Source organism: Emydura macquarii, unplaced genomic scaffold, assembly GCF_026122565.2.
Source record: "Emydura macquarii macquarii isolate MOO-44397 ecotype Brisbane River unplaced genomic scaffold, CSIRO-AGI_Emac_v2 contig_1045, whole genome shotgun sequence".
NCBI classification, from domain to species: Eukaryota; Metazoa; Chordata; order Testudines; family Chelidae; genus Emydura; species Emydura macquarii.
The window spans coordinates 4,919,893-4,980,840 of NW_027131182.1; the positions used below are offsets into that span (position 1 = coordinate 4,919,893).

General features: G+C 43.7%; 1 protein-coding gene and 1 non-coding gene across 2 annotated transcripts; one reads left to right on the forward strand and one right to left on the reverse strand.

Annotated features, from left to right (window-relative positions):
- Positions 1-33,153: 33,153 nt before the first annotated feature.
- On the reverse strand, positions 33,154-57,610 carry ACAA2 (acetyl-CoA acyltransferase 2). Its single transcript, XM_067545399.1, has 10 exons — positions 57,456-57,610; positions 51,124-51,290; positions 47,514-47,642; positions 44,847-44,963; positions 42,903-43,050; positions 39,175-39,350; positions 38,011-38,140; positions 35,752-35,822; positions 34,938-35,092; positions 33,154-33,891 (listed from the first exon to the last, which is right to left on the reverse strand). The coding sequence occupies exons 1-10, from the start codon at positions 57,469-57,471 to the stop codon at positions 33,807-33,809; spliced, it is 1,194 nt and encodes a 397-aa protein (XP_067401500.1). The 5' UTR covers positions 57,472-57,610; the 3' UTR covers positions 33,154-33,806.
- Positions 57,611-59,336: 1,726 nt separating this feature from the next.
- LOC137151337 (small Cajal body-specific RNA 18) lies at positions 59,337-59,422 on the forward strand. The gene has a single exon (XR_010919263.1). It is a non-coding gene; the product is annotated as a small Cajal body-specific RNA 18 (non-coding RNA).
- The last annotated feature ends 1,526 nt before the right edge of the window (positions 59,423-60,948 follow it).

A 60,948-nucleotide genomic window follows, 5' to 3' on the forward strand; every position in this document is an offset into this window, starting at 1 on the left:
AGGTGGAATGCTCACGGTGCAGAACTGCTTTTCATCTTCACTGCTGTTTCAAGCCATGTCATTGCAGCAGCCACTCACTCTCCTTGAGCAGACTTCTTTCAGGAGAGTAACAAAAAAGGAGCGTGGGAAGCATGGAGAGACCAATGCATTGACCCTACAGGACTCAAAAATCCCGTTGTGCGTGCTTCTTCTTCTCACTAACCTTGGCTTCTTTGTAGTCGTGACCTTTCGACTACAAAGCTGATGTTTTCCTCAATGGTATTTCAGCCTGGACCAGGGGCCTGAACTGAGGAGCCAGAACACTGCTCTCTTTGTTCAAATAATTGTTTTAAATTTATGTAAAGAGAGGACATAAGGGAAAGGGAGTTAAATGTTTATGATTTGAGCCCTTATGCTACCATCAGCAGGTATCTATCTTCCTTTGATTGACAGAAGATTGTGTGTACTCTGCAGTCAGGCACATGATTCTGGATCAGTGTATCATATTCTTTGTTCATCCATAACAGTCTCTCATCAGGGAGAAATTCAACTACCTGAAAATATAGCAGTTAAGTCTGACATTTTGGAGGGCTTTGACTTTCTTTCCTCTTTCCAGGAGACTGAAGATTTTGGGGATACCATGAGTCTTTGTAATGTTTCCTGATCAAAACTAATTTCATAGCAATACTACTTCACACTTTACCTTTTCCTTAGTGCTATGCAGACCTTGATCCTTACACTCTAAATAGACTTCACTAGACAGACAGAGTGAGAAGGGAAGCAGGCATAGAGAGGGGCAGTGAGTTGTTCAAGCAAGTAGGGAGAGCTGGGATTAGAACTCAAGTCATTTGACATTCCATCGCGTATGCTATCTACTGGATAATGCTGCCTCCCCTTGTAGTTGTGTCTTGGGGTACCTGGGATGGTACTGACATCAGATGGGCAGAGAAAAGAGATCAGATAGTGTGAAAGAAGGCAGGTGGCTGTGAATTCCATGTGGGATAGGGTGATCAGGCAAGTCTGAAAAATTGGGATGGGGGTTGGGGGTAATAGGCAGCTATATCAGACAAAGCCCCGAATATCAGGACGGTCCCGATAATATCGGCCTCATTCACCTCCTTCTTCTCTTCTAGTGGAGGAACACCTGCTTTTGATTTTGAGAGCCAGCATTACAAGCTAAGATGTTCTTCAGGACGGACTCACATTAGGAGTAGATTCTACAAGATAATCAGCATTCTTGACCCTGATCCACTTAAACACATATTTTAAGCACATGCGTAGTCCCATTGACTTGGTCAACAAACAGCAAACTCAAGGTCTCCTTGATGAACATGAAGAACTTTCAACACCCGTGAGGCAGGGGCCTCTGAGAAAAGCTGTGGGCTTTCCCCATCACTGCATTTGAGACTGAAGTTCATCACAGTCTACGGTGATACAATCCCATGGCAAAAAGCAGATGAGTGGGCCCAGGGAAAGAAAAAGCATGAAAGGCCAGGCCCAGGAGAATGTCAAAAACACTTTACTAATGAGTGCCACATACCACACTTTATTTGGTGAGTTTTGCATGTGGTAGCGAAGAATTCCAGGACTAGAGGATTAAAAGGAAGCAAAGCATGTGCTTAGGAAGGAGAGGAGGGTGATCAAAAAGCTGTGCATAGAGAGCATTGTATAAAGCATTTCTATTTTGCTTTTTGATCTTGTTCCTTTGATCACATTTTCTGTCTCTTCCCCTAAGTTCTTTATTCAGTTATTGGGCATGTTATAGCTTTCCCTCTTCTCCCTCACCCAAAAGAAAGAAACGTGAGTGGATGTGAGGCTAGACATTTTCAAATGAGCTCAGTTCCATTTATGCTCCTAAACATGAACCAAACTTTCAAAAAAAAAGCTCAGCATCCACAGTGATGACCCAGCACCCAAGAGCTCTGGGTCCTTTTCTTGGCTCTGCCATATACTTCCTGTGTGAACCTGGGCAAGTCACTTAACCACTCTCTGCTTCTATTTCCTTGTATGTAAAATAGAGCTAATTATATTTTCCTGCCTCACAGGGAAACAGTTTGCAGTGTTTGTAAGTATAAAATTGTTCATTGGCATTTGTAAAGTGCTTTCCTCAGAGGAAAGGTGTTATTTGAGTGCAACTACCACAGTTCTTTAATAGCAGTATAATAGTTGTGTATTGGTTAGAGCAGAGTGCTGGGACTTTCTAGTTTCTATTGCTGAGTCTGTAACTGACCAGCTGGATGATCATAGGCAAGTACTTTACCTCTCTCGACCTATTTCTCCTCCCATCCTTGGTCTTTCTGTTTAGATTTTAAGCTCTTTGGGAGAGGGACTGTACATTATTATGTATTTGTACAGCATAGCATAATGGGGCCCTGATCTCTTTTCGGGGCTTCTAGGTGCAACTGCAATATGAATAAACAACGATGTCTTTTCTCTTCTTGACAAGATATACTGATTGGCAGGCTAGTTGTGAAACAAACAAGGTTACTTACCAGTCACTGATGTTCTTCGAGATGTGCTGCTCATGTCAATTCCACTATAGGTGTGTACACGGCTCCGTGCACGGCTACCGGAACTTTTTTCCCCTTAGCAGATCCCATAGGGCCGGCTCTGGCGCCCCCTGGAGTCCTGCACACATGTCGCGGTATATGAGGCACCGCCGGCCCTATGCACCCTCAGTCCCTTCTTTCCTCCAACTCCGGGGTCAGGGGTGGGTTGTGGAATGGACATGAGCAACACATCTCGAAGAACATCAGTTACTGGTAAGTAACCTTGTTTTCTTCTTCGAGTGCTTGCTCATGTCCATTCCACTATAGGTGACTAACAAGCAGTACCTTGGAGGTGGGCCGGAGTTAGTGGTGAACTGCCTGCAGCACAGCTCCGCTGAAGCCCACATCTTCCTGTGCCTGTTGGGCATCTCGTCTGATGTCTGATGTCGGTTTGGTTCCTGAAGGGGGTGGGAGGCTCTATCCGTAGGTCTGTGACCCAGTGCCTCCCTGGGATCTCAACCTGGTCCTTTCCCGGCCCCCTCCCCCCCCCCCACACACACAGCATCATGCCCTCTACTCCAGACTTCTGGGAAGGTGGCCTTCCTCTGGGGGTTTACCTCGGCAAGGAAGGTCTCCAGTATCAGGGCTCTGACCTCCGAGCTCGCCCCTCATATTGTAGTCTATAAGATAAGGTTCAGTTGAGACCGCACTGGGCCTTCCGGCCCAAGGTGGCTTCCCAGTTTCATTGTGACCAACATACATTCTCCCTATGTTTTCCCCGAAGAACTCGGTTTGGAGGAGAAGAGAAGGCGGCACTCGTTAAAAGTGTGAGAGAGGCCCTGGTTTCTACATCAGATGTACGAGGCCATTCCGGAGAGTGATCCAGCTCTACCTCGCAACAGCCGACTGGATGAAAGGTTCACTGGTCTCCACCTGGCGCATTTTCCTTCTGAATAACTTCCCGCATCGCATTCGACTACGAGCAGATGAAGATGTCGCTTCCGGGCACCACCACAGCTCACTCAACAGAGCTCAAGCTCCATCTACAGCCTTCCTAGCGGAAGTGCCAGGCTGGCGGTACATACCTTCACGTCCCACCACGTATTTGTATTTATTGGTTATATAATTATATGTAATTTTTACTGCTGTATGGGTAGTTAGCAGCACTTGGAATGGTTTTTTTTAAACTGGTGTTAGGGGACTGGAACGTTTGGGAGTTTTTATTTATATGCGGTTATTAGGTTGGTAAGGGTGTATTATATGTAATTTTTACTGCTATATGGGTAGTTAGCAGCACTTGGAATGGTTTTTTTTAAACTGGTGTTAGAGGCAGGGGTTGGTTGAACTATAGGTGGTAGGGAGGCATTAGGGGGTAAAAGGGGATAACCTTGCCGAGGTAAACCCCCAGAGGAAGGCCACCTTCCCAGAAGTCTGGAGTAGAGGGCATGACACTGTGTGGGGGGGAGGAGCCGGGGGCCGGGAAAGGACCAGGTTGAGATCCCAGGGAGGCACCAGGTCACGGACCTACAGATAGAGCCTCCCACCCTCTTCAGGAACCAAACCGACATCAGACAGGAGAACCTCAATCCCCACTCCAATGACTGATGGAAGGCTGATATGGCTGCTAGGTGGACCTTCAGGGAGGCCACAGTCAGTACCTGGAGCTTTAACTGTGGCAAGTATTTCCTGGATCACCTGCACTGGCGAGAGGCTGGACAGAATACCCTGGGACTCCTCCCGGCAGGCAACAGCCACTTCCACTTCACCTGGTACACGACCTGCGTGGCGGGCTTCCTGCTACCCAGCAGGACTCACTGGACTTGTTCTGAGCAGCTCGCTCATCACCTCTTGGCCACCAATCCATCACCCCTGAGGTGTCAAGGGTCCAGGTCTGGGTACTGCAGGTGACCATGATCCTGGGATCACACTGACTCGGAGGCTCCTAAGGTGGGTGATCGAGAAATCCAGCAGTATGCTGAACCTGTGCTGGCGTGGCCAGGCCAGAACAATCGAGATGGCATCTGTTTAACCCCCCTCGTCTTTAGCAGGACTGTATGCAGGAAGGGGAAAGGCGGGAAAGTGAATATGAAGCTCTCTGACCACTACAGACGGGTGGCATTGGCGATCGCCTCCACCCCTTGACCACAGAGAGCACAGCACTGTGGACACTTCGTGCTCCAGTCTGATACGGACAGATTCCCCTTGGGGAAACCCCCCTTCCAGACGGTTGTAGGCACTCTTTGTGGGCGCAGGAAGGTCCGTCATGGTGAGGAAGAGAGTGAAGAAGAGGAAGAGGTGAGGAAGAGCGATGCCTTGACGCAGTCTGCCTCATCGTTCATCACCCCCGGGAGGTGATCACCGCCAGGTCCCAAGGACCAATAGCTTCCCTTCATAAGGCTGATGAATGGGATCCCCCATCTGTCGATGTAGTACATGGTTGCTGCACTGTCTGTCAGCACCTGTACCGCCCTGCCCTCGATAAAGCAGAGGAACATTCCGCAAGCCCTGCGAGTGTTTCACGGATCTTTACATTGGCGTGCCGACGCCTCTCCTTCCTGGGCCAGACGCCTTGTGAGCCGAGGTCAGCGCCAATATGGCCTTTACCCTCTGCTCGAGGCGGCCGATATCAGGGTAACTGAAGGAGCCTGTTCCATGAACAGAATGCCCTTTTCCACATCCCGAGGAGTCGTTCACCAGTCTAGGGAGGCTAAGGCTTGCTGCTGTTGGTTTGATTTTTTTGGGGGGGGGAGGGGGGCGGGAGGGAGGGAAGATGGGGAGGGGAGGAGAGGGGGCCGTAGCCTCCCGGTGCAGAAGCTACCTGCTCGGACTGTATCCCGGGGCCGTGACTGAAGCGGCCTAAGCGTCAGGCTGGCTAGCCTCACCACACAGGTGCAGGCCACCCTGTGACCTCTCAGCTGTCGGCAACATTTGGCTGTTGTCATAGGGCATTTGTGCAGGTGGGCCATCCTGAGGGACACTGTGTCACAGCATGGCTGGGGCAAGAAGGTCTGGTCCGGGAAGCAACTAGTCACGCCGGTGCATTCCGTAGGCTGAACCTGAGTTAATGTGAACTTTTGTGTGTTTACCAGCAGGACCCACCAGCCGCATGTGGCACCTGACTGGCTCACACTGCTCTGGACTTGGGACCTGGACCTGCCTGGGCGAATCTTGCACCCTCAAGAGTGCAGCTACCACTGCCAGAGCTTCACTAAACACCCTCGGGGCCAGTAACAGGCCACAGGGTAAAGCCGTAAAGTGTTAGAGGGAGGCAGCCCCTACGAAGTGAAGGAAGCTTTGAAGATGTGTGTCCCTGATGTCCTGGGCGGCACACCTGGATCCTGTTTCCAATACTGGAGCTGGGGAAACCATGCGAGACTTGAGTCCCTTGTTCGGTATTTGTGAGACAATGTAGGTCTGCCACCGTCCTTAAATCCACCCCCCCTTTTTTTTTAGGGGACAAGGAAGCACCTCGAGTAGGACCTCTTCCGCCATGCCCTGTGGGACCTTTCCCACTGCTCCGGGCTGAGGCAGCCTCAACCTCTTGGATGTGGAATTGCCACTGAGAGGGAGGAACGGGGAGGGGACGACCGGGGGCCCTAGCTCACCGAATTATATCAAGGACCCAGGGGTCCGAAGGCATTCTGGCTCACACGAACCTGAAAGAGGATAGAGGCTGGAGCGTTGCCCTTGTGTGCACCATCAGAAAGGGCCTTTTCCAACTGCCCTATTGCCGAGAGGACCCTTACTGAGGGCCTAAGGAGCCACTCAGGGCGGATGGTGTCTCCTAGACCCCCTGACTCTGTCTCATTGCCCATAGGTGACGAGATGGCCGTGGCTGACACCTCTGCTGCTGCTGTCCCTGGGGACCTGCCTGACACCTAAAGGTCTGTGGCGTGTAGCGGTCCAGGGAACAGAGCGTCGTCTTGGAGTCCTTGAGAACATGCAGCTTCGCCTCTATCCGAACCAAAGAGAATGCTGACTCGTCCAAGGAAGGACCCCAGATGGGCTGCTGGACCTTTTTGGGACAGCCCGGGATTGCAGCCACTAACCTCTGGGCATGCCGATGGCGGGGGTTATGGCTCTGCCCACCGAATCAGCAGCAACTGAGGATGCTGGAGCTCTGCTCTAGCTCCCGTGGTTCCCTTTTCTGCAGTGGTAAACAGGTTCAGGCCTGCTGCCGGGCAGAGCCTCAGCAAAGCGGCTCACTGAGTCCACCGAGGGCTCACCTTCTACTTGCTGGTAGTGCTATTGAATAACATTTTTCTCCAAAGAAGTCTGGCTTGCAATCACCCTTGTTCTCTGGCATACGGCCCGGTTGCCCTGCTTATCCCTGTGGTTGATGGCAACCACCACCAGGGACCTGGGGCGGGGTGTGAACAGTATTCAAACTCCTTGGCTGGAGTGTAATACTCTTCTCAGCTCATTTAGGCATCGGGCTATGGTAGAGGGGGTTTGCCATGAGACCCTCACTATGTTGAGCACCCTTTTGTAGACCAGGAGGGCTACCACACCATGGAGCTCACCGGTAGCACATTCAAGCTTGTCTGACACCCCTTTTGCTCCTTCTCCTCCATCCAAGGTGGAGGCCACCTCTTGAGCAGTTCCCAGTGTGCTCTAGAATCAAGGGCTCGGGAGGGCGTGCTTCATCTGGCAGGGAGGAGAGGGGGGATGGGGTAAAGGGCAAGGGCTCTGCAGGCTGCAGCACCTCTTCCCGCTGACAGGCGGTCCCCACAGGAGTCCCTGCCCATGGGGCCGAGCCATTGTACAAGGGTGAATGGTGGCCCTTTCCCTGTACCTGAGGCACTGACTGCAGCCCCGAGGGGTTGACGGACCGTGGTCCCGTCCCACCCCAGGAAACCCTTTAGGCCTCCATACCGCCATTGGGGTGACCATTGCCTCTGAGGCCATCCGCCTGGAGCTCTGGCACCTTTCGTTGGTGGTGGCTCCCTCAGGTACTAACATCCCCAAAGGGACACTGAGGCACTGTCAAAAGACCACGGCTGGGGCTGCCTCAAAGGCTCTCTCTGTGCTGTACCGTCGCTCCAGAGAGCGTCCCCTCAATGTCGACGATCTCGACTACCAGGTTCATCGTGGGTGCTGCGGCCGGATCAGCCGTACGGACAACTCTCCGGCGAGCTGGGCTGACCCAAGTGTCATCCCAGTACCGAGGACATTGCGCTCTGCATGCATCTCGGCACCAAGTCAAACTCCAGCGCCCAGGCTCTGACCGGCCTCGGTGCAGGGCGAACTCCTCGGTGCAGAGTCTGTCTCCGGCCACCAAGTTTGGCACAGTCTCAGTGTGGAGGCGAATCCTCGGTGCCGAGTCTGTCTCCTGCATCCGGGTTTGCCTCAGTGCTGGGGGTGAACTCCTCAATGCCAAGGCTGTCTCTGGCAACTGGATTCGGCACCGCCCAGCGAATTCCTCGGTACCGAGACTGTCTCCAGTGACTGGGATCAGCGCCGCGTCCTTGCGGGCGAACTCTTCATTGCTGGAGCAGTGGGATGGACCTTCACCCGGTGCCGGGGGGGCGGGGGGGTCGAGACTTCGCTCTCCGCCTCGATGCAGGTTGGTTCGGCGACTGCAACCTGGATAACTTCTAGGGGAGCGTTCCTGCTCTACCCTAGGAAACTGATCTGCAGGAGATCTTCCTCCCCATTCCAGGGATCTCCTGAGCCATTCAGGGGGTCCAACACGGGCTTCCCCTGTAACACCAGCCCCTTCTTTCTCGTGGAGACATGGGCAGTGGTGGTGTATGCAAGGCTAACAAGGTTCTTGCCGCCCAACAGCCACCGAAGTCGACGGTGCCGGTAGGTGCCGAGGGGCTCCCTCACTTCCCTGAGTCAGGAGAGGCTCCCTGGCTGAGACGCTGGCTCAGGCAGTGGGTCTCCGTGATCCGACCTCGGTATGCATCAGTGCTCCACCCTGCCTGCTTAGCTGGTGCAGGGGAGTATCCATGCTCCAAGTGCTGATTCCGGCTATTCACGGCACCGAGTCGGGTTGGTGCCAATGGTGCCCTATGCACCAACGACACGCTGGGTACTGCAGCAAAGCGGGTTGGCTCGGAGCTGGCTCGGGGGCTCCATGAGCCGGGTTTTCAGGTGGATTTTCTGGAGGTCTGAAAGCCTTATCGATCTGTTCTTCTCCTTACAAAGGGCTCCCCCCCCCCCCCACGCTTCAGGCAGTGGGGGTCACTTAGCAGGAAAGTCTTCCCGCCAGAAGCGCGCGGCTTGAAGTCATGACACCGGAGCATACCTGCTCCCAGTAAAGTCTCAGCTAGACTATCTCAAAGTCTCTAACTACCACTACAACAGCTAATTAACACACACACACAAATCATTGCTTAGAGTTCAAAACACAGGGAATTAAGTGCTTGCAATGCAAGCGCAGGCAGTTCCAGTAACTGTCATGGGCGGAAAGGCGGCGTAGGGTCGGCAGTGTCTCATATACCGTGGCATGTGGTGGAACTCCAGGGGGCGTCTGAGCCGGCCCTACGGGATCTGCTAAGGGGAAAAAAGTTCTGGTAGCCATGCACAGAGGCGTGCACACACCTATAGTGGAATGGACATGAGCAAGCACTCAGAAAAGGACCTACAAATCTGAGATGAGCAGATTTTCACTAAGCAAAGACCTAGGGCATAAGACTAATTATTAGGCTTGTCTAGCAACCTTAATTGCCGTTAGTGAATGTTGCAATGCTTATAAGCAAAAATAATTATAGATTGCAGGTCAAAAAAAAGAAATTGCTCAACTCCCTACAGAGTTTCTGCCTCTTGGAAAAATTTAAGGGGAGAAGGTCTAGTAGCTTGGGTGGAGTACGGAATAAAGTCTGTCCTTTATTTATTTCTTTTTTAAAAAGCATTACATCAAAGTAACACCCTAATAAGAAAATTAGGGCAAACTCTGCTTCATAGCCACTTCAGAAAAGTTTTTGTTTTCATAGAAAAAGCCACTCATGTCATGCAGTGATCTCAATCTCTAAATGTATCTAGGTGCCTGGGAAACAGAACATAATATACATATTTTTAACTGCAGTAAAGCGTCATATGGAAAGGGTGATTTACTCTGCTGGGGAGGATGATGACTGACATAACCTAGAGCTCTTCCAATGTGATGACAACCCTCTAAAGATGCATGTCTGCACTGGGTGGGAATATGGCACTGCTTCTAATAATGTTACAACTCCCTGACTGGCTCTCATGGAGGCGTCACCCTTGAGCAGGTTAAACAGGTGTCTACAGTATAATATATGCAAATCACCCCCCCACACACACACACACTATCTTTTATCTCCTATGTTGCACAGTTGTCTGATAAAGTCAATAAGAGGATAACTTTCAAGGAGCAGATATACATTTTGGGTGCTGGTATTAGAGATTAGCAGGAGTTGCATAGCTGAGATTCTGATCTGACATTTCCCAAAGTTTAGAGGTGTTTTGGATCCAGAGTTTTATTATAGCTATTTACAGGCCCTTATCCAATACTCGTGGAAGTCAATGAAAAGACTCATCAGTTTCACTGAGGGTTAGATGAGACCCATAATGCTAAAAATGCAGATATAGTTAAAAATAATTGTCTGTGAAAGTGGCACCGTCTTATTCTACAGATATGACGCCTGTATCTGCTTGTACTATCCTGACCAAAACCAGCCTTAGCTACTTTTTATTCCTGTTACTACTGCAGAATCAAAGCAGCTTTGAGAGTGTGAGATCGATCGTTTTCTGTTCATGCATCATTAACAGAGTTGTTAAGTAAGTCCCAGTTGCAAAATCTTCCTTGCTTTTGATGGTGGATGAGCATGAAATGCTCATCAAGGCGCTCTGTTCCCAGGCTGCGTTTTCAGAGGCTAGTGGTTAGAAAAGACATCTTTTTACCTGCAAAGTGAGCTTGTTTGAAATGGAGTCTTTGAGAAGCAAACAGACAGCTTCAAGATTCCTCCCTTGTTAGCCACACATTCTTGAATTTTTAGGCTCTTTTTTTATTTCACCCGTCTATACCTTAATTAAACTGTCCAGTATGCTCTGTAGAAAACAATAAGCTGATTTAGGCTGATGTTCTATATGATCTAATTGGTCTTTCTGTCATATTTCCATCACTGTAATTCTGTGGTCCTTTCCTTAGAGGTTCATACAATGACAATATTGTTCAATCAACACTTATCTAATAACAAAAGATTCTAGATCATTTTAAGTTTCTTTTTATGTATCCTGGCTGGATTATGGCAATCCTCTCCATGCTGATCTTCTCTTAATTATGAAGTCATATAAGAAAGCTGCTGCCATTCCACATTTCCTTTCCTTTGTACTTATTGCTATATCTTGCCTCTACAAGAACTGCAATTCAGACTTTCACATTCAAATATCTTCCTGGCTTTGCTCCCCTTAACTGACAGAACCGGTAGAACCTTCCTTCTCAGATCTGCAGCCCAGCAGTGGGTTCAGTGAATCCAGAAAGGACTGTCAGCACCTATTTGCCGACTGGGGTGCTGCGCTGGCTGCTGCTTATTTTATGACCTTAATAAAAGCATTTTTCTCTTTTCTCTTCCTGCACCATCTTTGGGTGCACAGATTGAAGACATAATAATGGGCCTGCTCGCTGCTATTCCTGCTCGTATGTGAAATGTGCTGCATGTCCTTTGGATTTTGGTAGGGGTTGGGTTTGGTTTGGGTTTTTTTTTTATTATTATTACTGTATGGTTTTTGAGTTACGCTGGCAGAGCTGGAGTAACAGCAGCGGAACTGAAAGCAGCGTGCTGCTTTAGCACAGCACTGGAACCAGACAGACTTGCAGAGCTTGCCTGAGAGAATGGGTGAAAGGGCAGCAAATGTAACCATTAACTTTCTTCTTTTTCCTTCTTCTCCTTAACGTTTTACCTCATGGCTGTTGCTGAACATTCCAGTTACTGTATGTCCAGAAAAGCCTACCGGCTTCTTTGCTGAGTATCCAAGGAGCCAGTAAGTCCTAAAATGCCACTGATGACCATGGAATGCCAATGAATAATTGCAGCACATCAGATGCAGGCCAAGAATACCAGCAACAAAAAGGTTAATGGCGCTGCCAGCTCCCATGCGTTTACTGTACGTCTTCTCGTGTTTGGGGTGGGGTTTTTCTTTTTCCTTACAACCCCAGCCCCTTCGTTCATGAGAATATGAGAATCTCAGCTTTCGTTCAAAAAGGTTTTGGCCCTTATGATTGCACAGAAAAGCTCGAGAATATAGACCAAATGCAACTTGAAAGCTCAGAAAACAAAAGACAATATAAAATAAACCCAAAATGTACTTTTTAAAAAAATACGATTTTTAAGCCAAGCTCTTGTTTTCTCTGGGGCTTGACTCCTGATTTTTAAACATTTATCTAATTTACTCATGGAATTGCTGCCCCTAAATTCCAGCCCTTTGGATGCAAGGGTGGAAAAGAAACCAATCAAGCATCCAGCTCTCATTATAGCTTCTTGATTAGTTTGCAAGGAACATGTAATACTGAGCCCCTTGCCCACTTTGAAATCCAACACACCAGCTCTCAGCCTGGCCTCACTATGAAGTGCCGTCTGGCTGGTCTGTGACCCAGATAATTAATGTTAATGGGTATTGACACCACACCATCTCAGCCCGGGGCACACATGCAATATATGAGGCATTCAAATTAAGGATATTAGTAATAACTGTATTTGGATACATCCTCATGTTACTATTAAAGGGTTTGTAATCTGCACCAAAAGACCTAAATCCACGGCCCGGTTTACTAAGTAAATTCATGAACCTCTTTGCACCCTGTTGCTAGTCATTCATTTGGCCCAGTTTCACTGACTTTTCCGTAGCACTGAGGTGCCACGTGAAAAGATCATGGTCCTTATGAGCCATGCATAGCACACAAGAGAGTAAGAAATTAATTTTCTCTTTTTACAACAGTGGCTTCTGAGTACTTTCTTGGGATCACAGCAGTTAGGTAACCCGTGGGTTTATTTATTTTACAATATTTTCTCCCCAAGTGGTAGGTTTTCAAGAAAAAAAAGAGCCAGAAATCAATTCTGGACTTAAGTGACTTCATTATTTCTTGACAAAGATAAAATGCAAAATACAAACAAGTCTCTGAGGAGGCAGCGGTGTCCCTTTAAAAAAGGTGGGGTTATGGGTTTAGTTAGCTCTAGCACTGTTTGGGATAGTAGAAACCAGCTGGCAGCTGTTCGATTACCTGTACAAACTGAGTTGGATGGCTCAGTACATTCTCATGAACATAGGTCCACACTACACTATCATATCTAAGCACTCATTGATATCCTCGCCTGTTTCATCAGACTAAAGCTGTGGTGTGGAGATGATGAACTTAAAGCCCACGGATAGGGCAGCAAGTGGAGGCTTACTCTGCTGACACTCTCAGTTGCTCTGTGGATAAACAGAGGAGTTTCACTCACACTGTGGGCAGACTGACATTTATCAGCACTCAATTTCTCATTTGCTTTTTGAAAATGAACATGAGTTGATTTTCCATCTAAAGAAACCTCAGTTTACACCTTCAGTTTAACATCAATTGTAGTTGCTGGATGCGCAGAACCTTAGGAAACCATACCACTTATTTAGGTGCCTAAATCTGAATGCAGAAAGTAAATTTTAGGCACTCAATTGTGAAAAATCTTGTTCGGTATAAATGAATCCTAACACACCACACCCACACAGGTTTGCTAGAGATCACACTCCAGATATCTGAAGGGATCACATTATCTCAGAAACACATTACAAAGTTAAAAATAATATCAAGGGGAGCTGCTGAGTGCATTCGAAAAATCTGGATACTGATTTAGGTGCTTAAATATGGATGTAGAAGCTCAAGTTTAGACACTTGTTTATGAAGACCTTGACCTGTGTCTTTTGGGCAGACCTGCTAAAAAGGCCATTGAGCTGTTTCCAAGCAGAAAAACTCAGAGCTTGAACAAACCCTTCATTTTTGTTAAGAGATGAAGAATATAATTATACACTGATAAACCAGTGAAACCAACATCACAGTACAACACTTGATGCACTTCACAGCAGTGACTGATTTTTAAAGGTGGCAGAACTGTGTCTAGTGTAGATCTTAATTCTCTTTCCCCCTGCTCCTTTTTCATTGCAAAATACATCTCCAGTAATCCTTATCTGAAGAATCCAGTGGCAAAACGGCTTTGATTTCTTCTTGAAGTTAAAGAATAAAGCAATTGTGACTAACACATGCAAATTCTTTTTAAACAATTTATGGGTTCCATTTCTAGGAACACCGCATGTCATGTAGTCTGACAGCTATGGCTTTTTTCTGTATAAAACTTAGTCAGATACAAACCATTACTCCCTCCCTTGAACAAACCCTGTGGCCAGTTAGTGCACCACAGGAGAAAGAAGTGTCAGCTGCTGCTGGAATTTAAACCTGGAGCCCAGTTGCCAATTTTACCTCTGATTTATCTCTGTTAACTTCAGTAGAGTTACATCAGGGATATATTTAGCCACAGACTTCCAATTTCCCAGGTGAGTGATAGAAAAGAATGATGCCTTATTATTACAGCCTATACTTGATTTATTGCAAGAGCATTATCTAGCAGCCATTATCTGTTGTGCAGAATCAAGGGAACAGAGAAGTCCTGCAGTGGTGCTTGGAGATGAAGAATGTTCTACTGTTAAGGAAGGGGATATGGAGGCAAGTTGCAAGAACCAAAGGAGGCTGATGCTGAGAAATACCAATGTAATACAGAACAGCTGCTCAGACTCAAATTTGCTAACTTGGGTGTACCTCTTTCTATTAGATCAGATGTTAGACCTGCTCAAGCAGTTAACAGTTTCCAGCAGTCTTGCTCTCTACTGACTAGCCTGAGACAAGGAAATGATGTCACCACAATAGTGATACTATAGTTATTGTTGAAGAGGCATGTTCATTAGAAGCACTTATTGGATGCTGCAAACTGTCAGGCATTCTTTTTCATTAACCAAACCGAGGCTAGTAAATGGAAGAAGCTATGTAACTGCAATGTTAGGGTTGAGCTGTATATACAAGTGTCAGGAAAGAAAGTGAGAGTTCCCAGTAACTTGACTGCAGTAGTACAGCACACGTACAGAAAGAGTGAGAAAGCTGGAAAAAGGAGACATTAAGATAGCATCACATACAGGAAATGGAGTTAAAGTAGCTGCTAGAACCTTCCCTGTAAATTTCCAGAATTTCAGGCCTTCAGAAGTCCAGACATAATGTTCTATCACTGACTTAAAACAATGTAAACCCAGTGACTGCGAATTGAGAGTCTACTTTAGTTCAAGATACAGACCTATTTTTTTAGAAGATAAAACCTTGAATTCCATTCTCTATTCTGAAGGACTGTGACTAGCTAATGCCCATAGTGTCTATGGCACAAATTGTTATGCTACAATCTCTACTGGGATTATTCTAGATCACTTTTCTGACAGCTGACTGAGGATGTGTCACCTATTCAGGAATAAAAGACAATGAAAACTAGAGAGGGATGGAGATGAAGCTATTTACCAGAGAGCAGTGTGTTCACTCTACAGCTGGCAATGCAAAATGTCTGCATTAAAAGTGCAGTTGCCACCATCTCCGAGATTTAAAGGGCTGACGGCCAGAACTACATGCTGGGAAGATATAAGATGCAATATAAGAGCAAAGTATTGTTAAAAAAAACTTAGGCTTTCAACAATTGTCCCTTTCCAACCCAAATGAATGCAACTGGATGACAGTTAGAGATCTACAGAGACTGCAGGGTTAACACCTGGGAAGGAAGAGACCTGAAAATCAGCCCATGTTGCTGTTGCTTAAGCTTTTTGCTGCAAAAATCAGTATTACATATGCCTTGTCCTTTCTCATCATCTGTTATTTAGCATCCAGCTGACAGAGAAAGGAGCATCAAGAGGGGAGTAGAAAGGTTAGGTAAAGAGGGGGTGTGATGGCAAAAATGGGTCATCCTCTCCTTACACTGATCTATTGGGATACATGCTTTTCCATGAGCATTGCCAGCACAGACCAAATGAGCACATTATGTGCTTCATTAAGCCCCGTCTTCCCAAGAATCCTGTAAGTGAGGAGTGCTTGAACACAAAGTGAAACACTGCTTCTGCTGGAAAGAGCAAAGAGCCAAGTTTGCTGTTAGTGACTGTTACTATTCATCCGGCTAAACAGCATCTGACATTTGGTCTTGGTGGGGCTCAAGTTTCCATCTAGGAAGATGTGGGCTGACTCCTCAGCGGCCAATCTTGGTTGGAGTTTACAGATTATGTTGCATGAGGGCAAGGCATGGAGGCACTGCAAATGACATAGCAAGCCGCTACATTGTGGGAGTGTAAGCAAATCCTCAACTGGGATGACCTCAGCTGCACCAGCTGTGTGGCGCCACTTCTCATTCCTCCTGCACCTTTCTGGTGTGTTGCTTTACTGTGCAGCTGTGAATTCCTCTTCTTCTGTATTCACTTTTCTTCGCTTTGGTTCCCTCACTTTATCTGGTTCTGAGAACTGCTCTTTCCCTGTTGCAACAAAAAGAACTGGAAGCTGTTTTATGAGAGAGCAGTGTTGGATTTCCCATCCCCAATCCTCCAAAATGGAGCTTGGTGTGATACATCCAGCATTCTAATTTGCAATCCTGAAGCTCCCCCAGCTGCTCCCTCCCTGCCACTCTTTCCTCCCTATGACTTGCAAGGTGTTAACGGACCACTTCACCTTGAATGGTCCCTTGAAATAAGTGTTAACTCTTTATACTAAACAACCTGTTCCATCGTGTGTAAACAATCATCTAAGGCCTTGTCTACACTAGCGCTTATGCTGGCAAAGCTTATGTCGTTCAGGGGTATGTTTTTTCACACCCCTGAGTGACATAAGTTTCGCCAGCATTAAGCGCTAGTGTAGACCAGGCCTAAAACAGGGTTTCTCAATCTGTGGGTCAGGACCCAAAATTGACTTGCCAGCCTGTTTCAACATCCGGCTCCTGTGGCAGTTCCTGTGGCTTCTGTCCCACAGGGCTGCCTGGGCTCGCCTCCCTGCTCCCGGCCCTGCAACCTCTGGGATGGCAGCACCACTCGGGTTTGGCCCAGCCATCAGGATGACAGGAGTCTGGATAAGCCAAATTGGAGTGAGTGGCATTGCAAACTCATGAGCCGGGTCACGACTCCACTCAAACAAATTTAGTCCCATTAGAGGCAGGGCCAAACCTGAGTGGCACTGCAACCCCAGATGTTGCAACACCTGGAGTGGTGAGCCAAGCCCAGCCAGCCCACAGCAAAGCTGCTGTGTGAGCCACCACTGTGGGGTGAGAGCCAGGCAAGACACAAACCTCCTCCCGGGGGGGGGAGAGAGACGACGACGGGCCGGCTCCAACCAGGGCCTCCATCCCCAGACTACGTAGTGGGTTGCGACAGGTCATGAACATTTACAAATGGATCCTGAGCCCAAAAAGATTGAAAACCACTGATCTAAAAAGACTCTAGATAGATGGGAATTAAAAAACACACTAAGAGCAGCTGGTTTGCTGAGCTCACAAACAAGCCTTGCAGAGAGTCGGAGTTCAAATCTTCAACACGGACACTTATTCCTGGAGCGGATCAAAGCCCCACTTACGCAGGCCTGGTCTACATTACAGAGTTAGGTCACCGTAAGCCTGTTTATGTTGACCTAATTCTGTAAGCATCTCCACTAAAATGTCACTCCCCCTGATGTAAGTTGCTGACAACACCCACTTAACTCCACCTCTGCGAGAGGTGTAGTGCTTAGACTGATGTAGTTGTGTCAATGCAACGTCCATTTAGACACTCCAGTTCCTCACCGGGAGATGGCCCAAGCTCTGGCTCTCTTTTCCACCCCCCACAATCCCTCACCGGCAGGCAGCAATGGGGCTCCAGATGTCAGCCCTGGGCGATGGGCTCCTACAGTCAGTGCCCCACAATGCCCCACACTCTCAGTTACAGGGGTGCAAGTGCTTCTGGTGAGGAGGCAGGCTGCCCACAGAAGGAGCACAGTGTGGACATTAAAAATTTAATTAATTACTGCAGTGGCTGTATGTTGCTTTAACTGAAGTTGACTTAATGTTGTGGTGTAGACATGCCCTCAGAGAGTCACAGATAAATACAAGATGGAACAGATTGTTTAGTATAAGTAGTTAACAACACCCCTGCTAAAACATCCCAGAATTATGTGTGCTTTTTTTGCATCCTTGTGACACTGTTGACTCATATTTAGCTTGTGATCCACTATGGCTCCCAGATCCCTTTCTGCAGCACTCTTTCCTAGGGAGTTATTTCCCCTTTTGTATGTGTGCAACTGGTTGTTCCTTCTTCTAGCAATGCACCACCAGGGGCTCCTCTGGCCCTACCTCCTCCTGGCTCACAAACCACTCAGAGACCTACCAGTTCAGCAATCACCAGTTCAATTTATTTACAGAATGCAGTTCTACCCCCTTCTTACCATACACAGCTTGAACTATCAGCCTCAAGGATTTCTCAGCTTCTGCCACCACACAGAAAGCACCTCTGCTCACCTTCCACCCTCCAGCTTCCCCCTTCACTTCCTTCACCTGGGCCTGTATATATCTATATATCTGGCTAATTAGGCTGATAGCTGCTTCCCATTCACCAATCAGATACAGGTGTCCCTAGCCAGCTCCAATTTACCTTGCTTAATTGGGGCTGGCGTGATATGGTGCTGGCTATCACACTTCCTAAGTGGTGTTCTTTGCATTTGTCCTTTTTGAATTTCATCTTATTTACTTCAGACCATTTCTCCAGTTTGTCCAGACCATTCTGAATTTTAATCCTATCCTCCAAAGCACTTGCAACCACTCCCAGTTTATTATCATCCACAAATTTTATAAGTGTATTCTCTATGCCATTATCTAAATCATTGATAAAGATATTAAACAGAACCAGACACAGAACTGATCCCTGCAGGACCCCACTCAATATACCCTTCCAGCTTGACTGAACCACTGTTCACCACTCTCTGGGAATGGTTTTCCAGTCAGTTATGCACCCACCTTATAGTAGCTCCATCTAGGTTGTATTTCCCTAGTTTATTTATGAGAAGGTCATACAAGACACTATCAAAAGCCTTGCTAAAATCAAGATATACCACATCTACTGCTTCCTCACTATCCACAAGGCTTGTTACCCTGTCAAAGAAAGCTATTGGTTTGACATAATTTGTTCTTGACAAATCAATGCTGACTGTTACTTATCACATTATTATCTTCTAGGTGTTTGCAAATTGATTGATTAACTATTAAATTATTATTTTAAATAATAATAAATTATTATTATTAAAATTGCTCCATTATCTTTCTGGGTACTGAAGTTAAACTGACTGCTTTGTAATTCCCCGGGTTGTCCTTATTTCCCTTTTTATAGATTGGCACTATATTTGTCCTTTTCCAGTCCTCTGGAATCTCTCCCGTCTTCCATGACTTTTCGAAGATAATCAGTAATGGCTCAGATATCTCCTAAGTCAGCTCCTTGAGTATTCTAAGATGTATTTCAACATCTAACTTGTCTAAGTAATTTTTAACTTGTTCTTTTCCTATTTTAGCCTCTGTTCCTATCTTATTTTCACTGGCATTCACTATGTTACACATCCAATTGCTATTAACCTTTTCGGTAAAAACTGAAACAAAAAAGTCATTTAGCACTTCTGCCATTTCCATATTTTCTCTTATTGTTTCCCCCCATCCCGTACTGAGCAGTGGGCCTACCCTGTCCTTGGTCTTCCTCTTGCTTCTAATGTATTTGTAGAATGTTTTCTTGTTACCCTTTATGTCTCTAGCTAGTTTTGTGCCTTGGCCTTTCTAATTTTGTCCCTACATACTTGTGTTATTTGTTTATATTCATCCTTTGTAACTTGACCTAGTTTCTACTTTTTTAAGTTTCAGATCACTGAAGATCTCCAAGGTAAGCCAGAGTGGTCTCTTGCCATACTTCCCACCTTTCCTATTCAGTGGGATAGTTTGAGCATCACAGACAGAGAGCTATAGTATAAAAAGCTTTTAAAGCACTGAAGGGTTACAGGCACAACTTGGCACTGATCTGGATTGCAACCCAGAATGCGACATCCTCCTTTGCCTTTTCCAACAGTTCATTGTTTCTTTCCTCAATGAATCTCTCGGCTTATCCAGTTCTTGCTCTGTCTATGTTGATGTTGATGTCCAACTGTGGCTACTGCATCAACCACATTGTCTCTGAGCATTGTCCATTTTTCTTCAGGTCAAGTCTGTATCTCACAATGCCTGGAATCCATTCCTTAAACCAGGTTGGAATTTCTCACATTACTATATTGTTTTCAGTTTTATACAGTTGATTTTTTTTTACCTCTTTTGGTTTAAAGTTGATCTTCCGCAATTTTAATTTAATAGATTCATAGATTCCAAGGCCAGAAGGGACCATTGTGATCATCTAGTTTGACCTCCTGTATTGCACAAGCCATGGAACGTCCCAAAAATAATTCCTAGACCGTATCTTTTAAAAACACAACCAATCTTAATTTAAAAATTGTCAGTGAAGGAGAATCCACCAATTGTTCCAATGGTTAATACTCTCACTGTGAAAAACTTACGTCTTATTTCCAGTCTGAATTTGTCTAGCTTTAACTCCCAGCCTTTGGATCATGCTATACCTTTCTCTGCTAGACTGAAGAGCTCATTATTAAATATTTGTTCCGCATTTGGATTATTTATAGACTGTAATCAACTCACCCCTTAATCTTCTCTTTGTTAAGCTAAACAGACTGATTCTTTTTGAGCTAATCACTACAAAACGTTTTCTAATCCTTTGATCATTCCCTGAACACACTCTAGTTTATCAGCATCCCTCTTGAATTGTGGGTACCAGAACGGGATACAGTAGTCCAGCAGTGGGCGCATCAGCACCAAATACAAAGGTAAAATAACACTTCCACTGCTATTCGAGATTCCCGTTTATGCACCCCAGGACCACATTAGCTCATTTGGCCACAGAGTCATACTAAGAGCTCATGTTCAGAAGATTATCCACCACAACACCCAAATCTTAGTCAGAATCACTGCTTCCAGTGTTAGAGTCCCCTGTCCTGTAAGTATGGCCTACATTCTTTGTTCCCAGATGTATACATTTACATTTAACCATATTAAAATGCATATTGTTTGCTTGTGTCCAATTTACCAAGTGACCAGATCTTGCTGAATCAGTGACTTGTCCTCTTCATTATTTACCACCACCCCCAATTTTTGTGTCATCCGCAAACTTTATCAATGATGATTTTATGTTTTCTTCCAGGTCATTGATAAAGGCGTTACACAGAGTAGAGCCAAGAACCAATCACTGCGGGACCCCACTGAAAATAGACCTGCTTGATGACAAATCCCCATTTACAGTTACTTTTTGAGACCTATCAGTTAGCTAGTTTTTAATCCATTAATGTGTGCCATTTTAACTTTATATCATTCTAATTTTGTTAAACACAATGTTACAGAAGTCTAAATATATTACAGCAACGCTATTATCTTTATCAACCAAGCTTGTAATCTCACTAAAAACAGTATCAAGTTAGTTTGACAGATTCTATTTTTCATAAACGCATGCTGATTTGCATTAGTTACATAACCCTACTTTAGTTCTTTTTTTTAAAAAGTCCCATAATAGCTGTTATATTATCTTGTCCAGGATTGATATCAGGCTGACAGACCTATAATTACCTAGACATCCTGTTTACCCTTTTAAAAAATTGGCACAACATTAGCTTTCTTCCAGTCTTCTGGAACTTCCTGCGTGCTTCAAGACTTACTGAAAAATCAGCATTAATACTCCAGTGAGGTCCTCAGACAGCTCTTTTAAAACTCTTGGATGCAAGTTATTTGCATCTGCGCTTTTAAAAAAAGTTTAGTAGCTTTTGCTTAACATCCTCTAGAGGTACTAGTGGAATGGAAAAAGTGTTATCTTCACTATATGCTGAGACTGCATCATCTGTTTTTTTCCCCAAATAGTGAAGAGAAATATTTATTAAGCATTTCTGCCTTTTCTGCATTATTATTTTTAATTCTACCCTTTCAGTTTATCTATACAAAGATTGTGGTTGCTACTAACATCTACTGCGTGATGTGCCTGTGCATTTTGGATAGATGACCTGAATCTTGAGTTAAGGCACATGTGATCAGTCTGATTTTTCATTTTGCCATCTGCTAAATATCATGTTTGTCTGTGTATGTTTCTGTGAAGACACAGGGTTCTTGCAAGAACTAGGTGATAGGCCATGCACAATTCAATGAGTTTCTTGCCACCTTGGTTGGTGGCTCCCAACCCGTGCTGCCGCATGGCTTGTTCCATTCCTTGATTAATGCTACCGTTGGCTGTGACAAAGTCGCTTATTACCCGGAGTGAGTCACATTTAAGTATTCTGTCAATCACACTTTGGCGGCAACTGTAGAACTCATCTTTATCCTCATCGCTATGTTGCTCTGTCAGAGCACAACACTGTATGCTTGACATCTTTAGGAGCCTGGCTTGGATTCTGGCCTATATGATGTGTTGGGTAATAGGCTCCCAGTTGAAGAGTGATTTTTCTGCACACGCTTTCATAATGAGAGCTAGTCCCTCTGAGTATTTGTTGTCACCACACCCTGAGTAAATGAGATGTTTTTTCTCTTGCTTGAAGTGCTTCTTTTTGCTGTTGACGTTGTGATGTTTATTCCCACTCGCATTCATTTTTTGCTCCATTTCCATCACCAATGAAAAAATGGGCGATGTTCAGGGCTGGCCATAGGGAAAATGGTGCCCTGGGAAAAACGTGTCGTTTGGCACCTTTTCAGCTGGAGGTCAACTAGGCCAGCACCTTTGGCAGCCCTAAATTCACTTAGAAAATTTTAAAAAATAAAGAAAACAGCAAGTAGACACCAGCGTGTTATTGAGGAAGAGCAGATATTTTGCCAGTAACAAAATTCAGTAATTATTGCTAAAACATCATTTGCCCTCTGAGGAATCAAGCCCAGATTTTCCAATCCAAAGTGACGGTGAACAGAAGAGGAGAAAGTTCAGTTGCAAGTTCTCCAGGTTGTTTTAGGCTGGTAGTTTAGCCAAGATTAATGTCAGGTGCAGGATCCCACCAGTGGCTATTACAATTCAGACTTTAATTAACAGTAAATCAGTATTATATAGCGCCAATGGTCGCTTAAAAAGCAGTTACTGCCAGGCTAATTGACTCTCACGCTGACCGCTAGCTGCTCATGTGGTTTAGACTTAAGAGAAGGAATAAAAAGTCCCCTTTGTCTAAACAATGGGCTGCCAAAATGTATGTGTCAGAGACCACTGAAAAGGCTGACTGCTTAGCTAGCCTATGCCAGTGTGGTGCAGGCATTACGCCAACATAACCTCCTGTCACCTCAGACCAGATTCGGATTGCAAGTTTCTGCAGCAATTTTGTTGCATAGAAGAGTCTTGTGGGTCTCAGCTGCCTGCCGTTGTCAAGGTGACTAAAACAGCTGTGCCAAACAGTAAGCGGGTGGAATAATAAATGGGCATAGAGTCCCTTCCTTCAGCACATGCTGTATCCCAGCTCAAGGCATCTGCCATGATTCTCTTTGATCAATGAGCGAGCGTTGCCCTTAAATGCCTGCACTGGCTTTGCCGAAGCTTGACATTGTTGCAGAGGTGCTAGCAGTGTTTCCCTGTGTGACACTGTGCATGACTGGACTGAATGTCAGGGGCTGGATCGTGCCACAGAATTCCCTGCCTGTAAGTCTATTATTGGGCACTGTTGACAACAGACACCCGTCTGCTAGCAGTCCCTGAACTGTAATGGCTTAAGACCAACATGGGTTGTGGGCATTTTACGTGTGCTGACCGTTCGCCTGACAAATCTGATGCTTTGAATGGATGATTCCAGGTCACTCAAATGAAAGACAGGATTTGGGGGGGCCCATTTTAGTTTTAAAAAGCAGCATGCACTAGTGTAATGAGTTATTTGTCATGGGAAATCATTTAAAATTTATTTTACAACAAAATTGTCCATACCATTTAGCAATATTTAACTCATTGTTTTAAAACCATTAAAAAACCCAGTGTTCCACCCCTGTTCTGTTCATGACTATGGGCCTGATCCAAAGCCTATAGACTCACTGGGAAGCTATTAATTTCACTGGGCTTTGGAGCAGGTCCTAGGAAAAGGTCTGTGATCTAGGCATTCGAGCAGAGGATTGGGACGCCAGCCTCAGGGATTCTATGCCTGGCTCTGCATTGTCTTGCTTTGTGACCGTGGGCAAACCACTTACACATACTCTGCCTCAGTTTTACATGGGAGTTAAGCAGAACTTAATTTCTGTGCAGCAGCTCAAGATTTATTAATCCAGGTCAATATTATCCTCTCGGGTCAATATACCGTAACAGTCAGGTCAACACAATGCATTATCTGTGTATTGTACTCCTATAGCATCAGTGAAAAGTAGTATTCAAATGAGAAGGTTCTTTCATGAGCGCTCTGTAGCAGGAATTCATCTGTCCTCCATCTAGTTACCAAAGGAGGCCACAGTGGCAGGGAAGAGAAAAATACCACGTCTGAGTCTCCTGCAGACTCTGTCCCTTGCTAATGAATCTTGCTCTCCACATCGCCTTTACTCAGCTATAGGCATGCAGAGTCTTCTACATCTGTCTCTAGACTTGTGACCAAAAGTCAGCCTGGGCTCGCTGCAAACATTAAAGCATGTCACAGCCTCCATGGGATCCTGGTCACTACACCCCCCCCCCCGCCCCCTTTTAGCTTTGCTGCCACTGAGCATCCCTGAGAAACGGGGGGTGGGGGGGGGCGGTACTGTGCTCCCAGGGGCTGCCGCTAGCACTGATGGACCATTTCAGCAGTGACCCACGGACAGTGGTGACCTACAGACCAGGCTTGTGGATATCTGAGGAGCAGTCTGCTCACAAGCCAGGAGGGCAGAGTGGTGGGGGGAAGAAAAAAGGGGCAACATGCCTAGTAGTTTCACAGAAAGCGTCCTCTTGGCTACAAGTCCTAATGCTCATCCCCATCTACCACGTGTCATGGTGGAATCAGCCCCACTCCCTCTCCCAGGACACTGAATCACTGTCACATTCCCTACAGCTGAGTAGCCAGTTATTTGCACTGAAATTGCACGGGTGGTAGCACATGCAGCAAATTCTTTTGCTTCGGCTTAGCTCTAAAATAACTCTGTGAGGCTTCTATGTTTAGGACTGTGATTATTTCTTCCCACTGCACCCAGCCTCCCAGAGCACTGCTTGATATTGCAGAACGGGGAGGACTGAGAGAGCAATGCCATTGGGTGAAGCAGAGACTAGCCCCTGCAATTATGAGCCAACAACTGAAGGGCTCAGATCTGTCTCAATGTAGCACTAACAAGGTTCTTTAAGTGAAATGGTGCTGGATGCTAGTTCGGGAGTGGAGCTGCATACCCTGTGCGTGAGCCTGCCCAGTGTAAATGAAAATGCAGAGCAAGCAGGGATGAGCAGGACAGGCGGCAAAGGGGAACCTGATTAATCAGGACTCTGGTGCGTAGCTCCCGTGTTAAGGCAGCCTTGGAGCAGGAGTAGGTGCCAAGAAGGAATAGCCCAGCTAAGCACTTGTTCTGCACTCACGCCCCACCTCTTATTAGCTCTGTACGTTTGTGAGTGAGGCCATGGGCTTGAGCGACTTCCTCCACTCAGTGCAAAGACTGCGCCTTATTTGCATCCATCCCCAGACCCCAGACCTACTTGCCGGGGTGCTGGAATTAGGAGTGCTGGGGGTGTGGCAGCACCCCCTGGCTTGCCGTGGTTTCCATCATACACAGGGTTTACAATTTTGTTCAGTAGCTTTCAGTACCCCCACTAGAAAACCTGTTCCAACGCCACTGCCCACTTGGGCCCTTAGCCAGCAAGGTTCTTAAGCTCATGTCTCATGTCATGATGTGAGCAGTGTTATCAGCTGCAATGGAAATATGTGCTTAGAAGTCAGGCTCATGCTTAAGTTCCTTGCTGAATCAGGGCCTTCCTGGCATGCACTGCTTCCTCACTGTGCAAGGACTTGTAGAATCCAGGTCTCTATAGCACGAGGATATCGGCCATCCTCACTTCAACGGCCTTTGCCTGTGCACTGAACTGGGCAACCAAACCTCACTGTTCAACGCGGAATGGAACAAGGCACGGATGGCCGTTTTGTTCCGTGGTTGTACAGCACCTAGCACTATGGTGTTCTTGACTGGCGTGTCTGGATGCTACCACAATATAAATAATAACTAATACATTATAGTAACCATCTTTCCCCCGGTGCCTGCAGATAGCAGTGCATAACTGGCCACTTGTGTTACAGGGAGGGGAGTCATATGACACTGAAGAATCAAATAATGGCTCTTTGCTGGAGGCAGAGCACAGAACTTAATTGCCAGGACAAGCACAGGTTTGACATTTCCTATCGCTTATAATCTTTAAATCCCAAGCTCTAAAATGATTTCCATCTGATTTCCATGACTATGTTCTTCTTTTAACATGCAACAGGCTCCACAAGTCAAACAAAAGGTTGTGCTGCACGGAGATTTAGCTGAGCGAGAGGGAAATAGACTAATAGGTACAATTTACCTGCTGACTTCAGTGCTGGGTGCACTCATGCCTGCACAGCTGGGACCAATGGCATCTGCACCAGGGGCAAGGATAACAAGCAGCACCAGCTGGATGGTCACCTGCCAAAACCATCATCTCAATCCACCCCCAGCTAAGAAATTTTTAGGAGCAGGAAAAGATTATCTTGCCCTTTCCTTTAGCTTTCTCCTATCCCATAATCCCCTCTGCCCTAATCCACACTGAGGCTCTGTTGGAGCAGGCAATCAGGATTCCTGCAGCCTAGTCTTACCTCTGCCACTGACTTATTATGAATCTTTGAGCATGTCATTGAAATCAGCTGCACTGGCAGTCACTGTTGCCCACTCGAGTCTTATGATATTTGGTGTTTTTCTTGATGCCCTACTTCCTTGAGTCGTGTGAGTGTTTATTGAATGAACGCAGAGAGTCTCACAAACCAACCCAATGTCTAGCTCTGGTTGTGGAGAGAAGCTTGCAAACATGACACGTGTGCATCCTGAAGGCTCAACAACCAGAAGTAAGTATTTAATAAAGCTCTTATGGTGTTTGGGGCCCAGCTCATGATTTTTTGAACGCTTAGAGTTGACAATACTGTATACATTTACCATCCCATAGTGTCTGTTCTATCTTTGTTGTTTAGGTTATGGCACCTCATTTTTAAAGCTTTTTCTGGACTTTATCAATACTCCTTCAAGATCTGGGAAGTGTCTATAATGAAACCACTAGTGGGAGAGAGTGTAAAAAATATTCTTACACAGAATCCACTCCAAGATCTTATGCAGCAGGCCTCTTCTGAGGTATCTTGTATCAGGGCCAAACATTTATAGAGGGGGACTGAGAATTTTTCCTGGCCTCTTAAGTACGGTTGTACTAGACAAAATAGGTGGAATGATAAGACACGTACACCCAACACAGGAAAAAAAACTTGTTTGGACTTGGTACCGTGAAGAAACTGCTACAGAACAGTTTATCCTTGTAAAGTTATGAGCCCTGAAATGCTGCCAAAGGCAGGATCACACAAGGTAAAGCTGCTTGGGTGAACTTTACTTTATATGTATGTTTTCATAATCCATTTACTGATTAGCTTGGACCAGCAATCAGTAATGTCTCCATTTATGCCACACAAAATGGGCTTTTTAAAGAACAAGCATTTATTTGATGTCAAGCAGCAATGCAACATACAGAATCTTTGAGGGTTGTTTTTTTTCCTTGGTGAAATTTTCAAAAGTGCCTAAATGATTTAGGAGCCTAAACCCCATTTTTCGAAAGAGACAGCTTTGGTCTGCTAAGTGCCTAAGTTACTTCTGAAAATGGGAATTAGGTTCCTAAGTCATTTTTGAAAAATATACCCCCAACTCATTATTTCACATCCCTACACACTCAGTGGCCTGTCTCATTTACACCTCTCCCTTACTTCTTTCCTGCCCCATCTTTTCATTTTCCTGCCCTCCTCATGATAACAAAGCCATACCACTGTTCCTGAGGGAAGCCTGGCTTCAGTCTCATTAGAAACTACAGGACTTGGTGGCCATCTTTCCTAGGGCACCCTCCCTTTTATTTACAAATGTGAAAGGGATATAGCAGTTATTTCACTGAGGGGACCCTCTGGCTTCAGTCCCAGTAGCAGCAGTGGGATGTGATTGCCATTTTGGATAAGGGCACAAACTTCCTGAGACTCAAGGCAGAAATCCACAAGGACCCCTTTTAAAGTCTTGTGCAAGACTCACAATGAAATTGTGAGTGCTGGCAATGGTTTTGTGAGGCTTTCCTAAACTTGTGTGTTTAGTGAGTTTTGAGATCCTGTGTTCGGGAATGCTATACAAGTGCAAAGATTAATTCGTAGGCCTTTAATCAGATCAGGTAGCACAGAGTTCCTCGTACATATTCCAGAAATAGGTGCCCTCAGCTCTACAGACATTGCTACTCCACATGCATTGTTTTACCACATTGTGTCTATTTATTGATGAGGGCAAGTGTTTAATCAACAGTTTACTTTTTGGAAGTGAGGAAACTGGCTTTTTCTGCTCCTTAGGAACAAACACATGATCTGTCCTCTCTGCCTTCCGCTCTCTTCACATCTGACCTCTCCTCAACCCCCACCTCTTGGGCAAGTTTCTCAGAGATGAATACAACAAACTGTAGGAGGAGCAATATTAGTAACCGGAGCCCAGTCCTGTAAAGTGCCAATTGCTGTCAATGAGCGTTGAGGATCTGGCTCTTTGGACCATGAAAAAGATGTGTTGCCATAATGCTATGTTTCCACTGGAAAAACAATGAGAATGCGAGAGAGGCCCAAATAACCCAAATGCTGAGGAAATTCAGCACAGAACCTGGGTCTATCTCAAATGAAAAGCAAAAGCTACTGTATGCAGGGCAGAAGCAACAGCAGAACTATAATCTCTGTAACGTTTCAAATGTGCCACCTTGTGGCAGGAAGCATGATCATCAGATCGCCACCCAGGTCTTTACTCACAAACATCATGTGTGGATGGATTAATACTGCACATCCGTCTATGAACACACAAAGGTTAACACTTTCCTTCCATACATCTTCCAAGAAAGATAAACCCAAAGGTTTTGTTTTTTTTTACAAACACTTGTATTGTGTAATACTGTAAGATAGAGGCAATCCAGCGTTATAAATACCCCTATTCTTTTATCCGGCAAACACGCACACACCTGCTTAGCTGTCCACATGCAAGCAGTCCTGCTGAAGTCAACCATTTTTCTTCCACTTTTTGCTGCCTCACAGCACGTCAGGCCTTGAAAATACTAGTAAACAGTGTGACTAACATGCTGTCAATATAAAGTTCTTTCCTTCCCCTAGCAGGGAGTAACAGCATCCTCTGGAAGCAACAGATTTCACTGGGGGGAAAGCTACAGTTATTTGTATAGACTGTGGAGTGATTTACAATGATCAGCTATTACAGGACAGGAAGAAGAAAGTAAGCCTGGACTGGTTATAGAGACGGGCTCAAACTAAATCCCCAGAGTCAAACATCCCTGACCATTGTTGCGATTTGGTTCAGAACCACACGTCGCAGCTTGTGTCCATCTGTACTTATTACACAATGTAGTATAGAAAAGCTGGTGTTTTAAAGACGCAACAAGTGTTTGTAAAGCACCTAGCACAATGTGGCCCCACCAGGCCCTGATCTGGATCTCTATGTGCTACCATAATCCAAATAATAAACACACTGATCAGGAACTAGAGAAGTAGAACATAAGACACCTAATCTATCAACAAAGATCATTCAACAGCATTCAAAAGAACCACCTCTCAAAGGGACCGAAGTTCATTACTATTTGATGACTGGTTGGTGGTCTGTCTGCTAGAAACCGTCTCAGCTGTATCAGACTTTATACTGGCACTAAGTGGTACCTTCACTGGTAGCTTCAGCAGAGAAACCAAACAGTGACTGGGCACTGCAAAATGAAATCACGTATCTGGTTTGTTTGTTTTTTGTAGTAGCTCCTCTTTGTCATACCTGAGCACAACACCCACCACTAACCAGGTCAGGTGTGAGGCACAGGTTGTGCTGTCACTGGCTGAGCTGTTCTTGTTCTGGGGACAGAGGATTCAGCGCTCCAGGACTTTGACACTTTTCTTGAGCACCCACTGAACACTTACAAAATGGAAGACCAAATATGAACTGCCCCTCCAAACAAGTGCATTTCCCTTCCTGGATTTTCAAAGGACAGGCAATGAACATTTAAGGAAAAAAAAAGTTGGAGGGTCTTCGGTGAGACTGACAATAAACATAGTATGCACGTGGTCCCACTAACGTCAGCGGAAATGATTTTACTATTTGCTTTCTTTCAGGCTGTAATATTAATAAGCGCCTTTTACAATAATAATAAGGTGCTTTTACAACTCGTGAAAACTACTGTGGGCTATAACCACAGAGGAACTGAAGCTTACACCACCACTTCTTGGTGCATAGCTAGCCAGTGCAACTCACAAACCCTGGGTTAGGTACACACAATATAGGTGCCTAAGAATGCAAGGCACAGAAGCCAGCATGCTGAGTGGGGAGCAGTCTAAACTAACCAATAGAAAACGCCAAGAGAGGGGCAGCGTCTAAGCCCCACCCCTCAAAGGAAGCTAGGTGCCTAACTCTGGTGTAGAGGGAGATGCCTATCTCCACTCAGGAGTCACAGCAGTGAACCTTCTCCTGGAGTTAGGCACCAAACCCAGGTCCGTCCTTTCTGGAAAAAAAGAATGAAGAGGGAAAGACTCCCCACCTTTGCATTATAGCTACTAGTCCAGTAGGCAGAGCACTCTCCTCAGATGTGGAGAGGAGTTTTCAAATCTCTGTTCCACCTGATTTGCCACAGGGGCTTAAACCCACATCCCCCTAGCCCAGGTGAGTGCCCTAACCACCAGGCTACTGGGTACTCTGGGCTGGGTTGGTCTCAATCTCTCCTGTTAAACCTGTTCAACTTTGTATAACTAAGTAAATATGTGTTGGAGTAGGGACTTGAATTTGGGTTGCCCATATCCCAAGTAAGTGCCCAAACCACTATGCGCTCTCTTCTCTCCCACCCTGTCAATACTGAAGGCTTTATACACAGTGACACAGTTTCAACATGAGAGCAAGCAAGTCCCACCTCAGACTTGCCTAGGGGTCAGAGCACTCATGGTTTGTAGGAGATGTGAGTTCAAATACCCTCTTTAAATCAGGCACAACAGGGACTTGAACCTACATCCCAGGTGAGTGCCCTAACCACTGGGAAAACTGGACACACACAGCCAGCCCTCAAAATTCCTGCTCTGGGCACTCTGGCTTTCTTTTGTACAAGGCCCAAGCTGACAGGCATGGTCCAAAAACCCTTACGCGATGAAGCCCTGCGGACAAGACAGGGAGGTGAATGCCTTGTTTGAGAATCCCAGGGGGGGCTTGTGGGTGAGATAAGTCCTGGCACTACCGAGCTGCCCAGGATGCGAGGCGGTTTCGAATATATCTAACACACAGGGCATAGGGGAACCTCCAGGGTTAGACAGCAGCTGAGCAGAGGCTTTGAGGATCTCAGTGGCACCTGAATGTTGGTGTTAGATGCCTAGTCTGCCACTTTAGATGCTTAAGTCCCCTTGTAGATCAAGCCCTTTCTTTGTCGATATCAAATACCACAAATGTAGCAGGGGCATAGCCATGAGAGGGCTACACCCCAGCCAACAGGTATCCAGGTCCACCCAAATCTGAGCCTGAGGGTATGTCAGAGACATACAGTAGCTCTCATCAAGCTAGTGCATGAAAACAGACCATAGCTGCAGTCACAGCAGCACCAGTAGCGCGTGCGGGGCAGCTGCCCCACTGCACACCCATCTGCAATGCTTGTATGGATTCAGGGCGGCTAGCACTAGCCCATCCTGCAGCTCACGCTGCTGCAGCAACGTCTGTTTTTAGCAGAGCTCATCCAGGTACGTTTTGCAAGCTGGGAATCACGACTTTCCGATCGAATATAGACGTACTCGAAGAGCACATCTGCATGGCAGCTAGGAAGGTGCTTCCCAACATGGGTGAAGCAGACAGACATGAACTAACTGCTCAAGTTGGCAAACTAAAAAGAATGGCCCAGAGGTAGCAAGGAGTTCGAGGTGGGTCTGTATTCAAGCAGAGCTAGCGCGTCTGTCTTCCTGAGCTGGGAAGCAGAAGCACACTCCCAGCTGCTGTGTAGATGTACCCCAGAGCACCCATCCCAGCACTGTCCTCCCCTTGGATGCTCCCCCGATGCTTCTGGCTGAGCTTGGGACGGCTCTGGAGTGCAGCTGGTGGAGAAGATGCAGAGCAAGGACAGGAAGGAGAATCTATTTCCAGCTCCAGGGACCTGGATGGATCCTATGACCATGGGTGCAGCATCCACTTAGCCACCATGTGTGGGGCGCAGCCCAAACAGGCCTTCAGTCTCCAGCGTTGGAGAGACATGGGAGGGATTCACCACACAACAAAAGCTTCCATACACAGCAACCCAGCCCAGAACACTTCCCCTCCCCATCCCCTTTCTGCCTTCATTCCCCGCCATTGCTTTCTCAGGCCCACCCATGGCTACATTCTCTGGGACAAATACAAAGATTTCTCTCCTCCCCCCCCCACGCAGGAGTAGGGAAGTTCAGTCTCCAACTCCTGAACAACTGTAGGCTATTCTCAGTGGTAGTAGATGACAGAGCTAGGAGCAATGGTTTCAAGTCGCAGTGGGGGAGGCCTAGGTTGGATATTAGGCAAAACTTTTTCACCAGGAGGGTGGTGTAGCACTGGAATGGGTTACCTAGAGAGGTGGTGGAATCTCCATCCTTAGAGATTTTTAAAGTGCGGCTTGACAAAGAGCTGGCTGGGATGGTCCTGCTTTGAGCAGGGGATTGGATTAGATGGCCTTCTGAGATCCCTTCCAAACCCTAATCTTCTATGATTCTATGATCTATGACTTGCCCTGGGGACAGGTCACTTCTCATCTAACTTGAGGCCCACCCAAACTTCCACTTGTAGTTATGCCCCTGAAATATAGTATAAAGAACGGACCATATACTTCAAACTTTGCCCACCAAAACCAACAATTCTTACTGTCAACTATATCTTCTGTAAACTGAATTTCCCTGGAAGCAAGACAACCTGGGTTCAAGAATGACTTCCAGTTTCTCACACATTGGCTAGTGGAGTAGCAGAGGCAAGCTGTGGAGGTGATGTGCTCTGGCAGGGGGAAAGAGAGTACAGTAAAGGTTATGGTGTTGGTACTTCCTGCTGATGTAGCTGAAGCAGCATTTGCTACAGGGGAAGCCAATTCCCTGATCTGCTCTCCCTAAATGACTCATGACACAGGAACAGTTTTATAGGAGAAAATTAAACAGTGGGCCATCATAAGGTATATAACACCATAGTTGGGTGCAACAGACTCCTGTTGAAAGATTTATAGCAGCACGTCAATTGCCACTGAACAATCAGATTTACCAATGGATGCAACAGTTACCAGTTAGTTCCCCATTTGAAAATACAGGGGTGGGAAATAACATCTCAGATAACAGTTGGACTTTTTAAATGTTGAGCACTGAATGATATTGGCAAGATTATGACCCAAATAAATTATCTACATTTATTACACTGATGCACCTGTCTTGAAAGAAAAATATCAATACAACAAATTCAGTGTCATTTTTGTTATTTTATTGTGAGGCACAGTGGAGATTGCAGTGTCTTCTCCTAGCTTTTGCAATATGGTAAGTAAAAAAGGAACACATTATTCTGCAGTACATCCTTTACATAGAAATAAACAAACAATCTTCAAACAGTACAAAGCCAACCACATTTTCTGGCAATGCAACAGGAACACAGGTTTTCAAAGATGTTTATGTTAGACACCAGAACTTGTTGAAAAAATGATCAAAGTCCATATTGGCATGACTTTGGCACTCTCGCTATAAGGCAAGTTTGATGGCTATTTGACAGGCACACAATTTCCTGAAGAATTAAGAGGGACTGAGACACAAATTTTATTCAACTGGAAAGTCTGAAGAAATATTCCAGAAGTGTGAAGTTATAGTGGCTTTACATTTAATTTAATTACGAGGACATCATCCGCCAAAAAAAAATTAAAAAAAAATATATCAATCAAATTATTTTGTTCAGAAATCGGACTTCACAGCTTTCCTTCACCTTGCAGGTTGGTCAACAGATGAAGCTAGGTAGCAGTACTCTGTATTTGTACGAGGTATTCTCTTTTCATTATTCCTTTGTTTGGTAAGCATGTAACAGTCAGTATTAGTTGTGAGACAGACACTGAAGTCTCCAATTTCTCTTACGCTGTATTCTCAATGATGACAGCAATACCTTGTCCACCTCCAATGCAAGCTGACCCAACTGCATATTTGCCCCCACGACGCCTATACAGGAACAGTGAAAATGGTTTAGTGTATGTGAAATCACAGAGATTGATTTATTAAATCCCTGATTTATTATAAAAGGAAGTTAGTTGTTTCCCAAAGCATTTTAGCTATTAAAGTTTTCACATGCACACTTAAAGAGAGGGTGTTTTGTAACATTAAAACATACATATATAAAATTTTAAACAGAAGCATAAAAGGTTTGTACGAACTGATGCTGAAATGTTTCTTCAATAGAATTCAGACCTGTATATCTGGGACATTCCAAAGGATAGTATGATGGAGTTGTTCTTTAGAGTTCAGGATACCAAGGAAAAAATTAATTGGAAATCACTCCCCCAAGATATCATAGGTTTCAATGTAGTTTAAACGGCATGCATGGAACAGCCTTTTATAGCCAAGTCAATTCTGAAAAGCACTGCAGTGTTGCTCTGTGATATGCACATTAGTTGACGTTTACTTTATTACTGAACACTAATATAGCACTGTAGAAGTCTGAATAAAAATAGAAAGACAATCTCTGCCTGAAGACACTCAAAACCATGAGGAAACTGTTCACATTATGAGAGTGCAGGAAAATCACTCTTGAGAAAACCAACACAGGGAGGACTTGTGAAAGCAGGTTTGAAAGAGAGGGAAGTGGAGGAACAAGAAGTGGGAGTAGTCCAGATGTGATGGGCAGTATAAGATAACAAAGAGCCAATTGTGAGAAATAAAAGGCCTCATCCAAAGTCCACTGAAGTGCGAGAGTCTGTCTGTCTATTAACTTCATTGGGTTTAGGATCAGACCTAAAGAGAACAATGACAATCGGAATGAAAAGAAGAAAACAAGAATGGAGTTGCAGGATCTTGATGTCAAGGATAGTGATCATGAGGTGATGCAGAGAAAGACAGGAAGCCAGTGAAGAGATTCTAAAAGGGCATTGAGCATCAGGAGAGGAAGATAACTTTACAGCTATACAGTATCCTTTCACAACCCCCTTGCAAAGCTGCTGCAAATACTACAGTGTTACATGCTTTATCAAGAGCTTCAGCTATATACACACCTTAATTCATGAACCAGATGAGCAGTGATCCTTGATCCTGATGCTCCCAGGGGATGACCTAGAGCAATGGCACCTCCGTTGACATTGGTTTTTTCAGAGTCTAGGCCTAAAACTTTTTCAACTGCCAGGTACTGAGCAGCAAAAGCTTCATTGACCTTAAAACAGCACAGAAACAATCAAAATGTAGACACTTGACTTTCCATCAGAATTCACATTTAAGGTTCTTTGCAACTGTAAGTTCAAAGATTTTTTTTTTTTTTTTTTTTTTTTTAAACACAGAAAAACACAGGGAAAGGACAAGTCTACGACAAAGCAGCAGTGTAAGACTCTATATCCCACTCCACAAAGAGACCTCGAACCAGACCTGCAGTGACAATCTCTAGAGAGAGAGTTGTCTTCAAGGCCAATCAACCCACAGCTTCTCTTTTAAACTTAAAAAGCCAATGGCAATGCGGACACCTGCCTTTTAGGATTGGATCAAGACCACGAACACATTTCCCATATAGCATCAGACAGTTATCAGAGGGTCAGTAGTGACTAACAGTGGTTACCAGGGGCTATATTTAAAAATCAGCACCTTAGAGTCTCTGCGGCCTAAAAGAGCATAGCACTCCTAGACAAGTCACCGACTACAGGGTTTTTTTTAATAAAGGAGTTTTAAGCCCCTCAAAACAGGAGTTTAGTGGACCTAGTGAAATGGACAACAGCAGTCATCATACAGCAGAGAACCTTCTAGATTGAACACATCTCATTAGATTATTAACCTACTGCTCCTAATTAGAGACAACGTTGCTGTTCCTGCTGCTCTCCTTACCTCTACCAAATCCATGTCTTTCAGGGAGAGTCCTGCTTTCTTCAGGGCCTCAGTAATGGCAGGCACAGGACCTATTTCAAAGTTATACATGCAGTGAGTAGTTGAAGAATCTTACAATAAGCATGTGAACTACACTGTACCTAGGATAGGCTCATTAAGCTCCAACCTGGGAGCCTGAGTGCGCTCATCAGGTTCCCCAGTCTGCTGTAGGACCCTAGTAAGCATCTGGTGGTTTGTGACACCATAACCAAGTGTCTTATTAAGCAATTTGAGGGGTCTAAAACCCATAATCCTACAACCCTTAGGAGTGGCTAGTTGGGAACTTCCTCAACCCACTATCCCACAAGCCTTAGAAGTCTCATTACTGCCTTCTTCTCCATCCATCCACTTCTTCGAGCTCCCACTCAACACACCATACAGCTCACAAGTCAAAATGGGTCTGCCAGCCCCTTGCCAATCCAAAATAGGCCTAACTCTTTCTTTGGGGTGTTCTCCCCTCCTGCAGTCTTCAGGAGATCCACAAGGCAGCTGGAACTGCCCTGGATCTCCCCCAAACTACTTGTTCTCTCCAGATTTACAAAGTACATTAATAAAGGCAGACTTTTTGAACTGTGGTGAACGTGTGCGTAGTTAAGTTTGTCACAAACTTCCCTTCACTGCAATTCTGGTAGAAAAATCTTTCCTTAAAGTCAGGTCTAACCTACCAAGGCCAGTATGAGAGGCTTTTTGGTTTATATTATAGAGAGCAATGGTTTAAAAAAAAATTTTTTTTTTAAATTCACTCTTCTAAAGAAACTCAGCTACAACCTAATATAATCCAATACACTGGGGAAAGTCGATCCAAAACACAGATAAACAATCCAGAGAGATACTTGAAAAACAAAAATGCTAAGGGAGAATTTGGACTAGTAGTGAAACGCAAATTGGATAGGAGCTTGCAATGTGAAAAGTATCACCTTAGAGAGGAGACAAATTCTTTTTTTATACAACACTGGCATGACCTCCCCTAGAATAGTTTGAGGACTTCAATACTAGAAAGATGTTGACAACCCAAAGATCAAAGAATATGAAAAGAGCTACAAAAATGAATAAGGGACTGGAGAGAGAGGTAAGCAAAGAATAACTAAAGCCCTTTCTTTTTGGTTATTACCGAGAAAATCCAATACACTACATTAGGTAGACTAATTTGTTAACAAACACTTGGTGTAAATGCAAGGCTGTCTGTTAAAGTAAGGCAATGTAGTGGAAAACACACACACAAACACACACACCCTGTTAACGTACAGTTCATATAAACCACAGCATAAAACTGTTTACTTTCAATACTCATAGTTCTCTATCTGTTGCTTTTTTCTGTTCTCCCATCCCCCACATATTAATCCCACTATTTACCAAGAAAATAAAGTTAATTATTGTACCTATTTTCAATCGTTTTTTAATTTTTGTAATAAACACTGATAAATTTCTACTAAATTTTAAACAAAATAAAAACCAAAAAAAGGCCTTGAGGCTAACTGAATAAAGGGCTTGATTCAAAGCCCACTGAAGTCAATGGAAAGATTTGGGCTTTGGACAAGGGCCTAAGCATACTGTGGCCAAGTGAAGGTTTTGCATGTTCATGTATGTGTAGGAGTGTTGTAAATATCACCACCCCTGGTAATACATACAGGGAATACCAAGAAAGAAAAAAAATGGTTAGTTCTCTAATGGGAAAAATGGGATGAAACCAAGCATGGGAAATTACGCTAAATATCACCAGCAATATCCTAGCTAGCAGCCGAACAGGGTCCCAAGAGAATTGGGAGAAGCGCTATTTACTTGAGTCACAGAACACTAGCCTGGGAAAAGCAAGGCAGATTGTACTTTAGGGATTAGGGAACAACAGAACTTGCGGGGGTTTTCCCCTCCCATATTGAAATACTTCATATTTCACTAAGGCCAAAATTTAGCATATTGCATAAAGGTTGTGGTGTTTTTTTGTTTTCTGAGATGGATCTCCATCCCATTTCTGACAGAGCTCCTCCTATCCCCTAATATTCAAGGCCCAGCACTACAGTTATGAATCATTAAGCCAAAAAAATCAGTGCCACTTCACCATCAGGTAGGGAGAAAGCTGTTAAGTCTCTCCTATAACAAACAACTCACAAACTGCTCCTCCATTCCCACTGGGTTCAGCACAAGGCCCACACAGAACACCCGACACAAGAATACTTTCATATTTTTTCATGCTACCAAGAGATTTGCTTTACTGCAACTTACCAATGCCCATGATGTTGGGGTCACATCCAGACACATGATAGGCTACTATCCTAGCCAGTGGAGTGAGGCTGTGCTTTTTAAGTGCTGCTTCACTGGCTATAACAAGTGCCCCAGCTCCATCACATACTCCCTTTCAATGCAAAAAAAAAAAACCAAACAGTCTTAGTGCATTAATTGTGCAATCATTTTATGCCACAGCTAGTCACGTAAGAGGAACTAGGGTGCAGTTGTTTATTACATACATCTAATACACAATTCTATTCTTAAAAGTAAATTTCTTCTAAATAATCAGATTCTTTTCTTATTTTGTGACATTTGAAATCTAATACTAGACATTGAGGTTTTATATATTTCTGTGTTTTAAAAGGAAGTAAAATAGATTCTCGGCCCTTTAAAGTCTATTTCAGATACTTTAAAAGTCAATATGTGGACTGATATCAACATTTAATACTTTTTCAGGGCTGTTAAGCATGCATGATACTTTACAAACACTTGTACTACATTTTTCATCTGTGCTCTGCGTTATGCAGGAGGTTACACTACCTGATCACAGTTGTCCTGGCCTTAAAAAAAAAAAAAAAAAAATCTACTAGTCTATAAGATTTATACCAAAAAATGGGGTGCCTAATGTCAGGCTGGTCTAAATTACACCTTGGTTTGGCCTACAGATGACCCAAGGATCAGGTCCTCCCCAAAGCCCAGATCAGCGGGAACTAGAGATCTAACTCAAAAATTCCTAAAAAATTTCAACTGTTCATTGCCCATAAAGGAAAGAACAGCAGCTAGTCCCAGCAGAGTTTCACACAATCAGTGCAAAGTCAAAACTACAGCAATATTGATTCAAGGTAGATCAGAAAGTGTATGTCTTGTTAAAAGTAATGCTGCCAGTAGTGGCAGCTCTACTGCACTTCATTTCTAGGACAGAGAAGGCAACTGAATGCTCACTCATGGGGTTGTTGACAAAGCCACTCAGGGCCCAAGCTATGTGTTGCGATTTGAGTTCCAAAATCAGAGTTCTTTTTTGCAGAAGCCTCCATTGGCAGCCCAATGCACCTCTGCAAGCAAGAAGTACAGTGAAGAAAGACGTAGAGAACCCTTGGCATCTACTCTACACATAACCCTTCTCAGATCAAAATTCTAACTCCTTGTAGTTCATGAGCTCACCGAAGCATTCCCAGCAGTGACAGTCCCATCTTTCTTGAAGACAGGAGGGAGCTTTCCCAGCTGTTCCATGGTGGTTTGGGGTCTAGGATGCTCATCCTGTTCCATAGCCTGTTTCCCTTTTTTTGTTTTCACTTCGATTGGTGCCATCTCAGCCTTAAAGTAACCGGCATCATAAGCTGCAGTAGCAGAAAGGAAATAAGAATTATAATAAATCAGCAGCAGGCGACTGATCAGTTCAGGCAAATGTACTTTCATTTTTAATCAACTCCATTCTTTTCTAAGTAGGTATTTAGACTGTATTTTTCAGCTTTATTTGTTCTACTTAAATCGATTTTCAAAAAAATTGGGCAAGAGAATGCAAAGTTTTAAGTATTTTTACAGTGATTTTTTACACCTAGTATTACATTGAAGTGATTCGGGCTTAAATAGTGATGCTGAAGTTTACAATTACATTTTTAACAATACTGAATGGATGTACATCTCTAATGCACATTCAGTCCTGCTGTTTTGTTCCACATCTCTATGGCTTGTCAGAGAGGTAGAAAGCTGCACAGTTCACTGGGACAAGAAGGAGCTTGGGCCAGATCTTCAGCTGGCGTAGCTTCTTTAAAATCAATGCCAGCTTACATCATCTGAGGATCTGGCCCTTTAACATCAACAATATCAGTGTGGTGCAGAATATAGGTTAAATAATCCCCCCCGAACAATAAAAATACAACCCCTCAGATCTAACTCTAAGAGATTTATATTTGAAGAGGGTCTGAAATTGTCTTATCTGATTTAATTCTAAAAATACTGTCCCTGTGTACTATATGACCCATGCGAACGAAAGATTAACACATTTATCTGCTTGTACAAATGAAATAATGAATGTGCCAATTTATCATTATTAAAAAAGCCCCAAAGAGTTGAGATTTACATAGTGCCTTTCATCCAAAAGTATTCTTAAGTGCTTCACTAACTTTAAACAGCTTTACAAACTGCAGTGCAGAGAGAAACAGGTCCATTCAGCAGTACAATGTAACCATCTCTGGGGTGGAACACCACAGGTATTTTAGAATAGTTTAGGAGCAAAGCAGTCCTGCCTTAAACACAGCAGTTCAGAGATGGATATGTTATTTATTTCCTGCTTTCAAATCATACCATTGCAGGAAATCTTGTTTTGCTCTGGGATAAATATTAAATATACAAAATCTTGAAAGTCACATGAAAAACAACAAAAAGTGATATTCTGCAATAACGAATGTGCAATTTACAGCAGAGGCTCAATTAGTGGATTAGTTAACAAGACTGACAGGGAAAGCAACCCACCCATAGCTGGTAACAGACTACAGAAACTATACTACTACATGTAAGAAATTTTTTTTAGAAGTCTTTATAATTTTAGGGATTGAACTCTGAAAAGGACATGTACTTCAGTGCATTTGATGAAAGCAGAAAAATCTCATTTGGAAACAGACCAAGTCATGACATGCTATTTAAGTCTCACATTTGCTTCTGAAAGAGAAGTATTTAATGCTGTAAAACAGAACAGACTGAAATACTTGTTCTTTAAGGGTCCTTAGCTACACTGGTGTAAATCTTTGAAGCAATTGGAGTCTCTCTCGAATTACACTGGTGGAAGCGTGCAGTAAGTCTCTTAATATTCCTGAATAGCCAAGAAAAATTTAGGATTGGGAGCAGTAAAGTATTTTGGATGGAACTACAATAAGAGAGGTAGTGTCAACCATTTGGATTTATTTACAGAACTCAAGAGAGCTCAAGAATAATTTTTTCCTCCCACAACTAGATAAGACTCACTTTCTGGAAAGGAAAACATTTTACTTAATCAAAATGGGCTTTTAAAAAACCTCTACAAAAATTGTCCACTAAGGGGCCCAAGAGACATCGAATTCCTCACTACAGAAATAAAACCGTGAAGCCAAACATTACTAGTCACAGTACCTGGGTTAGCTCCACACATATTTGTCTCTCTAGCGTTAGCAGTGTTAATCCTACACACTGAGAAGGGTTACAGAAGGAGGTCCTTTACCATTCGCACTTAACTGCAAAGAGACACTTACTAAGATTGCACAGTACAGCATGCTTTTTACATAGGGAACTGAAAGGTTTAAACTGACTATGGTGCTAATTCATTCACCTGTAAAGTGAGCTCCATGTATAAGAAGTACATTTTGCAGAAAACACTACTGGGCATTTCGTTATCTACATCATCCTACATAACCACATGTGTCTAAAACGGACCCTTCATGCAAAGGGGACCACCTAGTGCTAACCATAATGTCTTATTTTGCACACCATGAACTCTTGGAACTTCATAGTGACAGTGGGCTTAGAACTTGTGCCCTGCTCCAAAAGTACAGGCTTCTAACTGCTTGAACTAAACAAGAATCACCATGATGCTTCAGCATTATCTCATGCAGGGCAGTTCTTATTCCTGTCAGAAGAGGGCAGTTGTATAGATATGTTTGTTGAAAAATACTGCGGAAGAGCTAAATGTTTGTACTATTAAAACATACAGCTACTTTATTCTCCTCAGTTACAGAACAAACAGAAGAAAGCTGCAGTAAGGGAATATAGGATTCAAACAGAATTCCAATTACAAAGATTCTCTCATCTCTCCCAGAATTACTTGGTGCCTAAATATGATGCACATTACATTACATTTTTGAAATGCAATACATAAGTAGTCTGGAGGAAGTGTAGAAGGCTTTATGAAGTACCCTATACAAACAAGCTGAACAATGTGACTTTGGTATCAGCAAGAAAAAACAGAAGTAATAGTTGGGATTTTAAATAAGGAGTTTTATTTGAATAAGGAAAACAGTATTATCCCTAGAGCATGATCTGCTTTGCATTGCTTCTGCCTAGAACCTTTCCCGGAACCACCTTCTGCTTGGTTTCCTGCTATGGTTTAAAAAACCAAACAAAACAAAGCACACATCCTCACTCAGCTAACAAATGGAAGTTATTTTAGTTTTATTTGAATATGCAAATTTTCCAAACAGTCCCTAAGACTTCATTCACTACATTAAAAATAAAATCACAATATAGTGGGCTTGTCTGACCATAATGCAAAGAAGATTGGTGTGGATTCTGGTATTATAGCTAGAAAAAGATTTTCTGATCAGGCACAATAAATTATCCTTGAGGAATTGGTAGAAATTTTTCCCAAGCAAAGTACATGACCTGGACACATACTTATGTCGCATAGAGAAAGGCTTCAAAATGAGCCATTCCAGTCTACTAGATAGATAACAATCTTGTATAAACAAATTTAGAAATACCAATATATCCAATGGACTGGAATGAGGACTTGATATAGAACTGCCTGAAACAGATTTACTCTCAATATCCTAACAAACCCAGGGGATCCTTTTCATATTTCAGACACATGATGCTTGTGTTACATTTTTTTTTCCAGATTTTTTTTAAACCTCTGTACTCTATTTAGAATTTAACATGTTTAAAACCCAAGGAAAAACCTCACAGAACCACCAGCTAATCCTTCCATCATAGTTATTCTTGTTTGCGTAGGTTTTTTCACTCAGCAATAGAGGAAAAAAACACTTTTTTTAATTAAAGGATAATGTTAATTTAAACCCACAAATATTGCCAGGGAAACTTGGGGGCAGGTGTACAAATGAAACTAAATTGATGCCTTATAATTTTTCTAGATTTGAAGTTGATGATGTCCACTTCATGTTTAACTCTCAAAGTTTACTGACCAGCCTTCCATCTCTGCTGTGTTTTCATTGCATATCGGTCACATTCCTCTCTTGTGATGTTATATTTTGCTGCCAGATTTTCAGCTGTAATTGCCATTGGGGTATTAATGTGCAAGTCTGTTAGGCCTGCCCATAAAGAGTCTTCCATCTGCCGGAACATAATCAAACAGAAAGTCTTATACAGAATCAATATTAGAGCATTAGTACTTTAACAAGATATTCACCAGTGAGTTAGAGGTTAATTTCATTTACAAAAATATCTTTGTAACTAATTATGTTTTTAAACTTTATCTGAAGCAGATGCATATGAAAAGTACTTTTGTGTAATTAGTTACAAGAACTATAGCAGAACTGAAGTGACTATGTACAGAAAGAAAACTCGTGAAATCACAATGCCACAGAGTAAAAAGTCTAATGTGCAGTTCTACCATCAAAAGGGATTTTGGAAAAAAGCTGTGTTTGTCTTTCAACAATTTCCAAACAAAATATGCTCAAGTAAACTGCCAGCCCTTCAAATACTCAGCCTGGGCTCGATGGATGTCTTCACTGTCTCAACTACTGAGTTATCTACATACTAGTTTAATCTCTGGAGTGAAAACAGCCACACTACAAAATGATACTGCAGTTCCTGCATTTACTCTCATGCTGTTCTCACTCATACGTGGCATTAAGACTTATTGAAACACATCCCCTGGTTCTTAGTGCTGCACTAATCTGGGCCCCTCTATGAATTCTTTAACAGAGAAGTGTGGGGAAACTCATCTGTCTTTTCTGGGCCCATGGAGGGAATCACGGGAATGCACTTGAGTGGTGCTAGACTGCATCTAGCCTACATAGTGGCCATGTTAGCAGTGTTCACTTGAGTTTTAATCTATACCTCCTCTTGGGCCAGACAACTTATGTGAAAAGTTTCACCACACTTGAGTTAAGAGTCTGTGTGTGGACATGGGAATCAAGTTAGGAGCAACACTAGCGTTAAACCTTGAGTTAACTTTGCAGCAAAGACATGCCCTGACAGTCAAGATGAGTTCTCTCCCAATCCCATCACTAATAATAAAGGTTCTGTGAGCCAAATTATATCTGTAACTCTATCTGTATATCCCCACTAACTTCAGGTTATGCCCTCAGTGACAGTCATACAACTCTACTGTCTTCAGGAGCATTGCACAGGTGCAACTGTTGAAATTTTATAAGCTATGCTGTTGATTATTCACAAGAAGGGATAGATTCCAGCTCATTCCCTTAGTTGTGTTGGCACTGCGACATTAAACAGAAATAAAAAAAAGTAGTAAGATCCCAATTTAGTCACTAAAGTCAACAGATCTGTCTCTGATATGCAGGGAGCAGATCCATTAGGTAAACAGATGACAGCCTACAGAGTATAACTTTGTTTTACAAATTTTCCATTTGGCATAGCAGCAAACATATCACCACGTGAATAACAAGTGGAAATTGTTAAAAATACTACTTTTCCTACTGATCAGCTTTAATTATTTTATCAATGTTCCATTCTGAGATCGTGAAGTGGTGGAAATGGAGCAGTTGTGATGCCTGTGCATTCTTTAGCACCGTATAAGTCCATTGCTGTCTTGACAGTTATTTGTCACCAACCTGCATTTATTTCCCGGTCACAGCTTCTGATCTCAGAAAGGATTTTCAAATTATGTTCAGTATTCAGAAGCAATATACCAACTAAGCTGAATTCTGAATGCATAGGAGTTAATGGGTAGTGTTTAATTCAATGTAGGTATTAGAAAAATAGTTCTGGAATAATTAGATCATACCAGGATCAGACTGACAATTTTGATAAACAGCTGCACATTAGATAAATGCCTCAACACCTGAGTCTGAATCCGCATTAGTTTTAGTTACAAGATTATGGGTCCAGCATTTTCTACTGCTCTGTGAATGAATTTAAAGAAAAAAAAAATCACATCATCAGACCTTGAGATCTGTTCCAAATTTGGTTCCAAATCGAATGTTTCGGACGATGTATGGAGCCTGGCTCATGCTTTCTGATCCACCACAAAGAACCACGTCTGACTCGTTAAGACAAATTTCCTGTTAAAATAATACAGATGCATCATGTGTAGGTTTTAAGGTTTATTTTTTTTTGGAAACAGACAATTGCTTCAGTAATATACCTTAACAATCAGAAAACGAGGTGCAAAACAAGAAATAATTCATGCTTATATTGTAATGATTTTCTGACAAGGATCTTCAAAAACTTTACAGATTAATGAAACAGCATGAACCAATGAGTCCTGATTCCTAGTCCCTTGCTCTGACCATTAGGACACACTGCATCCTCAAACATCTTGCTAAATGGATTTTTAATTGAAGATTTCAAAATATTCCTTTATTACATAGTGAGCAGAGAGAGTTGAAACTATTTTAATATTAAATCCAATATAGACTATTTTTAGCCAAACATCAAAAAAGTGTATTACTGGGATTGTATTTTAAATTGTGCAGCACCTCTGTCAGGGACGGGACACACCTTGTAAAATAGTTTTTGTGAAAATCTGAGCAATTCTATTATTTGTAAAAAAAAAAAAAGCATAAATAATTATGGTAGAGGTTTTTTTGGGGGGAGGGAGGGTAAATAGTTGACACCTTCATTAAAAGCTCCATGAAAGTAATAAAAATTTGGAGTTCACTTTATAACATTTTTCTCTCTGCATTCAAACTAACACTCTTTAAAAGAAGACCCAAAACACTCGTGAGTGTGTTTACACTAGAAAGATACATAACGGACCTCAACCAGGGTAGCTAATCTCAATGCATCTTTCTAGTGCAGACAAAGAGTGTGTTTTGATCGGTTTAAAGAATTTAAACCTTAAATGCACAGAGTTATACAATTATAACCTTAACTTTAAATTTTCTTAATCTTGAAGAATTTGTTTTTGTGGCACAATTTTTGAAAGAGACTTTTTTAGCAGTATGATTACTCAAACTCGCACAAAACACTGTTTAATTTTATACAGTGCCGCTCTTCCTCAAATGCTGCTCTGCACAAAGAAAATAAAATCATGATAAGAAATGTTTCATCATTGGATAAAGGAATTCTAAATTGTCTTGTGTGAACTGTAAAACATAATTTCACTGCTAAAAACAGTGAACGCCAAGGTATATCTTACAAGCTATCTTGGGGCTGACGTAATCTATACAATAAAAGAGGGAGAGGTGTACATCAAGGTAAATCACCTCAATGCATTTTGCTAGTACAGACATAACCACAGTGGACTCAGCGAAAGGTTAGGTTTTTCACTGTGACAATAGGCAAAGAGTTTACCACATCAGCTGTTTTTGTTATAGGAATGGAAAGGAGGTGAACTTCTGTTAAAAAAAGCTTTAGACATATGGTGAACTTCACATGTGAATCCTTATTAGAGCACATTTTGAACATCTGTCTAATTAAAAACTTTTGGAGAAGAGGTAGACTGTCTAGAGGTTATAAAAGAGAAATAGGAGCCTGGAGACCTGAGTGCTATTCATGAATGCTGTTCCATTAAACGTATTTTGTAAAGTGCTTTGAGATCCCTGGAGGACAAACATTTTAGAAATACAAGTCACTGCTGTCACCGTTCCCGGTCACCCCTTTGTAGCATCCTCACTCGGGTCTCAGGTCTCTAGCCATCACCTTTCTCACGTCATGAATTTGTGTTCTTCTCCCTCTTGACTTGGAATTTAAACTGCAATTCACTATGATCACCTTGAGTTCAGTTCACCATTTGCTATCCTGCTCTGTCCCGAGGGCTACTACAGGGTTTACCAGTGACCAGCCAATGGGTATGTTAGCAGAAAGTGAGATCGCTAAAACAATATTCTAAAACTTCTGAAGCCCAATCTGCTTCTATTGACTCAAATGGGTACAGGATTAAGCTCCATGACAAAGAGAACAGAATGCATCTGCAACACAGCTGAGCTTTACTGAGGGTATGTCTACACTGGAATAAGAGACTGCGGCACGGCCGCAGCTGGTCTGGGTCAGCTGACTTGGGCTCGCAAAGCTAAAAATCGCAGTGTGGATGTTGGGGCTTGTGGAGTCCCAAAGCGTGGACTACAGCCCAAGCCTGAATGTCTACACAGCAACTTTGCAACCCTGCAGCCCAAGCCCCACAAGCCCGAGTCAGCTGACCCTGACCAGCCTGAGATGTTTAAGTACCCTTAATTCTTTTAGAGTTGCTGCTTTCATGCCATCGTGTCCTTTTAAACTAGCCCTAATTAATTTTTTTCTTTTTACATTAATTATATGACTGTCTTCAGAAGGTTGCATTCTTGAATGCAACACCATAGCTCCATGGAAAATCACTGTAAACATGGAAAGTTCAGCAATGGATTTGATTTTTAGTTCCAAGGCACTCCAACATATATTTCAAATGCACTTTTAAATTCCTCCTTAAGATATAGGAATACTTGGATACTCACAAGAGATCACTAACTGATAATAGTTGACCACCACTACGTTCTTCAGCAGAGATCCATTCTTCAGCTAATTCGAACACAGCACTTGTTTCAGAACACATTCCCTCTCTCACTACAGCAATCTGATAAAAAGCTATGAATAATATATAACTGTAGCTCACATAAAGAGAACAAGCCTTGTACCTGACATCCATTGGCCATGGACTGGAAACCAGAACCACAGAGTCTGTTGACAGTGAGGGCTGGAACTGGGATAGGAACTCCCACACGCAAACCAACATGCCTTGCAATATAAATAGCATCTTGGGAGCTCTGTAAAGTCAACAAATAGCAGCATTTGTAAACTGTTAATTTACTTGGACAACAGCTGTTTTATCAGCTCAGAATAGGACACCTAATAATTCAGGTAAATATTATTTTACCTGAATTCCTCCTGAATTATAAGCCATAGGAAACACTTACTTTGAGAAGACATTTATTGAAACAATATATCTCATGAAGATCAGTGTCTTGTGAATGTATTTCAAAGAGAAACCCTTTCCCACGAGAGCTACACATCAGCCTGAAAATGGTACTGTAGCTGAAAAGTTTCAAGTGAGTTACTGCGGGTAAGGGGGAATGCCAGCTCATTCCCTCCATTAACTGATAACCATACACTCAGTAGGAGGTCGGCTGACAAAGGACCCAATCCTGATTGGTGAGCACCAATAATGTCAACTGGAGTTGCAGGTGCACAGAATGCATCATGATTAAGCCCAAAGAAAGTGGGCAATGAGAACAAAGGCATCTATATTCAGCAAGCAGGTAAATTTATTGATTTATATCTGTTTTGTGAGAGAATAAAGACAATTAAGAGAGATTTTTAAAAACCCAACCCATTTTATAGTAAAATCCCATTTCCCAAAGAGGTTTAAGACTGAGTGAGTTACCAGCCACTGTCACACTGCTCCTCGATGATCAAACACCTGTACATAGACTAGTCTCGTTTAAGGCCAAACCTCACAATAAACTCCATTACAGCAAAGGGATCTATTAGTGCAAGGCTCCTTTCAGGACTGGAGCTCTGATTCCAAACTCTCATTCTCTCCATAAGGTGTAGGATAGAGTACAGATAGAACAAAAACACAAAAATATAGTAATACTGGTATAAGAGTTTGTTCATGATTTCTGAGAAAAGAATGTCTCAGTTCTGGCACAGTTGACTGGTGTTTTATCTGCAATATAAATTGCGCTCTTTTTGTATATACTGTAATGTTATTTGATTATACAGGTTCTGAATATATGACCACATCAACAGCAGCAGCATGTAATAAACCACACATTGGTGAGAAGAAACCTGTCTTGGTTGCAGTTATGTCCAGCTACGGAGGGTGCTTTTTAAAATGGCTATCAATTAATGATTAATTTTACCTTAGTTCTGTCACTCTTGCTTTGTAAAAATCCACATTCTGATTCAAGACAGACATTTGTCTCTTGTGGGGGAAAAAAAAAGCTTCATTTTGGCAAAGTCACCAATACACCGTGTTTTTATTAGCATGATACTGTTCTTTGTACAATAGAATGAAACCAAACAAAAGAGATCAGCTTGTGACATGCTGTACCCCATGTACACTCTTATAGTGTGATTTGTGTATCATTCATGTTCATCCTTATAGTGTAACTGTGTATTGTCTAATGCAAAGTATGTCATGGAAGGTGTTTCTGGAATGCTCATGACATATTGAACATTATTGTTGTGGTAGCATGTTTCCTGCAATGTCATACATATGGACAGATATGAAACCCTGCTATATCATATCCCCAAATGTGTGCATCTGTTCAAGACATGTGAGACAGACAGACACAAAGCTGTGGCCCAGCAGAGGCATGCATACAGGAACAATGGACTGGCCTAAGCACCAGTGAGCACTTTGGCTCAAATGGAAGAAATCATGCCCTTGCCGGACCTGGCCGATCACTTGACCACGGACAGGGATGTTGAGGAAACTTGTTAAAAGCTGAGGGCTCAGGGCTCTCAGGGCTCAGGGCTCTCCCTTGGAATCCATCTTCTAAGCAACACCAAAGAAGTAAAATCTACCCAGAGGGGGCCTGGTTGCTAAAGGCATCACAGCCAGCCTGTGTGGTAAACTAACATCAGACTGAAAAGCTATGGAAATATTAATCTTAGTTTAGGATGCGAGTTATCTTTCAGTTAATTGTGACCAACTCCTTGATGCATTATTAATCTCTTGATTTATATTAATCTGATTTATATTCACTTAAAATCTTGCTGCAGTCAGTCAATAAACTTATTTGGTTGTTTTATCTAAAACAGTGCATGTGGATTGAGTGTGTGCAGAGACCTCACTTAGAGTGACAGAGCTGGTGCATATCAATTTCTTTGACAAATTGACGGACAAATGTAAATGAGCCAGCAGGATGCAGTGTATGGCACTGAACCCTGCAAGACTGCAGTTCCTGGGGTTGCATCTGGGACTGGGGGTGTTTGCTGGGAGTCTATCCCATGAGTGGCTGGCCATAAGTGTTCCTTCACTAGGTCAGGGACCAATTACTTGCAGGAGGCTGGGCGTGGGTTGACCCAGGAGTGGGTGGTTCAGCAAAGGGGGGTAAGTCAGAGGCCAGGAGTGAGAAACTGGGGTGACACAGCAACACACCAGTACAGATAGCAAGGGGTGGGGAACGTCACACAGCTGCTAACTGTAGATGACACAATACAAGGATTAAAAAATAAAATGTATATATGGTTGACAGTTCTTAATAGAAGAACAAAGCAAAGTTAATTTATACTTCATGACTATTCTCTGTGTTTCTTCTGTACTCAAAAAATAGTCACTTCCCAAGCACAATTTTTACATACCCACACATAATATTTTTAACAGTGAGGGTAATTAGTCACTGCAACAATTTATGAAGGGTTGTGATAGATTCTCCATCACTGACAATTTTAAAATCAAGATCGGATGTTTTACTAAAAACTCTACTCCAAGAATTTTTTCAAGGAACTTCTATGGCCTGTGTTACACAGGAAGGCAGACTAGAGGATCACAGTGGTTCCTTCTGGCCTTGGAATCTATATGTAGAAGATGTAAAGATCCTAATAATACTTTGTTAGCCTGTCCAAAACAAAGCTAGTGACCTGACCTAGGCATCTGGGTTAGTACAATTTTGCCAGGCTACTGCATTATATCCAATTATGCCTTTAGACAGTAAGCTCTTTGGGGCAAAGACTTATTTATTCAGTTTCACCCACTCATCTAGATGATGGACTTCTCTGGAACTATCTATAACATATTACATTTACTTTACATTTATTTAGGGAATTTCTAGGGTTTTCAGGTATTATAAACTCCAATCTGTTACATGGTGACCAGGAAAACAGCAATTAATCAAAATCCAAAGAAAACTGTTTGTTCAGTTCTAACTCTGAAGTCAGGGACTATTAAAAGAGGAATAGTATACCCAGGGACTGAAATTCAATGAGAATGCAAACTGTTTTTTTTAATCAGATTGTATTTTCCAGAAAGACAAGCTTCCCCAATTTAAATTATCCTTGTAGTACTAAAGGAGAAAGGTCAATGCTGGTCCCAATAAGGTCAATGGAAGCAAGGTCAGCCCCTTAAACATAAAAGGGAATCACTTCATTAATAACACTTTGTATTTCCAGCCTCTTGATTTATTTTTGGCTCATTCAACAGCAACCAACTGAACAACAGATGCAGTTATATGTACAAATGCCTTAGGGAGAAGTGTTCAACAAGTAACTAGCTACCAGCAATTATTCCGTCCTACCAACCTGCAGGACATTGCCCACAATGACACTGTCAATGATCTCAGGGGAGATTTTGCCAGCAGACAGTGCAGCGCGTGCAGCATGCTCAGACAAGTCAGTGGCTGTGAAGTCCTTGAGCAAACCTCCATAAGCCCCAAAAGGCGTTCGCTTGGCTGAAACGATGAACACACCTAGAACACAAACAAAGAAAAATCCATAGGTTTAGATTAGGAAGAGGATGGACAACATGCATTAGATTTTCTTGAGTGAGATATGGGTCAGATCTGTGGGGAAGAGGAAGATGAATGGACACTGAATAAAGAGAAGTTGCAGGTAGATAGCAGAGGTCGATTACATTACCCAGAGGGTCAGTAAGATCAGCAGCAACCATATAGTGTTGTAAATTTACATGTGGTTTTATAAATAAAAAAAAATATGGTCCTTCCCTACTCTGAGCATCTTACAATCCAAGATAGAGCAGACACAGCATGGAACAATATTTCAGAGAAGGAGGCATGTACGGAATGAGTAGTCAGGAAGAAAAGCTAAGCAGGATTCTACAAATAAGTGTTTTTTAAGAGGGGATTTAGACGAAAGAGAGGGAGCTTGGATGTGCAATAGACAAATTGCCATATCAGATCAGTCCAATGCTCCATCTAATCTAATCTCCTGTTTCTGACAGTGGAAGAAGGTACAGGAAAGCCCAAAATGGACAACTATGGAATAACCTGCCTATTGGGGCAATTTCTTTTTTAATTGCCATTACTAACTTGTAGGCTTATACCATGAAACATAAAAGGCAGTCTCCATGCAGACTAATTATTTTGAAATGCCCTCATTTTTCATTTTAAAAATTAATTTCCTTATCTAAAGTTTCTGAGAAAAAAAATTTCACATTAGAACTCAGCTGACTGCACATGCACACATCTCATACATACACACACAGTGAAGAGAAATAGCCTAACTTTAATTTTCTGTATCACAAATAGAACATATATTGATAAGATGTAAAAAGAAACTCTCTGCTTCCAGGTGAAAAGTGACTTTTATCCATGGCTACTTCCTCCATTTCTTGTCTGGCAAAAGATAACAGTTGCCATAAAGCATCTAAATGCATTTTAAGAAATGTTAGGAGGATGTATGAAGATGTAGGAGTGTTAGCAAATGGTTGTTCGTTAGGTCATTATTTATACTCATTAATACGTTAAGGCTTTGTACCTGAGACGTCTGTCATCTGGTACCCCAATCCAGAAAACTGCCTCATGTTTATCCCACTCATTTTATATTTTTGGAGCCCACGTTGCTTGTGGTTGTAATGATGGATATTGCAAAAGAACTTCCAGTTTAAGGGGACCTTCTGAACTGATCAAAGTTCAAACTTGCCTACTTTGATGAGGATTGAATTGCATTGTTGGGGACAGACATCTGATGCCCCTGATTTGCTTGGAAGGCCTCCTGGGAGGTGCCATAAGGCAGAGCATGCTAGAATTGCAACTGTCAAGGTGGATGTGGCAGATATCAGGTGGGATTCCGAAAGGTGAAATTAAAGGAAGTTAGGAACCTAAGTACCTTGGCAGGATTCACAAAGATATTTAGACACCTAACTTCCGTTGATTTTAGCAGGGAATTATGCACCTAAATGCCTATGTGAATCCCACCCATTGTGTTCTTTTGGGCCCCCATGACACCCCTACTTTTCAGATCTGGTCTTATGATAGGAGGTAACAAAGACTGACACACGTCAGCCTGACCAGCCTAAATGCTTGGAAGACCCAACAAGTGTGTAGTACTGACCAGAGATGCCATATGAGCACCAGTAAAAGTTCATGTTGGCAAAGGTGCCAGTAATAATTTCTTAAATATGTCTTGCTTTTAAAATTATTTGACTGTTTCTCTAATTCAGTGAGAAGTGTCAGGAAGACCAAAAACTGAGAGCTGCTGACTACTACTGTATTAAAAATCATGTATTCTGCTCCAGGCCGTAGGGGAAACAAACAGGATAGACATTTAACATAGAGGAATTCCACGAGGGAGTCTCAGTTTACTTTAAGGTCTGAAAGGTAAACTAGCTTGATTTTGTAGGCATTTACAGTAGGAGTTTACAGTAATTAGCCTTAATGATGTTTGAATTTAAATTCGCTAGTTTAGTAATCTTAATAAAACCCATAAAAAGTACACAGGGCCATTTTTTCTATCAAATTAGCAACTTAGGTCAGAATCCTTGAGAACTAATGTAAATTAGTCAAATTACCCAAGAGCCTACTTGACTCTCTAAATTAAACTTTGTCTCTCACAGTATACCTTCCCCCCTCAAACACAATTCACCCTGTACAGCTGGTAGAATGTTGATGATACCATCTGGACATTCAGAATTCTGTGATGAGCAAAGTGAGTTTAATTATCATGAACAGGACAGGCTAACTGGCCTCAGTGATCTTTCACTGCTCGTTGTTTATGCATTTTGTTGACAGGTAAAAATCCCTCTGATTTATTGCTTTCCCCCATGGCCATTACAAAACATCCAGAGTCATTACTATTTTCTGGGAGAGGAAACCAACAAACTGACCTAAAGTGTATAGAATAACCATGGATTACGGACATCCACACCCAGCATTATCAAAAACAAACAAATAAAACCCCACACGACTTTGCACTGAAGGACCCCATGTTACGAACCTAAATGATGGATTTTGAAAAGTTAAGAAACCATAAGAACACCCTAAAAAATTTTGTGTCAAGACAGGAGAATGAGGATCCTGAATCAGAGGCAGAGAACTAGCATAAACTATGTTCTGACTAAGCAGAGCCCACTACAGATTGATCCCACTCAGCATAACAACCAGAATACCTTGTTGAGGAGGATAGCATTTCACAATTGAAATCCTCAAATTCTGAGCTACAGCTGCGCTACTAGCCAGGCACAAAGCTAAACAACACCACCACTTATTTGTACTGTGGTTGCACCTAGAGGCCTAGTCATGGAGCAGAGCGGAGCCCCATTGTACTGAGCACTGTACAAACACCTAATAGAAGAGCCATTTCCTGGGCTGAAGAATTTACCATCTAAGTAAATAAGCAATGAGTTTTTTACCTCAATCTCATATACAAGCTACCCTTAGCTGAGAGCATCCATTGCTATTAACAGATGTGTTAAAGTGTTATGCTTTTACCTTAACAGTGACACAGATTCAGTCAAGGTACGAAAAATTTAGTAAACACCTACTAGTGAGAGGCTGATTCAAAAGATAGGGGATACCATCAAGTTCTTGGGGCAACACTCTAGTGAGCAGCAGAGCCTGAGTCTCAGCTGTTGGCAAGTGGAAGGATGCTGGGATTTTTACTAGGGTACTGTCCCTGGACCATGATGTAGGGCTTTAATGACAGCTTTGGTCAGTGTGCTTTCCCAAATCCTGGGTTCATCAGTATGATAGTGACTAATCAAGGAGTTAGTGAATGTAGAGGTCTTAACACTACCAAAATATTTTGTTCAAAGTGTCAGCACTAAGCAAGACAAGCAATGCTTTATCCCTTCCCCCCGTTTTTTTCTCTGAACAGCAACGTGGTAACAAATAAGGCCAGCACAATTTACCTTTGCCAAAGGTTAACTAACATAAGATGGTTAATGATAAAATATTTGCTCGTGATAAATTCAAGCTCTGGAACGGACATTGCACACAGGGTGCATTTTTTCATTTTTTTTTTTTTAAGAGGTGGAGAGGAACTGTAATCATAGATTTGGGCGTATTTTTACATTACGGAGAGCCAAAATGTAATGGTCTCCCATGGTTTTCAGAGTTGACTGACTGACATGGGGTGTCAGACTGCTTCAGGTTGGTGACCCACAGCACACCTTTTAAAAAATTTCCAGTATATTTTCAACATGCTCAAAGACAAGGGATTTGAGTACTGCCTTTTTGGGGTAGGTGGACAAAGCCCTCTTGTTTTCTCACCAAAGGTTTATTCCCTCTGAACAAAGGCTGTAATGAAACAAGGCATTTTAGATGAGATGGTTCACTGAGCCATTCCTAGACAAAGTCAGTCAGCTATATACTGATTTCAGAGAGACTGAAGTTTAAAATTTTATCTGAGATTCCTACACTCCAAGACACTAGTATATTAGTGAAATGATGGCTCAATCTCTTGGGATGCCAATGCATACAGTATTTAATAGACCCAATGCTAGAGATATGAGATGAGGGCAGGGGGGAAAAAACAGGCAATAAGTAAAAATCCAATATTATGTCAGTGAAAAGAAAGTTGTGTATCCATTTTTACTGCTGGCAGGGGAATAGAGAGAATGTTACAAGAACATATGTATATACAATTCCATATATGTAAAATCATGCAAACACACACACACTTATTGCTGGTTTCTATTTAAAAACACTAACAACTTACTTTTACACAATACACTTCATCTTCAAGGATCTCAAAGTGCTTTCGAGACTAGACTGAAAGAATGGGCTATACTAGTTTCACAGGCTCTGCCCTTGGTGCATTATTCTGGTATTATTCAGCCCACCACTGAATGCAGCTAGTATTGGGCAGCAGGGCCGTCCCTACAAGGTTGCGGCGTCCGGGGCAAAGCATACTGTGGGAGGTCCCCTGCCTGGCTCCAGTGTCATATCCTGGGCCCCAGGCCTTGTGTGCCCCCACGCAGGGCAAGAGAGGACCTCGGTTCCCACAAGACGGCACCGCCCCACAGCTGTGGTGGGACATGCCACTTATCTCCTCCTGCACAGGGTGGCAGAACCTGCTCCCCACGCTCACTCGCTGCGCGGTGGCTGGCTCTTCTGCTCCAGCCCTGCAGCTCAGCGCTGGCTTGGATGGGGAGGCCTCACCCCTCGGCCTGGGGGGGTGCCGAGCTGGCCCTTAACGATGCGCAATGGGGACGGGGCGAGAGGGCGCAGGAGGCTCTGAGGGGCAGCTGGCTGTGCCCCCACTGAACGTCATGAAGGACCGGCTCGGTGCCCCTGCGTAGACAAGCGCCTGGGGGCCTGGCCCCCTTGGTACGCAACTGCCCACCTCCTGCCCAGTTCAAAGCTGGGACCCTGGTGGCAGCTGCCTGTCTCCCACCCAGTCCGGTGCGCAGCCAGGCTGCAGCCACCCGCCTCCAGCCCAGCCTGGAGCTGGACCTCCATAAAGCATGGGGCTCGGGCCAGTTGCCCCAACCCACCCTTCCCGAAGGATGGCCCTAATGGGCAGTAATTTTAAATAAATAACAGAAAAAGAAGCAACCACATTCATTTGTAGTAAAGACTTATCTCAGGACAAATATTTATTTCATGATCTTTAACCCTTGCTTCCCACCCACCTTTTTCTGTTTGCTGTTTGTCTGTTTTCTCACCCCCTAATCAATGGTTGTGAATAGGCCTCAACTACTCTAACTGAATGGACTTTGCTTTCATCCACCTTCCCCATTGTTGTTACTTCCCTTGGATATGTATATATATGCCACCTATCTGATTTCTATTCTTACATCTGATGAAGTGGGTTACAGCTCACGAAAGCTTATGCCTGCAGAAATTAAATTTGTTACTCTTTAAAGTGCTACAGAACTCCCGTTGTTTTTGTCTGTTTTCTGTTTCTCATCCACTGCCATACTATATAAAACACAACTGGCCTTGGAAGGATTTGATTTTTATCAGTAACTGTTGAGATTCTCTCTCTTACACTCACACCTATTTCCATGGATGATAATCGAAACAGACAGCTAAGCAAGGTAAGAAAAATGCTGCTTGAGAATTCATTAGAGTTGGACTTAAAAGGAAATTTACTTTGTAGAGCTTGACATGGGATGTTGACCATCTGAGTGTTAATGCGCATAAAGCTTTAACTTTCTGAATCTCAACTCCATCATTAAATAATTTGTGCCTGCCCCCCCCCCGATTTCCTGCAACAGGGAAAATATATGTGGACAAAAATCTAAAAACATGCTTAAAACTAATCCTATTGTCGGATGAAACTAGAAACAAACTCACAGTTGTGCTGGCGGCAGGGATTTGCCCCACAGATCAAACACCGCAGCGAAACACAGCCCGTGAAAAGGGGGCTTCCCCCGGTGCTTTCGGAGAGTGGACACTTTATGGGGGGGGGGTGTGGGAATCACCCTATAACTCTGCGCAAAAGGGAGGCTGAGACTTTACAGGCAGAAACACGGCGTGACAGGGCCGGGGCTGACACAGAGGCACGGGAGGCAAAGGCGGCGGCGGCGGCAGGTAAATCCCCCTCCAGCCTGGCTGGCTGGAGCCCCCCGACACACCGCCAAGGCCAGTCGAGGCTCACTGGGCTGAAACAAGGGGGGGCGGGGCGACGCGACAGCGACGGGCTAGTTCGGGGCGAGGCGAGCGCCTTACCTCTGAGCAGGGCCATGGCTGGGGCCGGACTGAGGCCGGGCCGGAGCGGAGGTCACCCCTCTGCTAGCTCGCAGCCCGCCCAGGCTGGGCGTGGCCCTGGCAGGACTCACACCGAACCAGCTCCGCCAGGCCCGAGACCTTCCCCTTAGACTGACCCCGCCCCGCCTGCCTCACACCTGGCTGCTCAGTCCTTGCATTGGGAAAAGCACATTCGCCAGCTCAGGCGTTTGGTTAGTTTATTTACCCAGCGTTGTGCCGCCGGGGGTGGGGGATCGTCCCAGGTTGGGTGGTTCCTGTAGATAACAGGCTCAGGGGGAGAGGGCAGCAACCCCAGCCCCCCTTCGTTTCTTGCGGCACTGGCTTTGGGTGGAATCGGCGTCTGCGGAAGCTAAACTGAGCGTGGGGTGGGACGCAGCGCACGTTCCACGTTGTCGTCGCCTGGCAACGCCGCCCCTGGCGGGCCTGGTGGTGGGGCGGCCACTCCACTTTGGCCCCGCCTAGTCGCCCCAAAACGAAGGCCGCGCGCGGCCGCCGGAGAGGTGTTGGGTCGGGGTCCCGGCCGGGCCGGGCCGGCCCCGGGCAGCCCAGCGGGAGAGAGGGACGCTGCTGTGTTTGCAGCAGGCAGCCAGAACCGGGCCGGGGCCGAGGCAGAGCGAACGGGGAGCCCCATGTGGGCTCACAGCGCTCCTGTACTCGCTGCCTGGAGCCTCCAGCGCCCCTGTACTCGCTGCTTGCTGCCCCTCGTGGCCCCCCAAGCCCGGTGCTGTGGAGCCCCATGTCGCCCCCGGTGCCCTTGTGCTGCCTGCTTCCTGCTCAGTGTCTTCTCCTGCTGCCCCTCTTTGTTGCTGCCCGCCACCCCCGCTCCTTTCTTTGCCCTTGGGTGCAACACGCAGTCCCCTGCCTGTGAAGCCCTCAAAGTTGTAGTATTCCCCCGCTGCACCCGCACAAAATCCTTGGCACCTTAGGGATGCCCCTGGCAGTCCCCCACCTTCCTAGGAAGGATCCCAGCTGCAGGCGTCCTGGCAGCGCTGGGCTAGTCGGGATGTGGAATTTGCGACTTCGTGGATTGCTCCCACTACCTTTTCCAGCGGGGGCAGCTCTGTCCTCTTCCCCCCCAACCGAACAATCTGGGAGAAACTCCATGAAAACTTATTTCGTCCTCCTTTGATCTTATTACTCAGCCCACCACCCCCTCGGGAAGAGGTATCTGTTCTTCAAGGCTAGACATACACAGGTAAATGCTTTAAAATACATACATATATATGTTTGACATCCTCGTGGTTGTTTTAAAATAAAGTTTTTATTGTGTAAAAACTCCAGTTAGAAGATTTCTGTGGGGTGAGTCATAATTAGGCTTGGCAGAATTAATTTTTATTTTTTTCATAGTTTTGATAGATAGTATCAGTGTTTATTGTTAAACATTATTTTTATTGCTTTACATTTTCTCAGCTGAGCAAATTTGCAGGTTTTAAGAATTCCCCACCTTCTTCCCATTTTCATCCATTTAAATTTTCACCAGTGCAGGAAGTTATGAGGGGATCAGACAATAATCATTTAATTACAGTAGACAGACTAAAAGAGTTAGATTTATAACTTGTTAAAATATAAATTATCAACATCACAAATCAAAATATACAAAATAAACAGCCTTACATCAAATTCTGAGTTCGCAAGCAGCATGTTTTTCCTTTGTCTATCTGTAAATTTAGGTAATCATAGATAAATATTTAATTGGTTTGCATATGTATAGTGAAATTGGCATTCACCAACATTTACCAACACATATCTAATCCTAATTATAATGTGACTGGGAGAATGACAGGTGGGAAAATCTTGCATGAAGATGTCAGGAAAGAAAAAGGTGTGGAATTTACTAAGCCCTGGTCTGTGATGATTAGCCCACTGCGCAATCTGAGTTCTGAAGAACTACATGATGACATTTGTGCTGAGAAAGGCAGCTGAGACCAGAACAACAACCTCTGCCCTGATTCTGAAACTGGAGTCACATGGGTGACCCCTGCACCTGCATGGAACCTCACTGAGATCTTCTGTAGGATCAAGATCTATACAGCTAATTTCTGATACACACTACAATCATATTTTAGGACACCTCTGTAAGGAATCTGTGTTTAGTGCATAAAGCAAGGGACTGGCAATCAGCAGCGCTTGGGTTCTATTTCTGGCTCTGCCATTGACTTGCTGTGTGATTGTGATCAGATCACAAGATCTGGGCTTCAGTTTTCCCTATCTGTAAAATGGGACTTATGATACTTACCACTCTGTGGCATAGAGAGAGGTCTGTAAAATGCTTTGAGCTGATTGGGTGAAAGGTGCTAATGATGAGACTATTCCCAAACAATTTAACAGCAACTCTTTTGAGATAGTTATAATATGATGGGCAGTCATTTCCAGATTCTCCATTCTATATAATTTTTACAATGTTGCTGAGATAGAGAGTGGATTATAAGTTTGTGTATGTGGATCAAGGCTCTGCACCAGGATAGAGTGACTTTTTGGGGATCACCCAGACCAGTAAGGGGTTTTGTCATTGCTTACTTTGTAACTTTGGATGCCTAATGCTGTGCTGCTATGGCTCAAATCTCTGACACCAGTAGCCAGCCTACAAGAATAAAGGTCAAAACCTTGGCTTCAAACACCTAGTTACTTCTTGCAGTGTGACCCCACTAGCCCTTCTGGTTCCAAGTCCCCCCAAATCCATCTTCCTGAATTTTTAACTACCAGACAGTCAGACTTTTCCCCTCTGGTTTGTCATCTCAAAAAGGAGTGAAACCTACCCCCAATTATCAGTTCACTTTGGCACACACAGTCCAAATAGTTTGCACAACAGAGACTTGGCGGAGGTAAAAATAAACAAGAAGTTTATTTAATAGAAAAATTATAAATTCGGTGATGAAATAGTAAGGAAAAGCAAACACAAAGAAGTTACACAGAAAATAAAGATGCAATCTCAGGTTTTACACTTCCGTATTAGCTAAATTTACTTTTCTAATACAAAAGTTATCTATTGTCTCTGAACAGTTTCTAAGCATGCCCTCTGTCCTACAGGGGATCCAGTGTTCCACATACAGCACCTTTCTTAGATGTTGTTCCTCATAGCTGTTCAGAGAGCCTTCACTTCAAACCCCTTCGTCTTCTTACAGGGTTTCTTCTTCTTCTTACAGGGTTTGCAGCATTTTTTGTCTCTCTCAGGCTGCATCTACACTACAGCATGTACAGTGGCGCAGCTGCACTTATGTGGTGAAGAGCTCTCTCATCAGTTTAATAATTCCTGCCTCAGCAAGAGGTGGTAGCTTCTCCCGCTGACATAGTGCTGTCTATACCAGTGCTTAGGTCAGTATAACTTGCATCGTTCAGGGGTGTGGATTATTTATACCCCTGAGAGATGTAAATTATATTGAAGTAATCTGTAGTGTAGACAGGGTCTTAGACTATGGTAATTCATGGTTATGGAGAGTGGCAGCAACTCCTTCCT

What these genes read in the sequence shown, in the direction of transcription:
- ACAA2 (XM_067545399.1), bottom strand. An exon ending in ACAGCAGAGATGGAAGGCTG is followed by an intron (nt 39,351 to 42,902) that starts GTCAGTAAACTT and finishes CTGCTACTGCAG; the next exon opens with CTTATGATGCCGGTTACTTT. An exon ending in CCCCAACATCATGGGCATTG is followed by an intron (nt 35,823 to 38,010) that starts GTAAGTTGCAGT and finishes ACTTTGAAATAG; the next exon opens with GTCCTGTGCCTGCCATTACT.